Source organism: Sciurus carolinensis, chromosome 1 (genome assembly GCF_902686445.1).
Source record: "Sciurus carolinensis chromosome 1, mSciCar1.2, whole genome shotgun sequence".
Taxonomy (NCBI): domain Eukaryota; kingdom Metazoa; phylum Chordata; class Mammalia; order Rodentia; family Sciuridae; genus Sciurus; species Sciurus carolinensis.
Genome location: NC_062213.1, coordinates 119,845,683 through 119,917,771, shown reverse-complemented (window position 1 = coordinate 119,917,771; position 72,089 = coordinate 119,845,683). Strand labels below are relative to the sequence as shown.

The window sequence follows — 72,089 nt, the reverse complement described above, 5'->3', positions numbered from 1 at the left end:
AACATGACATCTTATACTACTTCTGTTCCCTCATTGTCCTTCATTTGAAATGGTAAGCCGTTTTAGCAAACTTACTGTTTATATTGTATACAATAATTGAACACGTCATTTCTGTTTATTGCAACAAAACTGTAGATGCCTTAATAGGAGCTATTTGGTTTAAGGTTATATATTGTTTACGTTAGGTGCTATTAATTGGTCTCCCCTTAAAGGTGAGGTACTGGAAGCTTTCAGGGACACTATAACACTACAGGGTAGAAACTGTACTGCCTCAGATCCATACCACTGGATGGGAAGACACACAAGCAACATGAAAGAAAAAAGGGAAAAAAGTACCTCAAACAAACCAAGATGTTCCAACAATAGAATCGGTAGATGTCACAGTAGAAGAAATGTCAGAGAAGGAGTTTAGAAAATAATATATTAGGCTGGGGAGATAGCTCAGTTGGTAGAGTGCTTGCCTGGCAAGCACAAGGCCCTGGGTTCAATCCCCAGCACTGTAAAAAAAAAAAAAAAAGAAAATACATATTGATCTTTGAAATAAAGAATGGTACTGGAGAGAAAATACAGGAAGAAAGATCACTTCAGTAAAAAGGCAGAGATTGTAAAAAGGAAGGAAACAATAAACCAAATTAAAAATTCAATAAAAAGCATCCCCAACAGACTAGACCACTTGGAGACAGAACCTCCAACAATGAAGACAAGGATGTGGGGAATAGGAACACTCACACATTGCTGGTGGGACCGCAAATTGGTGCAACCACTATGGAGCAGTATGGAGATTCTTTAGAAAACTTAGAATGCAACCATCATTTGACCCAGCTATCCCACTCCTTGGCCTATACCCAAAGGACTTAAAATCAGGATACTACAGTGATACAGCCACATCAATATTTATAGCAACTCAATTCACAATAGCTTAACTATGGAACTAACCTAAATACACTTCAACAGATGACTGGATAAAGAAAATGTGGTACATATACACAGTGGAATATTACTCAGCCTTAAAGATGAATGGAATTATGGCATTTGCAGGTAAATGGATGGAACTAGAGAATATCATGCTAAATGAAATAAGCCAATCCCAAAAAACCAAAAGTCAAATGTTTTCTCTGATAAGTGGATACTAATCCATAGTGGCAGGAAGTGGGGCAGTAGGGAAGAATAAAGGAACTTTGGATTGTGTAGAGGGGAATGAGGGGAGGGGTGGGGCAGTGGGGATGGGAAAGATGGTAGAGTGAGACAGATGTTACTACATGTATGATTACCTACTTGTGTGACTCAGCACCATGTGCAGCCAGAGGAATGAAAAGTTGTGTCAAAATGCATTCTACTGTCATGTATAACCAATTAGAACAAATAAAAAATTAATAAAAAATTTAAATATTATCCTGGAAAGATTTTTGTTCAAAAATATTATTAGATATTATTACACAGGGTTAAGTATTATCATGAAAAATGAATGATTTTTTAGTATGGTAAAATATCCACATAATTTACCATTTTACCATTTTAAGTGTATGTTTCTGTGGCATTAACTACATTCACATTGTCATGCAACCATCAGCACTGACTATCTCCAGAACATTTTTATTTTCTCCAATTGAAACTGTGTACCCCTTGACCAAAAATTCCTTATTCCCTCTCCTGCTAGTCCCATTCTAGTTTCTTGGTGACTTTGGCAACTCTATGAATCAGTATAAGTAGAATCACACTACATTTATCTTTTTGCTACTGACTTATTTCTTTCAGCATAAAGTCTTCAAGTTTCATCCATATTTTAGTAAGTGTCAGGATTCCTTTCCTTTTTAAGGCTGAATAATATTCCAGGGCATGTATACACTACCCTTCATTTGCTGAACACGAGTTATTGATTAACTTAAGTGTGTGTGTGTGTGTGTGTGTGTTTTAACTTGACTTTTGTGGCAGAGTTGACTGGTTGCTAACCAAATTTGTGGTCCCCTTCCATGGTGCAATGTTGGTGGACAGCAGTGCCCAGATGGAATAAGTCCTCCAGTCCCCTGTGTCTACCTAGGCATTGATAGTAGAATGTGAGGGGCAGTGTGTGCCTTGTACCTGAGTGTGCCTGATACTCTAAACACCTGCTGGCAGACTGACACCAGGGCCATTTTGAAATCATGAAAAGACAGAGCCACAGATGAAAGAAATCTGAGTCTCTGTGTTATCACTTTGAGGAGAGCCTTCTAAGAGGAACTTTGTGCTGGGAATTATGGTGGATTTTGCATAAATGATAACTTTATATGTTACACTCGTGAGATTTGGGGCTAATGGTCAGCTCTGTCTGACTAATCCTTAAGATCCATCTATTTATCCTTCTACTTTTCTAACTCTTCTTTCTTGTTGCTGATTGCTGACTGTTTTTCTCTGCCTTACCATCTGCTTTCCAGTTACAGTTCACACTGATTATATTTCTTGAATCATGACTGTATTAATTCCCTTCTACCTAAATGTTCTGCTATGATTTAGTTCAAACAGAAACCAACAAGGTAAGGCCAAGCTGACAGAGAAGTCGGGATGCCAATCTATGTGGGGTGTTCAGTGCTCTCAGGGGGTTACTGTGTTGGTCGAAAGAAGTACATTGAGAAGCCTTGTCTAAGGCCAAAACCTGCATGGGGCCTTCTTTAGTAACAGTTAATGGTCACCAAACAGTACTAGGAAGCAGGTGGATTGTGAATAATGCAGGGCTCTGTTTTTGAGTGGGGAATAACACCCAGTTTTTTCTCTTAACAAATGTTGAGCAAATATGTAGAGAACACCAGTTTGTAGGGGAGACAAATAATCATCCCACAGCAGTTACTCACATATCTTAGTCTGACTTTGAGCTCAGGCAGTCAATTTCTCTTGCTATTTCTGGGTTCTTTTATTTCATTCCAAGTGGTTCTTTTACCATTCACCCTTCCTACTGCTGCCTGGGTGATTTTTTGGAAGCACAACTCTAATCATGTTATTCTTTCCTTTAAAATTCTGAGGCTGCTCATTACTTAGGTAAATCTTCTTAGAATCTGTCTCTCTAGTAACTGGGAAGAGAGCAGTAGAGAAAAATCACTTAAATAATGCAGGCTAGCTGGGTATGATGGTGCCTGTCATTCCAGCAACTCAGGAAGCTGAGGCAGGAGGATCGTAGGTTCAAAACCAGCCTCAACAACTTAGTGAGGCCCTGACTAACCTAGCAAGACCCTCTACCAAAAGAAAAAATAAAAAGGGCTGGGAATGTGGCTCAGTAGTTAAGCACCCCTGGCTTCAATACCCAATATAAAAAAAAAAGGAGTGGTAGTACATGCCTATAGTCCCAGCAACTCAGAAGGTTAAGTTAGAAGGATCACACACAGCAGTCAGCTATTTAGTGAGATGCAGTCTCAAAATAAAATAAATAAATAAAAAAAGCCTGAGGATGTGGCTCAGTGGTTGAGTGCCCTTGGGTCCCTGGGTTCAATCCCCTCTATAATCCATCAATCAGTCAATCAATAGTTCAGGCTCTGATGCCACCATCCCAAACTATGAGCTCATACCAGAGAATGAGCATAATGTGCAAAATGTGGAAGGCATGAATCCTATAAGCCTGGCGATTTCTCTCTGAACCTTTACTCACTGTCCCTTCTTCCAGAATTTCAGAATATCCACTTGCAAGTCTCAGCTCAAGAATTATTCCTTCTAGGAAGTATTTCCTGACAAGAGCTTTCTACTTCTCATTATCTCTTTCTTTTTGTCTTCTCTTCCTTTCCAAATCTAGACAGTGATTGAAAGACCAAAAAACAAGCAAGAAAACAACAACAACAACAACAAGGACAACAAAAACCCTTAAATTTCCCATAATTTAATCAGGACTTCATGAAAGTGTAGGAATAGTTACTATAGTATCATAATTTAAAAGGGAGGTATATATTCCTCTTATTCTGAGAGCATCTGGCAGCTGTTTGATGCTTCATACCTTGTGTCCATGGAGGTTGTTGGTAATTGCTCCCTGCTGGACCCCAAGACTGTGGTGTGTGGAAGAAGGGGAACAGGCCCCATCCCATGGGCTAAACACAAGGGTTTCAATGTCTCCTTTGGGTCAAACGAATGCCCATTTATCTTTTCCTATTCCTGAATCCCCTTCTCCATTTGGGTGTAATAAATCATTCTTTTGTTATGAAAAAAGATGTTTAATATCTTACAGTGAGTATACCTTGCATTTGGAATGATATTGGAGGATGAATAAAGCAAATTATTCTTGAGTGGGAAATCTTTGCCGTTCAAAGTGTGACTAGAGTATACAGCTAACCCACATGTTATTCATCCAAGGTTTGTAATCAAAATAGTTATCTTAAAAACATTTTTGGCCATCACACGGGAAAGCACATTGCTGCCACTGCTATTCTTTGCCTGTATTGGATCAATCAGCTCTTGTGATTAAAGGTAAAGGCAATTAATAACATGATTTTGAGATGCCTGAGTTTTATTCCATTAAACTTTCGTTATGAAACCATGGCATTTTTGAGAATTGATAAACAAAAGATGATAGCTATAAATAAAACCTCAGTGTGGTTTTTACTCAGCTCTGTCCTTTCAGCCACACTCCCTGATATCAAACAAATACTTGTGTAGCCTACATATAAATTTGTTTCTGCTACTGAACAAATTTGACCTGCTACTGAAAAGAAATGTTTACTCCCTGACTGAGAATTAATTTTTCCTCCCTTCCCTCCAAAACTGGAGTTTGAGAAACAGTCCTCTGCTTCTGCTGGTAGGTAGGATCTGTGCAAGCTGTAGGCCTCTGCAACCAAGACAGACTCTGAGTCACAACAGGGAATGCCTGCCGGTGTCAGCTCCAAGGGTCGCTGCTAGCAAAGCTGGATTCTTCTCCACCACTATTGAGTGGTATTTTGCAGCTCTCAGTGTTGCAACTCTAAATGGTGGGCTGTGCCCTCCAGTGCTGCAAGAGACCCCAGCAGCTCACTGCAACTTCTTTCTGGATTTTTGTTTCACAAATCAGAATGAAATTCATGGAACAAAGGAAAGCAAGAGGGAAAGGAGTCGGACTTATTCAAGTGTGAAGAACAGAAACAGAACTCCTGTAAGGGCAAGAGGGGACTCTACAGGGGTTGCCACCTGAGTGTAATAGTCTGAGAGTTTATATAGCACTTGGTTCAATACTACTTGTTCATATGTATGCTAATCAGAATTTGGAAAAGTACTGATGCTGTTGGTTAACCCTTGATTCTGGACTTCCATTCAGGTCTGCTCCACTTCTGTTTTCTCACTTGCCTGCAATTCCAGCTTCCCAGGAAGTTGAGGCTGGCAGATTGCGGCTGCTTGGGGGTTCTGGCTTGAGGTGCTGTGCAGAGTGGGCATCGGCACTGGTCTGAGCTGGGCTGGATATTGCAGTGTGACAAGTTGGCATGCCCTGATTTGCCTTTGTCCTGCCTTGCCATGCCTCAGGTCCATGCTGGCACGGCAAGGGGCTGTATTTGCTGCTCAGCCTGCTGGGCCACAGTTCTGCAGCTAGCTCTGGGACAAGGTCTTGGCTTTCCTTCCTTCCTTTCTTGTTTGTGGTAGTGGTCAGACACTGAGATAACATGACCAAATTGGTCTTTATATCTGCAGAGAAGTTCCCTGTATATAAAAATATGCAACTAAAATTTTCTTCACCTCCTTTCCTACAAAAGTCAAATCCATTGATCCATCACATGCTGGATATTTTTACCAAAGAGATGGTAAATGTATCTGGGTTCAGGTGCCCTCAAGCTCTTCTAACTCAGATCCATGAAAGACAGAATTAATGGATCAGAGCACACCCTTGGAAGATGGTATCAACAAATCAAAACTCTCTTTTCCTCTGAGCCCTGGCATCTTTAACACAGAGCTCCCCAGGTCGCTACCAGTAGACTATACATTTGACAAATATCAAAATCTTTGCACTATGGTCCTTCACATGTCAAACACTGATTATACAAAGTTGAGTAAAACACAATCTTTACATTCAAGTCCACTACACATTAGTGAGTGAAAGAAAGGTGAAAGTCCCTTTCATCCCTTACTGCATTTTTTGCTTTTGAGACATCCACAGTTAAAAGGCCATTTTTATTTTCAAGTTTTACTTTCTGCTCAAAGGCGTAACATTGAAATGTATTATTTAATCACAAATTCTCATAATTTGTATTTTTTCTCCAAATTCTGGTTTAATTACTTGTGACTTAAAAATAACTGTAGTTCAGTGGGAAAGGACTTTAATTTCCTCTTTATGGGCTAGTGAAGGAAACCATGTACCTCAATGGAATTTTCTTCCCCCTCACTCATAAGGTAACCACACAATTTCCTTCCTCAAAATCATCAACTGGTAAATGGTGCAGTTTGGAGCTCACAACTGGCAAGTGAAAGGGGAACTGCTTACTCCTTGACCTGTAGCGCTAGAAGTAAGTGGCCTCAGCTCTAAGACTGCACAGGCCTTGGAAGGACCTTCTGTTGCTTTCACCCAAAACTCTTCATCTGTCTTTACAATTGTCTTGATGAGGTGACCCAGTTTCTCAGTCAACAATTGCAGATGACATTTCAAATGCAAGTGCCCCCAGAACAAAACCTTTCATTTTTACTTTAAGGTTTACATGATTAAAAACAGATTTGTAACCAGATTAATGAGGAGGCTAGAGAGGGGTAGCCAGCAAGAGGAAGGGGCAAAGGGACTTTCCCAACAAGAAGATTCTGAGATATGGGTGGGAAATTTACAGTGACTTCCTTACAATTTTAACCGAGTTTTGCTTTTCATTAACGTCGAGAGAGGCTATTTGACTGATGCCTTGTGTACCATTAAAGTAATTCCACCACTGAGACCATCCGATCATCTTGTCTCCATGCACACGGATTGCTCTTCCCTGCCAAGAAAGTCTCTCCATATACCCAGAGCAGGGAACCTGGGGCTTCAGCAGGTTTCACTCCTGCTGAGAGAGGCTGCTTCTTGGCTTCAGCATCTGGTTTCATTTTGTTCTGAGAAAACTCAGTGTGAAAGAGAGAAAAAAAAGTTCACATAGATTTCTACTGAAGTAGAGCATTGTGAGGAATGGTTGACAATATGAGACTTTCTGTGCCCTTCTTGGTTACCATTGGGTGAGGACTCAGGGAACTAGACGCCTCATTACGTTTATGACACTGCAGTTTCTCTCTTGCTCTGAGGTGCAACGAAGGCTGACTGCCTCTCTAATTACTCCCGTACACCCTCCACACCTCATTACGGACTGAAGGATTTTTTTTCTAGTTGTAACTCCTTTCACAGGGTTCACTACTGAGTTAGAATATTTATGGCATGCATTTTATGCAGTGAATATTGTACTATTTTAATATTGGTGTTTGATAACTATGAGTTCAAAACCAGTTCTAGCAGGGTGAGCCTGGTCAAGTTCTGCAGTCTCCACAAACCACAGTGTTATAGACTTTAAAGAGGAATATGAAAACCTAAATTTTTAGGTAGCAAAACCGTGGGAAAATATAAGTCTTTGAGACACATTTATAATAGTATAGTAGTACTAGTATTATTACCTTGAAATGTTCTAGCTCCTATTTTTAGAGAATTTTAAAGTTCACAACAAAGTTGAAAGGGACAGAGATATCCCATGTACCCCACACATACAGAGCCCTTTACCCATACCCCTCATTAGAAAGGCATGTTCCTCACACTTGTGAACCCACATAGCACATCCTCTCCACCTGGAGTGCATTGATTGCACTTGGTTCCCTCCTGGTGTTGCATATTCTGTGGGTTTGGACAAATGCATGATGACGTATATCCACCATCATAAGATAACACAGAACAGCTTCCCTGCTGTAAAAATCATCTGTACTCAGCCTCTTCATTCCCCACTTCCAGCTAACTTCTGGCAATCACTGATCTTTCTACTCTTTCCATAGTTTTGCCTTTTCCAGAACGTCGTCACATAATTGGAATCAGACAGTACTTAAGTTTCCTCAATGTCCTTAGAGGGCTTGGTAGAATTTTTTTAAATGTTGACTAATATTCCATTGTCTCATGGTATGGATGTATATAAACAGTTTGTTTATATATTCACTACTGAAAGACATTTTCATGTTGTAATATTTATTTATTTATTGCAGTACTGGATATTGAACCCAGAGGCACTCTACCGCTGAGCTACATCCCCAGCCCTTTTTATTTTTTTCTTTTGAGACTGACTCCCACTAAATTGATAAGGTTGTTTGTTTTTTTCTTTTTTGAGGCTTATATATTCCAATCCTTATAATTTTTGTCCACATTATTTAGTCCTACTCACAACCAAAAACAAACAAACAACTTATTTATCTTGGATTTCTATGAACTTGACTAAAAGAAGTGATCAAAAAAATGAAACTTTCCAAACTACAATCCAGTCTTCAGTGTTTAAAAATTACTCTTATAAAAGTTGTTTATTTGCCATTGTGAATTGATCTAAGTCCATCGGATCAATATCTTAAATACTTTTTGGTAATTTTCAAGTCCTTTTCCCTCTCTATCCTTATCATTTAATTGTCTTGATCTTGAAGATATTCTCATCACATGACTCAACATCTGTCTGAAAGTTATCCGTTTCATCCTTTCTTCAATCCTCTTCTTTGGCCTTGACTTCTATCACGTCAACCCTTCTAATTCATTGCTTTATATTGTTTTCTGAGATTGGTCTTGAACTTGTGATCTTCCTGCCTCAGGCTTCTGAGTAGCAGGGATTGCACTGCATCTGGCTTCACATTGTAATTTTTAAAACAGTACAGGTTACCAATGAATAAATTGTTGCTATAATAATTAGAAAAACAACAATAAAAACATTCATAAAATATAACATTGTGACAAACACTTTTACATACATTTTCTTATTTGAGACTTATCAATCTGACAAATTTGACAGATCAGGTATTTTTAAATATTTATTTTGGAAATTGAGCATCAAAAAAGCAAATTTCAAGTCAACAGTTATTTAGGCATTTTATATCCTATTCAAGAGAGGAAGATGTGACATTCAAGGTAAGTGACTCATTGGAAGAAGCAAAGCCTGTTCGTAGAGGTGAAAACTGGAAACCAGATCTTCTGATATCAATTTCCATGTTCTTTTTATCACAATGAGTTAGGTTTAATTCAAAATAAATGATGGAATTATGTAGAAAAGTATTAAAAGCATATTTATTTATTTTTCTGGTACTGGGGATTGAAATCAGAGGCACTCAATCACTGAGCCACATCCCCAGCCTTTTTTTAAAAACTTGCTTTAAATTTCAGGCAGGGTTTTGCTAACAATTGCTTAGGGCCTTGCAAAGTTGCTGAGGCTGACTTTGAACTTGTGATCCTCTTGCCTCTTGAGCTGCTGGGATTACAGGAATGTTCCACCATTCCTGGAAAAAGTCCTTTTATTTTTAATACATTGAAATGACATTCTGTATCTTGATAAACTTTAAAAGTTTTCTTCATATTTCACTCTCAGGAGAGGTATGTTAATATTCCCAACTATCAATTCTGACTTGTTGAACTATCATTCATTTGCATTATAGAATACATTATTCAACTCTTACAATGTTTTTATTCTGAATTGTATTTTAATATTAAAATTTCTATCCTCATTATCTTCTGGTTCATATTCCATTCCTATTGTTTTATTTTTAACTCTCTTTATCCATTTCTTATAATTGTATGACTCTTGTGGACTATTTATTCCTGGTCTCAATTTTGCAAATACAAATGGAGACCACTGTGATCACTTAAGTTTATCTACATACTTCTATTGTAGTCACTGTTAAATTGTAATATATTCCAGCTCATTCATTTCATATCTTCTAATTACTTTCTTTTCCTTAAAACTTCCTTTCCTGTCTATGTTTGAATAAGTTAAATTTTATTTTGGCCACTTGCTATATTTCATATATTTCTTTACATGGTCAACTTATACATACTCATTTTTCTATCAATTGAAAATTGATAGAATATTAATATTTCCCCCATGCAAACAGACAAGCACCTTAACACATATTTTTTAAAAATCTCCTTTCTTGTTTTGTTTTAAAGTGTCTTTTTGTTTTTTCTTTTTTGTCTTCCATCTCCACTCTTCGCTGTGTAATTTTCTAGAGTTTAGCTGAGGGTTGATATATTCTGGAGAATTGGGATTTTTTGCTCATTGTTTTCTTGTTTGTTTTGGAATTTTTTTTAGATAGCAACATGTTATATTTAGCCTATGCTTTCTTTGTACATATGCTGGCTTAAAATGTGTTTAAATTCTTCACACTCTTCCCACAAGAGAGAGGAGAGAGATCTTACTCTCTTCTCATTTGATGTGGACACTGTTAGTGACCCACTTCTTTTTTAATAGTAGCTTCATTTAAATAAAATTAACATACAATAAACTGAACACAACTGAGTGTATACTTGGTTTGGTTTTGATGTATGTATGCTGCCATGAAATCAAGATGAGAAGGCAATCCACCATACCCGTTGTTTCCTCACACCATCTGTAGTCCCTCCCTCCCATCTCCTTCTGCACTCCTCCCTCACTCCGATATCGCCGGGCACCCATTAATCTGCTTTCTCTTTCTATAGGTTAGTTTTCTAGAATTTTATACAATGGAATCATATAGTGTGTAATGTATGGACTGACTTATACTCAGGATAGTTATTTTGAGGTTGATCCATGTTAGGTAGAGTTCATACTATTTTATTGATGAATAGTATCCCATTGCATGCATATACCACATTTTTTCCATTCATTTATCAATGGACATGGACATTGGGTTGTTTCCTGATCTTCATTATTACAAATAAAGTTGCTCAAAACATTTGCATATATATCTATGGACATATGCTTTCATTTCTCTTTGAAAAATACTTAGGAGTACAATGACTAGATGATAAGTGTGTGTTTAACTTTTCAAAATAATTACCTAACACCTTTTTGAAGTGTTTGTACCCTTTTACACTCCCACAGCAGTGTACAAGAGTTACAGCTGCTTTGTGTTCTCTCTAATACTTGATATGGTTATATTATATTTTGAATACAAGTCTCTTTATCAGATACGTGATTGGAAATAATCTCTCCCAATCTGTGGTATTTGGGCTGGGGAGATAGCTCAGTTGGTAAAGTGCCTGCCTTACAGGCACAGGGCTGTTGGTTTGATCCCCAGCACTGCCAAAAAAACCCCAAAAAAACCAATCTGTGGTATTTTAGTCAGCTTTTTCACTGCTGCAACTAAAAGACCCAACAAGAGCAACTGTAGAGGAGGAAAAATTTATTTGGAGGCCCACGGTTTCAGAGGTCTCAGCCTATGGAATCTGACTCCGTTCCTCAGGACTCAAGATGATGCAGAACATCATGGCAGGAGTGTGGCAAAGAGAAGCAGCTCACTTGATGATCAGACAGCAGACAGAGACTCCACTTGCCAGATGCAAAATATAGACCCCAAAGGCACACTGCCAATAACCACCTCCTCCAGCCACACCCTACATACCTTCTGTTTCCACTCAGTTAATTCCATCATGGGGGGGTTTGATACACTGATTGGATTAAGGTTCTCATAACCAGATCATTTCTCCTCTAAGCCTTCTGGCTTGTCTCACACGTGAACTTTTGGGGGATACCTCACATCCAAACTATAACATTCGATATGTCTTTTACTTCTTTCAACAGTTGTCTTTCAAAGAAAAGTTTAATTCTGATGCAGTTCAAATTAACAATTTTTTTCTTTTATGGATTGTGCTTTCAGAATAGCAGCTAAAATATCTTTGCCTAAAATTTGCAATGATTTTCTTCTAGAAATTTTATAATTTTTGTTCTTACATTTAGATCAATGATTCATTTTGAGTTAAGTTTCATACATAGAATAAAATATGCAGCAAAGTTCTTTCTTACTCCCTCTTCCTCTCCCTCCCCTCCATTCTTCTTTCTTTCCTTTTAAAAATGTCTCCATTTTCTTCTCTTCTTTTTCCTCTTCCCCCTCCTTCTTCAGCATATAGCTATCCAATTTTTTCACCTCATTTATATTTTGAAAGACTAATGTATATAAAATTCTCCCCTTCATTTCCTTTGCACTATGGCACCTTTGTCAATAGTTGATTGTTCTCTAGGTGTCAATTATTTCTGAGCTTTCTATTCTGTTCTATTTATCTGTTTGTCTACATTTAGGCCAACACTACACTGTTTTGATTGTTACAGCTTCCTAATAGGTCTCAAAATGAGTGGCTATTAGTTTTCAACTTTATTTCTCTTCAAAGTTGTTTTAGCCCTTCTAGTTCCTTTACATTTCTATAGGAATTTTTGATTTAATTCATCAATTAAATAAAGAGCCAGCTGAGATTTGATTGAAATTGTATTCAAATCATACTTGGAAAACTGACATCTATTATGGTTTGGATATGAGGTATACCCCAAAAGCTCATGTGTGAGACAGAGCAAGAAGGTTCAGAGGAGAAATGATTGGGTAATGAGGATATTAACCTAAACAGTGAATTAATCCTTTGGTGGGATTAACTGAGTAATAACTGAAGGTGGGTAGGCTGGAGGAGGTGGGTCCCTGGGGGTTGCCTTTAGGGTATGTATTTTGTATCTGGTGAGTTGGGTCTCTGTGTTCTAATCATCATGTGAGCTGCTTCCCTGGGTCACACTCTTCTTTCATGATGTTCTTCCTTACCTAGAGCCCCAGGGAATGGAGCTGACAGTCTATGGACTGAGACCTCTAAAACTGTGAGCCTCCAAATAAACTTTTTCTCCCCTAAAATTGTTCTGGTCAGTCTCTTAGTCACAGCAGTGAAAAAGTTGAATAAAATAACACCTTAGCAACTGATAGATCTGGTATATCTCTTTGTTTACTTAAATATCCTTTATAATTTCTCACTAATGTTTTATAGTTTCCATTGTATTATGTCTTACACATCTTTTAAGATTCAAAATGTAATATTTTTGATGCTATTATAAATTGTCCAGTTTTCCTATTTTAATTTATAATTATTCATTTAGTTTTTACTATGTAGTAATGAAATTGACTTCTGTATAATGACCTTATTTGCTACAACCTTGCAAACCTTATTAATTTGTTCTATTTTGTCTTTTACATAGAATTTTCTGTACAGATGATCATGTAATGTGTGAGTAAAGGAAATTGTATTTCTTCTTTTCTAATCTGAATACCTTTTTCTCCTTCTTTATTGCCTTAATGTTTAGGACCTCCAATACAATGTGGAATAGAAATGGCGAGAGCAGGTATCTTGAATTTTTCTTGATTTTAGGGAGAATGTGCTCACCAAATGTCTTTCACCATGAAGTGTGATGTTAGCTATAGGTTTTTTATGAGTATGATCTTTATCAAATGGAGGAAGTTACTTAACTTCTAGGTTTGTTGAAAATTTTAAGGAATAGAGGCTATTTTCAGGAATAGAGGCTATATTTTATCAAATGGTTTTCCTGTGTCTATTGAGATTGTCATATAGTTTTTCATTTTTAGTTTTTTAATAATACGAATTACAGTAATTAATCTGCAATGTTAAACCAACTTTGCATTCCCAGAACAAACATAACTTGGTCACAATGTATTATCCCCTTTATATATTGTTGATCCAATTGCTAAATTTTGAATAGAATTTTTTTAATCTATGTTTTTGAGAATTATTGGCCTGTAGTTTTCTCTTCTTGTATATATTTTTCCAGTCTTAATATCAGGGTAGTGCCAACTGGATTGAATTAATTGAAAACTATTCCCTCTTCAATTTTCTGAAAGAGTTTGTATAGAATTGGTATAATTTCTTCTTTAAGTGATGGCACATTGGATCAGTGAAGCCAACTGGTTTTATCTATTTCTTTTTCCATGAGATTTTGTGGTTCATGTCTTTCAATAAATTTGTCTATTCCATCTAAGTTGTCAAATTTATTGACACAAAGTTGTTTATATTACTCTCCTGTTGCCTTTCAGTTCCTGTAGGCTCTATAGTATCATAGATTCTATGGATACTATGTGGGCAGTGTCACACACAATTTTGTGTTGTGTTTTAAAAATTTCATCTCATTCAAAATATTTTCTGGGTTGATGATGTAGCTCAGTGGTAGAACACACACCCCAGATGCATGAGATGCTGGTTCAATCCCCAGCACCATAAAAAAAGACAAAAACAACAAAAAACGAAGCTTTCTAATTTCCTCATTAATTTTTCCTTTGACCAACTGGGTAGTGTAAAAGTGTGTTATTTAGTTTCTGAACATTTGGGAGTTTTCCAGAAATCTTACTTATTGCTTTCTCATTTAATTCCATTGTGGTTAAAGAAAGTAGTTTGTATGACTTGAATTCTTTCAAATTTTGGGGATTTGTTTAATGCTCCAAAATATGGTATACATTGGTAAATGTGGCATGTGCTCCTGAAAAGAATCTATCTTCAGCTGTTTTCAGATAAAATATTTTTCAAGTCTTCTGTATTCTTATTGTTTTTCTACTTATTCTATTAGTTATTGGGAGATGGCTACTGAAAAAATTGACTGTAATTATGGATATCTATTCATCCTGGCAGTTCTCACAGATTTTACTTTGTGTAATTTGAAGTTCTGTTATTATGTGCATAGATGTTTGCAACGTGTTTTCCTCATAAATCAACTTTATATCATGATGAAATGAACTTCTTTATTCTTTGTACTATTTTAAAAAAATCTACTTTGACAGATTTAGTATAGATAGTTTAGTGTCTGTTAATATAGCATCTTTTTGCATTATTTTAATATATTTTGTCTTTTTTGGGGGAGGTTACTGGGGTTTGAACTCAGAGGTACTTGACTACTGAGCGACATCCCTAGCCCTATTTTGTATTTTGTTTATAGACAGGGTTCCCTGAGTTGCTTAGTGTCTTGCTTTTGCTGAGGCTGGCTTTGAACTCACAATCCTCCTGCCTCAGCCTCCCTAGTCACTTAGGATTACAGGTGTATGCCACCATGCCCGGCCTATATTTTGTCTTTATATTTTAAGTATTCATCTTGATGGCAGCACAGTTAGATCTTGCTTTTTTGTGGTTTATATCAATTTTTCTTCCTGATGTAATTTTATACTTAGAGAAGTGTTGCAAAAATAATTATTTTCATATACTTTCATCAGTTTCCCATAAGTTAACCTATCATATAATCATAGATCATCTATTAAAATTAAGCATTAACTTTGGACCTATGAGTTTATGGTTATACTTAAATTTGGAAAAAAGAAATCAGTCATTATCTCTTCAAATATGATTTTATCCTGCATCCTTCTCTCTTCTTTCCCAAAGGATAGGCATTCCATTCACGTGTATATGAGACTGCTCGAAGTTGTTCTCACTGCTCAATGGTGTTTCTTTCACATTTTTCAGTTTCTGCTGCTCTGTGTTTCATGCTGGAATGCTTCTACTTCTGTATCTTCCAGTTTATTAACCTGCAGTTGGTAATCCCATCCAGTGCATTTTGTATCTCACACACTGTACTTTTTATCACTTAGAAGATCCTTTTGATTCCTTTTACATTTTCCATGTCCTTACTTAGCATGCCCATTTTTTCTCTAGCTTTAAAAATATATGGAATATAATTATGATTATTTTCTCTCTGTATAACAAAGGGTAGATTTGCTTAAAGTCTTGGACAACAGAAATACTGTATCTCTTGAGAGAAAGGATAGACATTATTTGTATCCTGTATTAGTTAACTTTTTTGCTCCTTCTGTGACCAAAAGACCTGACAAGAGCAATTTAGAGGATTAAAAAATTATTTGGGTCTCATGGTTTGTAAGGTTTCAAACCACAGATGACTAAAACCATTATGCCTCAAGGTCCATAGTAAGGCAGGACATCAAGGTAGAATAGTAAGGTAGAGGAAAGTGGCTCAGCACATGGACATTAGAACAATTTCACTTCTAAACTTTTTTGCATTGTCTCATACATGAACTTTTGTGGGGGACTGCATAGCTAAACCATAATGCATGCTTATAATGCATTTGAGTTTCACAAGTTCAGTGATCCTCTCCTATGACAATCTGACATGAGAGAGGTATTATGTGACCTTCTTTGCATCACTTTGTGGGAAATGGGAATGAGAGAATCAGTGGAATAAAAAAGTGCATTCTTTCCTACTGTTATTTTTTTGTGAGTAATAAACTGTTCTTTGTCTCTGATCTAGAAGTCTTGTGTCTTCTGATGGCATCCGTGAGTCTGTGGCAGGCTAACTTGTAAGCTTACAAGTAAGGTAAAAATCTTTCATAGTTCTTTTCATAAGATTTTTCCTTTGTTTGAAATATGATAGGTCTGTATCAGAAGAGGTAGAATCACTAGAAGACAATGTACCCATTTCTTTACATTAAGGTATTTGTTAGAGAATTCAAACCTATATGATTGGAGAAGTTGTTTAAACAGTCTCTATAGGCAGTTGTCTTCATGTTTGAGGCTAGAATTTGAAGTTTGCAGCAAAGGCAATCAGAATGGAAAGATGAATATAGAGTTAGGAGAACAAGGAATGCATGATCATGGATTGGAATCCACAATGGTAGACTGGAATTTATGTCATTTATCACTGCCTTCAACCTTGTGGTGGTGAGAAACTGGAAATGGTCATCATGGAGTTAAACACATTCAACCTATGAGTCAAGAAGTGATGGAGGTTCCCAAGAGAAGTTGAACCATTTGCATATTTAAGAAGTAAACCAGCAAACTGACAAAGTGCAGGAGTTGCAGAAATTCCTAATTACCATTACCCTGAATTTCTTTCTTTCTTTTTTTTTTTTTTTTTTTGTGGTGCTGGGGATTCAACCCAGGGCCCTGTGCTTATAAGAGAAGCACTTTACCAACTGAGCTATCTCCCCAGACCCTACCCTGAATTTCTGATTGTAAAAAAATCTAAATGGTCTTTCATTTCTACTGTTCAATATTGAGCAAAAAGTCTTTAACCTCAACTGGAAATGTGAGGAAAGGAATTCTTGGAAACATAGCTCATCTTAACCAAGTTGACACGTTTCAAAACCACCACAACCTCAGCATATGAAAGAAAAGGAGGAAAAGGGATAGAAGGAACTCTGAGAGGTCCTTGCTCTTCCTGCATATGTAGTTACCTACTTCTCCCCTAGCTGGGTGTGACCCTGCTGTCTCTGGCCAGTACTGTAATTACCTGGTTATCAGCTTTGCAGTTGCAACACAGAAAACAGGAATAACCCCACTAGTGCAATAAACAAGCAGAGAAAAGAGCACAACCTAAATCTCTCCCTCATTTTATTTCTCAGTCACGTTTTCCAGCATCAACCCTTGGTTAATGCTCTGTGCTCTCATCCTTTTTCCCCGAATCATCCCAATTAACTGCAACACCACCACCTTCCAACAGGTCCTTCTAATTCCATTAGTGTTTGACTCCATCTCCCTCTTTGACTGATAGGTGATGATATCGAGGTTGGTAGAGAAAAAACTAGCAGCCCATGTATTCGCTATCATGTCATCTATAAAACATTGTAAATATAGATTTTAAAAATCTTTTAAAAATAAATTGTGCAGTAATGTAAAGAAAATGATAAAAGAAATGACTGTGAATGATGTTACTTAGCTTTGCTAGAGATTTGTTGGACATAGTTCTCTTCTGAAAAATCTGTCTGAGGGAAAAGGGGCAATTAAGATGATGCTTTGAACCACAGGGCATTTTTAAGAGTTACACATGTTTAGCCCCTGTGCCAGAGCAGGAATGCAGTTAAAGGAAAGTGGTAGTCTCAATTACTTTCAGAGATGAGAAAAGAAGACTATACCATGACCAACAGCTGTTCTTGTTATTTTGGAATATCATTCTTCAGTAAGATTCTTCCCTTTGGTTCCATAAATTATAGCAGTGTTTCCTTAGAAATCAAAGGGGAATGCATACTTTCTGTGCCTTTCATTTCTAACGCTGGCTTATGACTGGTTAAGAGCAACTGGTATTATCCAGCCTGGCCAACACATTTCAGGGCGTCTCTGAGATGAATTTTCCAGTGTCTCGCAATACTAAGCCACAAGAAACAGGCAAAATATGGATCAACAATATAGATTGAACTTTATTCTTATTTCAACGTAATTGTAGAACAAACTTCCATAGATGCCTGAAATGAAATTTAACCACTTAATTCAATCTACTAGAAATGGTGTCTCTCAGGTTTTGTTTTGTTTTGTTTTCAGCAACTGACGATCCAATATCTGAATCTTTCTGGGAAATCACAGTGCATGCTGGCCAAATCAGACTGTAGAAATGTTCCTAAGTCACGTAAGCACAAGAAAAGAGAACGGGGATGCTCTTCTATGTTACTGCTCTTACTGAAAACTATTTTGGAAGATAAACCTCTTGTGGGCAGGCCACATGCTATGCTCCTCCACTGCCTCACAAGGTCTGGGAGGCCGAGTAATCAAGATGGAACAAGGAACACGAAGGGAAGAAGGGAAGAGCGTTGGCAACACTTTAACTTCACTAAGAAGTCACCGGGGAATGGGGGACAAGTGCAGTGACTGATCTTCCTGACAAAATGACAGTGCCTTGACAATGGCTATGAAAGCTTGATGACCCTTAACACCTCCCGAAACAAAGAAGTCAGTAGAACAAGGTGAAAACATTAAAGGGGGAATATGAGGAACACAAAAGAAGATGACAAAGTGACAAGTTAAACATAATCCACGGAATAAGAAACGTCAGAAGCCTCCTCCGCAGCACACCTACAAACACCTGCCCTTTTGTTCATACAGGAAGAGAGCCTCTCCCTGTAACTCCTTCCCTTCCCTGGTGGAGGGAAGTCAGATGGAGATGCAGCGAGGGGCTGCCCAGTGGGGAAGATTTTCCTGGACCAGGCATCTAGCAGGCTGCACGTCACCTTTTACCAGTCTTTTATGTGTTACCCACCCCCCAAGGCCTGGTTATTCAAGTCTTCCAACTCTACCTCATTTCTTTTTTATCACCCACTCACAAATCTCAAAGGAGTTAATAGAGTAGACACATTCACTGTGTAATCCATGCGTGTGTTGGGGAAGGTGGGAGGGGGATCCCCTTGACCTGAAAACTTCCATCCGGAGCCAACTTTCAGAGAGGTAAGCACACAGGCACTTGTGATATTCCTTCCTTGATTACATGGATCCTCTCTGACTTGTCAATCCATGGTCTCGGATTTCTGAGGACCTTTGCGGTTGTTGACCTGGCTGCACTGGAGTATACTCCATGCTCCCAAACAGCTCCCCTGTTTGTCTCATTTTAAGCTCCACCAAGAAGGGGAGAGCCTTTTATTTTAAACGTTTCCTTCTGTCTAAGAATAAAAAAAGGATATTAGTGTGAATGAGACAATGGGATTGAAAAAACTTAAATGATTATTCATTTTAGTTTCTCTAATGGAAGAAAGGTGAGAGTTGAATAAGGATCAGAGGAACGAAAATTCTTCAATGGAGCATTGAAAGAAAGAGATGAAGAGTTTGGAGTGGAAAGCATCAATTATCTTCTTAGTAAATATCATGTGTGTGTGTGTGTGTGTGTATTTGTTTCCTTTCTGGACATCACATGCAGAAGATCAAGTTAGTGGTTAGTGATTCCTCTCAGTTCATACCTCATTTTCATCACTGGTCAAAGCAAGACTTCCTTTTTTTCTAAAATTTTTCCACTTTATTTCCATTCTTCATTTCTATTCTACTTCCCCACAGATAGCCTTTCTAATGTATTAGGTTGATGTCTTTTTGCTCACATGTGTGAACAAAAAACTTTTATTTTGCAAAACTATAGTTTTGTGTACATTTAATTTACACAGTTAGTATTCTTTTATATATTTTACTCTATTTTTAAATCTCTCTGTACTCAGGACCATATTTTAAGATCCACCAATGTTGCTGCATGTACATCAGCTCCCTTTCCTCTAACCATCAACAGTATATACATTTCCAGGGATGTGCACTTAGATTTCTTCTAGTCACCTTCATCCCAAACAATGCTGAAGAAAATATTCATGTATATGACCCTGAAGGAACTGTGCAAGACTCTCTTTACACTCTATATGCAAGAGTGAAACTGGTGGTAATTAGGTTAGAATATATTTAAAACATTCTGGTGGATTTTTTTTTTTTTGCCTGTTTTCTTATATGTAGGGTTCGTATTGTCACATTTTACAGGTGAATAAATGAAAGGATCAGACATTAAGTAGAATTGTCACAGTCATTCAGTAAGGGGAAAACCCACCCTGACCACAGCATTCTTTTCTGTTTTTTTTTTTTTTTTGTACCACATCATTGACCTCGATGTCTTATCCTGGAATTAGAAATCATTGGGATTAGATTCATTGCATACCCTTCCCATGGGCTACCACTCTCGCCTTTGTGAACATGGTAAAGGAGTGACTCCCGGAGCGAGGCTAATGATGAGGGAGATGCAAGTTCCCTGTTGGCTGACAACAACACTTATGTCCTCATTTAACTACTTTCTGGTGAACTTTTCTTCATGAAAATCAAGGACAAGCAAAGTCCTATAACTTGCCAGCACAGGTCTTACCAGTGAATTTCCAAGGTGACTGACTTCTAGAGGTCCATCAAGAAAGGGCAATGTAGTTTTTAACTGGAACCCAGCACACCAGATATAGAGAAGACCATGGGCTTCTGCAAAGGGAGACTAGGTTTGAATCTGATAGAAAATAAAATAAAATAAAGCACCTTTATGATAGATTACTGAAAAATATTTTATGAATGTTTAATGATTACTAACCTGAGAACTAGCGCAATCACATTTTAAAATTCATGCAATCATTATATAGGCACTGCCTTGTTTATTTTTAATGTTATTCTGGACAAAGCCCTTACATTCTTCTGATACGGTCACATGGCAGACCGTGTCCAAACTGTAACACCTCTGTTATCAACATGAGGCTGTCAGTCCTTGGGAACGCCTGATACCATCATTCCAAGCATTCTCACATGGACAGTTATGTCTTTTACAAGCGTTTTGAGTTGTGATGCTGAATCAAAGAATCTTCTCACAAGGGAGAAAGCATCCTATTATAATTCATGATGGAAACTTACTTCATCAAGAGCAAAGACTGATCTCAATTTGGGAAGAGGGAGAAGAGTTTTCTTCAGCCTCCTGGGAGGCTGGTATGTGTGTTTGAGGAGTGGGAGGCTTTAAACTCTGTAAGTCTTTATCTAGCAGATTCTACACCCCTGCCCCCAGAGGTTTTTGGAACATACACTTCCCACTCCACGTCATTCTCTGACTTTTAGGACAATTTCCTCCAGGCTCTTTGGATGATCTGCCTCCCTGGACAAGGGCAATGTCAGCAGTTACTTTAGCAAATGTCTTTACAGAGCTAATAAAACAAGTGCTAGGAAACTGGATGGAGCAATAGGCCTGAATAAAATTTTAGAAGAAAAATTTTCTTGGATTCCCTCAATCTCCACAATATTTTTATTTTCCAAAGATTAGAAAAGTACATTAGTCTAAGGAAAAAGAAGTGAGCTAATTTTAGGCAGAAGCCTGGGTTCTAGTTACCCTTTTTACAACAAATAGTCTTACATGTTTGGAGGGACTAGGAAAATGCCAATATATTGTCCAGTTCTAAAATCATTAGGTTATTAAACCTAGGGGAAAAAGCAAAATACAATGGGACCTTGTAATACTATCTTCTTCTTTTTTTAGGAGTATTGGTGATTGAACTCAGGGGCACCCAACCACTGAGCCACATCCCCAGCCCTATTTTGTGCTTTCTTTAGAGACAGGGTCTCACTGAGTTGCTTAGTGCCTCACTTTTGCTGAGGCTGACTTTGAACTCACAATCCTCCTGTCTCAGCCTCCCAAGTCACTGGAATTACTATCTTCTGATTGCTCTCATGTTCTAAAAATTTGAATCAACAATGTGAACTACCATTTTGTCTTGATATTTCTTTTCTTTTTTTAAAAAAAATTTGCTCTGTTTAGATATACATGACAGTAGAGTGTATTTTGACATATTATACACACATGGAGTATAAATTATTCTAATTAGATCCCATTCTTGTGGTTGTATGTGATGTAGAGTTTCACTGGTCATGTATTCATACATGAATATATGAAGGTTATATCCAATTCATTCTGTTTTTCCTATTCCTATCCTCCCTCCCTTCCCTTCATTCCTCTTTGTCTAATCCAATGGTCTATTCTTTCCCATCCCCACTTACTGTGTAAGAACTCATATATCAGAGAGAACATTGGGCTTTTGTTTTTTGGGGGACTGGCTTATTTCAATTAGCATGATAGTCTCCTGTTCCATCCATTTACCAACAAATGCCATAATTTCATTCTTCTTTATGGCTGAGTAATATTCCATTGTGGATATATACCTCATTCTTTATGGCTGAGTAATATTTCATTGTGGATATATACCTCATTTTATTTATCCATTCATCTGTTGAAGGGCATCTAGGTTGGTTCCACAGTTTAGCTATTGTGAACTGAGCTGCTAGAAACATTGATGTGGCTGCATCACTGTAGTATGCTGATTTTAAGTCCTTTGGGTATAAACCTAAGAGTGGGATGACTGGGTCAAATGTTGGTTCCATTCTAAGTTTTCTGAGGAATCTCCATATTGTTTTCCACAGTGGTTGCACCAATTTGCAGTCTCACCAGCAATGTGTGAGTGTACCTTTTCCCCCACATCCTTGCCAACATTTATTGTTACTCATATTCTTGCTAATTTCCACTCTGACTGGAGTGAGATGGAATCTCAGTGTAGTTTTAATTTGCATTTCTCTAATTGCTAGAGATATTTAACATTTTTTCATCTAGTTGTTGAACAATCATATTTCTTCTGTGAAGTACTTGTTCAGTTCCTTTGCCCATTTACTGATTGGGTTATTTGTATTTTTAATGTAAAGTTTTTTGAATTCCTTGAATAACCTGGAGATTAATGCTCTATCTGAGATGCAGGTGGCAAAGATTTTTTCCCATTCTGTAGGCTCTGTCTTCATATTCTCGATTGTTTCCTTTGTTGTAAAGAAACATTTTAGTTTGATACCATTCATTTATTAATTCTTGATTTTACTTCTTGCACTTTAGGACTCTTGTTGAGGAAGTCAGTTCTTAAGCCGACAAGATGGAGAGTTGCGCCTACATTTTCTTCCAGCAGGTGCAGGGTCACTGGTGTATGCCTACGTCTTTGATCTACTTTGAGTTGAGTTTTGTGCAGGGTGAGAGATAGGGCTTCAATTTTATTCTACTATGCATGGATTTCCAGTTTTCCCAGGACCATTTGTGAAAGAAGCTATCTTTTCTCCAAAGTATGTTTATGGCACCTTTGTCTAGTATGAGAAAACTGTATTTATGTGGGTTAGTCTCTGTGTCTTCTATTCTGTTCCATTGGACTCCATATCCATTTTGGTGCTAAAACCATGCCATTTTTGTTATTAAAATGCTGTAAATGTAAGTTAAGGTATGGTATAGTGAAATCTCCTGCTTCCCTTTTCTCACTGAGGATTTCTTTGGCTATTCTGGGCCTCTTATTTTTCCAAATGAATTTTGTGACAGCTTTTCTGTTTTTATGAAGAACATCATTGGAATTTTAATAGGAATTGCATTAAATCTGTGTAGTGTTTTTTAGTAATATGGTCATGTTAATATTAATTCTGCCCATCCGAGAACATGGGAGGTCTTTCCATCTACTAAGGTCTTCTTCAATTTCTTTCTTTAGTGTTCTGTAGTTTTCATTGTAGAGGTCTTTCACCTCTTTTGTGAGATTGATTCCCAAGTATTTTATTTTTTTTCAAAGCTATTGTGAATGGTATAGTTTTCCTAATTTCTCTTTCATCTGATTCATCAGTGCTTTATAGGAATGCAATTGATTTCTGATTGTTAATTTAATACTTCTTTTTTAAAATTTATTTTTATTGTAAACAAATGGGATACATTTTGTTTCTCTGTACATGAAGTAGAGGCATACCATTTGTGTAATCACACATTTACCTAGGGTAATAGTTTTTGATTCATTCTGTTATTTTTTTCCTTCCCCCCACCCCTCCCACCCCTCTTTTCCCTCTATAGAGTCCCTCCTTCCTCCATTTTTGCCCCCCTCCCACCTCCCATTATGTGTCGTCATCCACTTATCAGTGAGATCATTCGTCCTTTGGTTTTTTGGGATTGGCTTACCTCACTTAGCATGATACTCTCCAATTTCATCCATTTGCCTGGAAATGCCATAATTTTATTATTCTTTATGGTGGAGTAATATTCCATTCTATATATGTACCACGGGTTCTTTATCCATTCAACTGAAGGACATCTAGGTTGGTTCCACAATCTGGCTATTGTGAATTGAGCAGCTATGAACATTGATGTGACTGCACCACTGTAGTATGCTGATTTTAAGTCCTTTGGGTGTAGACCAAGGAGTGGGATAGCTGGGTCAAATGGTAGTTCCATTCCAAGTTTTCTAAGGAATCTCCACACTGTTTTCCAGAGTGGCTGCACTAATTTGCAACCCCACCAGCAATGTATGAGTGTACCTTTTTCCCCACATCCTTGCCAACACCTATTGTTGTTAGTATTCTTGATAATTGCCATTCTAATTGGGGTAAGATGGAATCTTAGGGTAGTTTTGATTTGCATTTCTCTTATTACTAGAGATGTTGAACATTTTTTCATGTATCTGTTGATTGCTTGTAGATCTTTTGTGAAGTGTCTCTTCATTTCCTTAATCCATTTGTTGATTGGGTTATTTGTATTCTTGGTGTAGAGTTTTTTGAGTTCTTTGTATATTCTGGAAATTAGTGCTCTATCTGAAGTATGAGTGGCAAAGATATTCTCCCACTCTGTAGGCTCTCTCTTCACATTTATGATAGTTTCCTTTGCTGAAAGAAATCTTTTTTAGTTTGAATCTATCACAGTTATTGATTCTTGCTTTTATTTCTTGTGCTATGGGAGTCCTGTTAAGGAAGTCTGATTCTAAGCCAGCATGTTGAAGATTTGGACCCACTTTTTCTTCTATAAGATTCCTGGTCTCTGGTCTGATTTCAAGGTCCTTGATCCATTTTGAGTTGAGTTTGTGCAGGGTGAGAGATAGGGGTTTAGTTTCATTCTGCTGCATATGGATTTCCAGTTTTCCCAGCACCATTTGTTGAACAAGCTATCTTTTCTCCATTGCATATTTTTGGCCCCTTTGTCTAGTATGAGAAAATTGTATTTATTTGGGTTTGTGTATGTGTCCTCTATTCTGTACCATTGATCTACTTGTCTATTGATTGTCTATTTTGGTACCAATATCATGCCATTTTTGTCACTATTGCTTTGTAGTATAGTTGAAGGTCTGCTATTGCGATGCCCCCTGCTTCGCTTTTCGTGCTAAGGATTGCTTTAGGTATTCTGGGTTTCTTATTCTTCCAGATGAATTTCATGATTGTTTGCTCTATTTCTGTAAGGTGTGTCTTTGGGATTTTAATTTGAATTACATTGAATCTGTATAGCACTTTTGGTAGTATGACCATTTTGACAATATTAATTCTGCCTATCCAAGAACATGGGAGATCTTTCCATCTTCTAAGGTTTTCTTTATTTTCTTTCTTTAGTGTTCTGTAGTTCTCATTGTAGAGGTCTTTCACCTCTCTTGTTAGATTGATTCCCAAGTATTTTATTTTTTTTGAGGTTATGGTGAATGGGGTAGTTTCCCTAACTTCTCTTTCTGAAGATTCATCACTTGTGTATAAAAATGCATTAGATTTATGAGCATTGATCTTGTAACCTGCTACTTTACTGAATTCACTTATGAGTTCTAAAAGTTTTCTGGTGGAATTTCTCGGTTCCTCTAAGTATATAATCATATCATCAGCAAATAGGGATAGTTTGAGTTCTTCTTTTCCTATTCATATCCCTTTAAATTTTTGGTCTGTCTAATTGCTCTGGCTAGAGTTTCGAGGACAATGTTGAATAGAAGTGGTGAAAGAGGGCATCCCTACCTTGTTCCAGTTTTTAGGGGGGATGTTTTCAGTTTTTCACCATTTAGAATGATATTGGCCATGGGCTTAGCATAGATGGCCTTTACAATGTTAAGGAATGTTCCTACTATCCCTATTTTTTCTAGTGTTTTGAGCATGAAGGGATGCTGTATTTTATAAAAATACTTTTTTTACATCTATCAAAATAATCATGTGATTCTTGACTTTAAGTCTGTTGATATGGTGAATGACATTTATTGATTTCCGGATGTTGAACCAACCTTGCATCTCTGGGATAAAACCCACTTGATTGTGGTGCACTATCTTTTTAATATATTTTTGTATGCGATTTGCTAATATTTTGTTGAGAATTTTTACATCAATGTTCGTTAAGGATATTGGTCTTAAATTTTCTTTCCTCAATGTGTCTCTGTCTGGTTTAGGAATCAGGGTGATATTGGCTTCATAGAATGAGTTTGGGAGGGTTCCCTCCTCTTCTATTTCATGGAATACTTTGAGAAGTATTGGAATGAACTCTTCTTTAAAGGTTTTGTAGAACTCGGCTGAGAACCCATCTGGTCCTGGACTTTTCTTTGTTGATAGGCTTTTGATGACTTCTTCTATTTCATTACTTGAAATTGGTCTATTTAAATTGTGTATGTCCTCCTCGTTCAGTTTAGGTAATTCATATGGCTCTAGAAACCTGTTGATGTCTTCAAGATTTTGTATTTTATTGGAGTATAGATTTTCAAAATAGCTTCTAATTATGTTTTGTATTTCACTCGTGTCTGTTGTGATATTTCCTTGTTCATTCCGAATTTTAGTAATTTGAGTTTTTTTTCTCCTTCTCTTTGTTAGTGTGGCTAAGGGTTTATCAATTTTGTTTATTTTTTCAAGGAACCAACTATTTATTTTGCCATTTTTTGATTGTTTCTTTTGTTTCAATTTTGTTGATTTCAGCTCTGATTTTAACTATTTCCTGTCTTCTACTACTTTTGGTGTTGCTCTGTTCTTCTTTTTCTAGGGCTTTGAGCTGTAGTTTAAGTCGTTTATTTGTTGATTTTTTTCTTCTTTTATTGAATGTGCTCCATGAAATAAATTTTCCTCTAAGTACTACTTTCATAGTGTCCCAGAGATTTTGATATGTTGTATCTTTGTTCTCATTTACCTCTAAGAATTTTTTTGTTTCCCTCCTGCTGTGTTCTATTATCCATTCATCATACAATAGCATATTATTTAATATCCAGGTGTTGGAGTAGTTTCTGTTTTTTATTCTGTCATTTATTTCTAATTTCAATCCATTATTATCTGATAGAGTACAAGGTAGTATCTCTATCTTCTTGTATTTGCTAACATTAGTTTGTGAAATAGAATATGGCCTATTTTAGAGAAGGATCCATGTGCTGCTGAGAAGAAAGTGTATTTGTTCTTTGTTGGATGGTATATTCTATAAATGTCTGTTAAGTCTAAATTATTGATTGTGTTATTGAGATCTATGGTTTCTTTGTTCAATTTTTGTTTGGAAGATCTGTCCAGTAGTGAAAGAGGTATGTTAAAATCACTTAGTATCATTGTGTTGTGGTCTATTTGATTCCTGGAACTGAGAAGGATTTGTTTGATGTACATGGATGAGCCACTGTTTGGGGCACAGATATTTATGATTGTTATGTCTTGCTGATTTATGCTTCCCTTAAGCAGTATGAAATGTTCTTCTTTATCCCTTCTGACTAACTTTGGCTTAAAGTCCACATTATCTAATATGAGGATGGATACTCTGGCTTTTTTGCTGAGTCCATGTGCATGGTATGTTTTTTCCCATCCTTTCACCTTTAGTCTGTGATTATCTCTTCTATGAGATGAGTCTTTTGCAGGCAGCATATTGTTGGATCTTTTTTTTTTAATCCAATCTGTCAGTCTATGTCTTTTGATTGATGAGTTCAGGTCATTAACATTCAGGGTTATTATTGAGACATGATTTGTATTCCCAGTCATTTGACTCATTTTTGTTTTTTGACACTACTTGATTTCTCCTTCATTTGGCTCTTCTCTTAGGGTAGTTCCTCCCTTTGCTGATTTACATTGTTGTATTTCATCTCTTCCTCATGGAATATTTTGCTGAGAATGTTCTGTAATGTTGGCTTTCTTTTTGTAAATTCTTTTAGCTTTTGTTTTTCATGGAAGGATTTTATTTCGTCATCAAATCTGAAGGTAAGTTTTGCCGGGTATAAGATTCTTGGTTGGCATCCATTTTCTTTCAGAGCTTGAAAAATGTTGTTCCAGGCCCTTCTAGCTTTTAGGGTCTGGGTTGAAAAATCTGCTGATATCCGTATTGTTTTCCCCCTGAATGTAATTTAATTCTTTTCTCTCACAGACTTTAAAATTCTGTCTTTATTTTGCATGTTAGGTATTTTCATTATAATGTGCCTTGGTGTGGGTCTATTGTAATTTTGTATATTTGGCTCCTATAAGCCTCTTGTACTTGATTTTCCATTTCATTCTTCAGATTTGGGAGATTTTCTGACATTATTTCATTGCATAGATTGTTCATTCCTTTGGTTTGTTTCTCTAAGCCTTCCTCAATCCCAGTAATTCTTAAATTTGGCCTTTTCATGATATCCCATAATTCTTGTAGATTCTGTTCATGCTTTCTTACCATATTCTGTGTTTGGTCAACTTTGTTTTTAAAATTAAATATTTTGTCTTCAATGTCTGAGGTTCTGTCTTCCAGGTGTTCTATCCTATTGGTTATGCTTTCTATGGAGTTTTTAACTTGGTTTATAGTTTCCTTCATTTCAAGGATTTCTGTCTGTTTTTTTTTTTTCAGTGTCTCTAACTCTTTATTGAAATGATCTTTTGCTTCCCGCATTTGCTCTTTTAACTGTTGAGTGGTGCGATCATTCAAAGCCTGCATTTGCTCTTTCATCTCATCATTTGCTTCTCTGATCATTTTAATTATGTACATTCTGAACTCCCTTTCTGACATTTCCTCTCCCATGCTGTCATTGGATTTTATTGCTATACCATCTAAGTTTGTTTGGGACATTTTCTTCCCTTGTTTCCTCATATTGTTCAGGTATCTACCCCTCTAGTAGTGAACCTCTGAGATATTGCAGATTTCCTCTATTGACTCAAAGTGTCCCTCTAGATTTCCAATAACTCCCCTCTAGCCTTCAGTAGCCTGAAGTTTTGGAGAACTTGATAATGCAGTGATACACAAGGAAGCTGCCCCTTTAGGGGTGGTAGCCTTCAGGTGGGGTGTATTTCCTGTTGGTGGGCAGAGGCGCCTCCACTTTTTGACTGATGGTTAGTCAAAAGGGGAACTAGACTGCGGGCTGGGGCATATCTGATCTGGGCCTGTGTCTCTGGTGGGAAAGCCTTGCCCGGTGGGGAAGACTTACCTGGTGGGGACGTCTCACTGGGCAGCTCTCCTCTGAGAAGTTCCATTCAGTCCAGAACTACCACCTGGGCTGGGCAGCCCTCCTCTGCGACGTTCCCTGGGGCCCGGAACTACCTCCTGGGCTGGGGGCCTGGCCCTGGGAGGGACTCTCTCTCTGAGTGGCCCTCCTCTCTGATGTTCCCTGGGGACTGGATCTACTGCCCAGGCCTGAGACCCTTGCTCTGCGCCCAAGACTCTTGCTGGGTGATCCTCCTCTACAATGCTCCCAGTTGTCTGGGTTCTCGGCTCCAGTGGGTGAATCTCACTGGGCAACTCTACTCCATGAAATTCCCTGCATTCCGGGACTGTTGACCCATCCAGGAAGCCTTGCCCAGTTGGAGAGACTCACCCGGCTGCTCTGGGTTGGTCCCGAGTCTCTCAATACCTCCTCTTCTTGAATCCTGAGTCCTGTCAAAGGTCCTTTAGCCTCCTGTAGGTGTGTCAGGAAGGGAGCCACCCTTCCGATGATGATGGCCAGATGCTCAGGAATAATTCAAAATGCCTGCACCAGCCTCCAAAGAAGCTGGGGAGTCCCAGCGAGGGTGTGCTGAGTCAGCATAGAGGCAAGTGCAGTGTCCCTCAGCAGTAGGGGTGCAGGCAGGCAGGCTCAGTGATGGCGTCCGACCTCAGCGTGGGGGGTCAGCCTTAATACTTCTTTTCATGATTTATTCTTCTCTGTAGCAAGACTAGTAACATGCATGGGACCTGTGGTCTGAAGAGCAGGTTGGATCATAGGAGTGTGTCTCTGTTCCTGGTGTTAGATAACCTAGGAACAAAAGGGGGTTCTCATGGGAGGACTCTTCAGAGAACTGTTGCTTTCTACTTTAGACACATCAAAATCACACAGATTGCTGGGCCCAAGCTCCAGGGTGACTGGTCCAGGAGACTTGGTGTGGGTCTTGAGAATTTCTAAGTCCCAGCTGGTGTTGGACACCACACATGGAGAACCACATGTAGAGAGCATCATTTACTCATCGCTGAGGCAGCAATCTGAATGTCTCCAGGTTGACTTTGTCTTCAGGTTACAATCTGTGATGGGAAGTTTTGAGATGACATCATGATCTTCTGTTTTGCTTCCAGAAACTTTTCTGGTAGTAATCACTGCACTAATGAGGAAAACAGCAACAGAAAATGAGAGTAGGACAGACTCACATACAGCCACTCAATTTCTCCATTCTTCCCCTCATCCTCACTCAAAACTGTAGACTGTCCAGTTCATATAACCTGCCCAAAATAATGAAAGAATGGATGTATTTTGGATGGTACACACACCATCAGTTTTCAGTGGAATGCCATAAATCAGAGTTCAGAAATGGATTAGTGTTGCTCCCCTTTTCTCAGGTGTAGCTAATATTTATTGAGTATTTTATGTTTACTATAAAATGTGCAACTAACTTTACATGTGTTATACATGTAGCCCTTGAAACAATCTGATCAGATGGGTGTTATTTTTATCCCCATTTCACAGGAAAGAAAAATCAAAACTTAGGGAGAGTAAGTTGCCTGAGGTTGTTCAAAAAAAAATTTGTTCCATTTAATTGCCTCCATCTATGTGATACTGGAAAACCATAAATCATCCTCTTTAGTGTTACATTATGTAAAATGGGACTATCTCCCAGGGACCAAGCAAGAACAAAATAATAGGTTTATTGAGAGTCACAAAGAAAAAGTGTTATGGCTACAAGATATTACTCTGAAATATCATAGATGCTGTTTTCCTTTTGTACAATTTATTATTACCTGCTTTTTACTCTTTACATTTCTGCTCCTCATAGAATTGCTTTTTATATCCTTTTCCTCAAAATTATCATGCATTCTTTACCCTGCTGATATTCAAAGAACTACTCAAACTTAATTTGTGATGTGTCAGGTTCCTGGTGTTTCCAGAGATAAATGGAAAGAGAGCTACCTGGGTCGGTGGGCTGCAGCCCAGCTCTGCTGCTGCTGTGTGTTCCAAGCAGTCCCTGATGCACTCGCAACTGTTGGGGCTGGGCTTCCTCACAGGGGCTCAAATTTTTCAGTACCCACCCTTTATAAGATGGATATTTTTCATATTCACACATCAAGATTTGGGTGAAACCCACAAACATTTTGTAGAGGTACAAAATTAATATCATTGAAGCCATTTTTTCTAACTGCAACCAATATAATAATTTACAGAATGTCAGTTAGCTTACTCACTGGGTCATAGAGAAGAGAGACCCAAGGTTATCAGCAATTTACGGAATTTGGGCTCTAACTCCACCTCTTTATTCCCAGTCAAGAAAGCACTTCCAAATGCAAATTAAAATGATAACATTGTCATAAAAATCATTCAAAATCCAATTCAATTATTTTTTTTAAAGAAATCTTTTCCAAACAACAGACATTCTTACTAATAATAAAATTATTGGTGATAGCACTCACATCTGATCACCACCCTCTGGTTGAGAACCACAGGACTAGATGATTTTCATATGTCTTCCCATTTCATAAATGGTCTTGGGCTTTTATACAATAGACCCTCTTGGTATTCTTTCTGCATTCACTGCTTTGAAAATGAGTTGCATTGAGCGATGACTTCTAAATTTTGTTCAGTTTGCTAATCTGGAAAAAAAATGTGTTGTAGTCTTTCTTTAAAAGACTCAGGGGCTGGAGTTGTGGATTAGTGGTAGAGCACTTGCCTGGCATGTGTGAGACCCTGGGTTCAATCCTCAGCACAACATATAAATAAATAAATAAATAAATATCCATTGACAACTAAAAAATATTTAAAAAAGATTCAGCCCTGTGAGGAAAACAAAATTGCTAGACTCCATTATTTTGTCCTGCAGAATTATACGAGAATGGAAGCTGTTGGGCACAGTGCTTGCTGGCTCATGAAAAGCATCATCTACTGAAGCCAAGGCCTCAACCCCTGATAGAGGTAATGGAGGCACTGATTCATGGTGCCTAAATCCCTCAATTGGAGAAATTGTTTTAGGTTGAACTGTTCACTTTCATTTGTATATTCAGAATTTCTCCCCATTCACTTACTAATTTCCCTTTGGGATTCTTTAAAAACCTCTCTGGGGAATTTTTAGAAAGTACTTGTAATATTTATAAGGACAATGCAATATTTGTGTTACAATTTCCTTTTTAAATGTTTTAATCACTTATTATTTATCCTATTTATCCTGGCACAGAGTCTTCAAAAACAGGATATTCTCCTTAAGTCCTATTTTAGCTATAATGTGACAAATCACAAGCCAGCATTTATAATTTTTAAAATGGAATCTTGGAATTTCCATAGCTTATGTTCTGAGCCAATAAAAATATACAGAGATGGAAAGTGGGGAATTTTTGAATGCTATTGACTTACTTCATGATATTATGCTTTTGCAGATATACTTGCTTAACAGGGCTGTGAATTTTAAGTATGATTTGGAAGTGGAAAGTTGTTTTTTTCGTGAACTCAAAGGAAAAGATGGTAAAAATATTTTTCATCTGATGATAACATATCCCAAGACAGGGTGATGCCTTAATTATCTACAAGGCTTTCCTGGACGTCTACCGGCACAGGAAGACCAAAAAAGTCTGGGGTTGAGCTGAATTGAGACTGCTTTGAAAGTAGGCACTGTACTAGAGTGGAAAGAACAATCAACAGAGCATCAGGAAGCATAACTTCTAGTCCTGGTTTTCCTATTACCTAGTTATGTGCCTTTGAGCAGGTCAGTTACCTCTCTGACCCTCAGTTTCCTCCTCCTTCTAAAGGAGAGAAAAAAAAATAGTCACCTTGTGTACTTTCTAGAAGGGAGGCTTTTTAGGAGGCTCTCACAAGATAAAAAGAAAACACTTATAAGAATTTTTTGAATTACAAAGCATGTTACAAATGTGAGATATCTTTATAGGTCCTTTTTACAATTCAGTAATCTTTGAATGCCCAATGTTTAAATTGGATTGGATAGCAAGTTTTATGGGGACATTCTTTGCTTGTCAGGACTTGGTATTTGCATCATTAGTATTTGTTTACACTCTTTTAAGTCTGTTTAACTATCTCTTTCATTCAGTAATATTAATGGTTCTGTTGTAGACTATAAGGAAAGTCTATTAAGATTCCATTACTCCTGTTAAGATCATCTTCCTCCATTCTCTTCTTCCAAAGTTCACTGGTTTTCTGGAAAGACCACCCTTCCCTGGTCTCTCTTACCTCTACAAATTGCATATGAAATAGACCCAAAAGCTGGTGATAATAAGTTCTGACCTTAGATCTTCCTCTAACTGATCATCAGGACTAACCCCATCTTTTCTTACACCCCTCTCGACAAGTTCAAACTTCTGCACTCATTATCAATATGCCTCTGTACATTTCTTATTCTAATTCTGAATCTTCCAAAACTTTCATTGCACACATTATAATTTTAGGTGGGTCATTTGCAAATCCTTGATGATATTTATTTTCATTAGGCCTTTGCTTCATCTTTTTATTCTAATGGCCGGGTTGGATAACGTTCCACCAGAGCCCTGTCAGATGATGACCCCACATGCCATAGATCCTGGAAGTAAGCCTGAGGCTGCTCCTTCTCATTTGTACTTCTAAAACTTTGCTCCTTTCCACTACTACCCCAAACCTATCTCCTTTATCTTTCTGATGACTTTGATGACTCTAATTCATTCCTCTTCACATTGCTTATCTTTATCTTGGAAAATTGGATTCCCCCATGCACTTGACCTTTGAGTTCCTTGACTTCTTTCTTGTATTAGTCGTTGCTCCTGCCCAACTTCAATCTTTCCCTCCTATGACCATTCTCCAAAACTCATCTTCACCATAATATCCCTAACTGAAATCTTGATATTAAGATTCTCATTTTTTGACCATCACCTCTTAACATTTTAACAATTCACTTGCTATACTACAATCCCAATTTAACAGTTCTCTGATGGTATCTTATTGTCTCTATATACCATAATCCAGACTCATCTTCATCTTCTATGCCCTCTTCTTCCACTGACATCACCTGGTAACCCCACAACTTTAGTTAATCCAGCATTTCCTGATGTGGACCCTGTCCTGCTGTAACCAAACCTGACTAGAACAAAGCCAGTGAATATTTCAGGTGTGTGACTTCTTTAGATATATATTTCACATCATCCATATTCTACTTTTCAGTTCACTAACAACACCCCCTATACTTAATAAATATATATACTTTGTACATATTTATTTTGACACCATTCTTAGTGTAAAGGGGAGATAGACATGTCCATGTCCAGGGAGTCAACTAGAAACATTGGAACATACAGAGTAAACACAAGAACTAGAACCTGATGTCAGGTGAGGGAACTTAGTCTGTCAAAAGTATCAAAAAGTAACGACAATGACCCAAAGACATGAAATAGAATTTTCATGAAGTTTTTTAAAGAACATAGACCTTGTAAGAGGACCTGTATTAGTTTCCCTGGATTCATAATGCCCAACCCACTGGTATTTGACCAATTTGTCTATAGTTCTTTGTTACTTATTATTAGACCAGAAGTCATAATAAGGAAGAGGAAGGACTTTAGAGACTAGCTAGCCTACTCCCTTCTGCTTTGCAGATGAAAAACTTGGCACCCAGAGGGAATAGTCTTGCCTCAGATTACCCCTTCATCTACAGAATGACAAAAGAACGCAGTTTTTCATACTTTTGACTATTTCTTCTATTTTTTTCATGGTACACTGCAATGTCAAAACTTCTTAGTTGAGTAGTGCAATGCTAAGCACTACTTGAACAACATCTAGGTTCCAAAAGAAAATCTTAAGTATTTCTTATGAAAATTGGAACTCTAACTTATCATGTAAATAAAAATATCACATTTCAGAGGGAGATTTCCAAAGGCATTATGCTTTTGGGAAATATGTCTGTTATAGTCAAATGGCAGGATAATATCTTAAACTTTTTTTATATACCAAACTCTGATCATAGTACATTAAGAGATCATTCTGAAATTACATGAGCCATTTGTGACACATTTGGTTTAAAATTATTTTCTCTCCTGGTATTTGCTCCTTTTTTCTTTCTCATGTATTTACTTAGCCCTGTCTACTGCAACCTCATAAAATGTCTTTTCTACATCTCTTCTCACTAATGTAAACAGTTATTTTGTAATCTTTTAGAGTGGGAGGGGACTGAATATTTTCACCTCCTCCTTAGGGTTGCTCGTGTACAAATAAAAAATGGAGTTGGGTTCACTGGGGTAAGAAGGTATGGTGGAATGGGGCTTAGCTCTCTTCCAAGGAAATCCCCACTCCAACTGACTGGATGCAACTACAGGAACACAGAAAAGAGGTCTGTTTTCAGACTGAGGGCCTCCATTAATTTTACTTTAAAGCTCTAACAAGAGCCTAAAGAGAATTCATCCTTTGGAATTATAGCCAGGCCTCTAGAGTGAATCTAGACGAGGTGTCCCCATACCATCTGCTCATCCCTTTCCTTACTGAATTCCTACTGCAGATTCTGAATGCTTAGCCTAAATTGTTGTGGTATTTAAAACTCAAAATCAGTCCCAAAGTGGTATTAAGAAACTTAAAATCATTAACTCAAGAAGTGGGTGCACTCTCCTAGGTCTTCTGTCACATTAGTATGTCAGGTCAGAATTAGATCTCATGGGCTTCTGGGTCTCTTAAGGGACATTAATGCCTTAAGGAGGGTGTGTCCCTCTGGTAGACTCAGTGCTTTGATGTAGTCTGTAGGTAGAGAACTGGGAGTGAGAAGACCTGTGTTTAAGACTCAATTCCTGCTTCTCCCTATCTGTGTGATCTTTCTTAAGTAACCGAACTTCTCTGTTTCCTGACCAATGCTGAAGACAAAACAACCCACCTTACTTCACTCACAGGTTTGCTCTGAGGCTCACAGGCAGTAACCTCAAGAGTTACACATTTGTGTAACTGTTTACCTGAAGAGCCGTATGAAGTGTCTGAGTTCAATTCCCAGTACTCCTCTACCCACAAAAGAAGAGTTACACAAATGTGAGGGATTATTAGTAACTAAAAGAAATGTCCCAAATCGTTGCCTCAGAAATCATGCAACTTCACAGCCATTTGGGGATGAGAGAGTATCAGATTCCGTAATAAGGAAAAGTGAGCAAGACTTCTATGCCCAAAGAAGAAAAATCTGTTGAGAAAATAAAGCAAATGCTAGAAATAGTAAGTAATAGAACAATTTCAAGGGGTGATGGTTTTTTGTTTGTTCTATTTAGTTTTATATGACAGCAGAATGCATTTCGATTCATTGTAAACAAATGGAGTACAATTTTTCATTTCTCGGGTTGTACACGATATAGAGTCACACCATGTGTGCAATCATATATGTACATAGGGTAATGATGTCTGTCTCCTTCCACCATTTTCCCACCCCTTGCCCCTTCCTTTCCTCTCATTCCCCTCTGTGTAATCTAAAGTGCCTCCATTCTCCCCACTTCCCCTGTTATGTATCAACATCCACTTATCAGAAAAAACATTTGGCCTTTGGTTTTTTGGGGATTGGCTGATCTTGCTTAGCACAATATTCTCCAACTCCATCCATTTACCTGAAAATGCCATAATTTTATTCTTCTTTAAGGCTGAGTAATATTTCACTGTGTTTTTATACCACAGTTTCTTTATCCATTCATCTATTGAAGGGCTTCTAGGTTGGTTCCACAATTTAGCTACTGTGTATGTGGCTGCATTGCTGAAATATGCTGATTTTGCGTACTTTGGGTATAAACTGAGAAGTGGGATAACTGGGTCAACTGTGGTACCATTCCAAGTTTTCTAAGGAATCTCCATATTGCTTTTCATAGTGGTTGTACCAATTTGCAATCCCACCAGCAATGTATGAGTGTACATTTTCTCCTACATCCTTACCAACATTTATTGTTGCTTGTATTCTTGATAATTGCCATTCTAATTGGAGTGAAATGAAATCTTAGTTTTGATTTGCATTTCTCTAATTGCTAGAGATGTTGAACATTTTTTCATATATTTGTTGATAAATTGTATATCTTCTTCTGTGAAGTGTCTGTTCAGTTCCTTAGCCCATTTATTGATTGCATTATTTGTATTTTTGGTGCTAAGGTTTTTGAGTTCTTTATAAATTCTGGAGATTTGTGCTCTATCTGAAGTCATGTGGTAAAGATTTCCTCCCATTCTGTAGGCTCTCTTTTCACATTACTGATTGTTTCCTTTGCTGAGAAAAAGCTTTTTAGTTTGAATCCATCTCATTTATTGATTCTTGATTTTTATTTCTTGCACTTTGGGGGTCTTGTTAAGGAAGTCTGGTCCTAAGCTGACAAGACGAAAATTTGGGCCTACTTTTTCTTCTCTTTGGTGCAGGGTCTCTGGTCTAATTCCTAGGTCCTTGGTCCATTTTGAGTTGAGTTTTGAAGGCAAGAAGTTTTTAAAGAAGTTCAGAGATGGCAATTAGCAGAGAGGATGGAAGGTCATTCCAAAAAGGAGAAATGAAATCACAAAAGCATCTTTGCTTCTTGAAATGCTGCACTTAAACACTGTACATGGGATAGTCAAAGCATAAATGATTAACCTCTGAGTTCCAATAAATTTATAAAAGATAAGGAGAAATAATTTTTATATTGACAGTCTTCTTCTTATTATTATTTTATGAATAATTCAGTGCTATTTTAAAATTCAATAAAGCACTCATATGAGTTTTATTAAATAGAATTATTTATTTATTTTATTAGAGCATTATAGTTATAAAAAGTAGTTGAGTTCATTTTGAAAAATCATACATGCATGGAGTTTGATTTACTCCATTTCAGTCCCTGTTCTCATCCTTTAACTCCCCTCCTTCCTCTTCCTATTCTCCTTCCTCCACTCTATTGATCTTCCTTTCAATTTACCTATGTATCTATGTATCTATCTATTATCTTTCTATCTATCTATCTATCTATCTATCTATCTATCTATCTATCTATTTATTTTTGGTACTGGGGATTGAAATCAAGGGTGTTTAACCACTGAGTCACATCACCAGCCCTAGTTTGTATTTTATTTAGAGACAGGGTCTCACCGAGTTGCTTAGCACCTCACTTTTGCAGAGGCTGGCTTTGAACTCACCATCTTCCTGCCTCAGGCTCCCGAGCCGCTGGGATTACAGGCATGTGCCACTGTGCCTGGCTATTTATTTTTGATTGGTGCTTTCTATATACACATAAAGATGGAATTCCTGGTATATTTATATATGTGCTTACTATGATTTTGTTAAATTCACCTGACATTCTCTCCCCTTTCCTGACCCTTCTCCTTCCCTTTGGGTCTCCTTCTTCTATATCTTTATGATATCTGATTCTGCCCCTGCCCACTGTACCTTTTTTCCTTATTTTGGTCTAGCTTCCACATATGAAGGAAAATATTCCACCCTTGATTTTCTGAGTCTGGCCTGTTTCACTTTGCGTAATGGTCTCTGTTAAGTAGAATTTTTTAATCTTAAGGATAACCAATATTTCTCAAAATTCCAGGAAGTCACAATAAATTTAGTGGACAATAGACTATTTACCATACAAAAATCCTTCCTGTAGTTGGCCTTTCAGCTCAAACTTTTATCAGCTTGCTAAAATACATTTCATTTCCTGATTAAAGACAGATAAAAAGTCTGCCTTCTGAGTCACAAGTTGAAGTATGCTAAAGTTCTTTACTGATATTGCACATGTCTTCATTGTGGTACAGGAACTATGTCCATATCTTCATGTTCCCAGTGCTGGCCCAGTGTCTGTCTAGTAGTTTCTCAACCAACATTCTACGAATTGAACTGAGTTGTGAAATTGTGATAGACCCTGCTGACTGCCTGCCTACTCATTTTTTCTTATGAAAAGGATCCTGATTTATTTGGAGGCAACAATGTATTCAGTTAAAATAGTCAATCTCCTTCCTTTTCAATGAGATAGTAATGGAAGTCACCTGGTAGAATTTCTTGGGAAGCTCCTTAAAGGGGACAATTCCACTGGCTTTGACTTTCCTTACTCTTCACTTTCCCCCTTGTTTCCTGCCTGAAATACAGATGATGCTTGACAAGGGGGCAGCCATATTAGGATCAGGAGGGTTAGTCACAGGATGGAAACGGCAGAACCAGAACTAGAACCAATCTGGGCCCTCATTGTTTTCTTTCAAATAATTGAACCAAACTTTTCCTTCAAACAATTGTCTTGAACTGAAGACTCTTAGGAATTTATTTAATCTCACTGTGAGATTTCTGTTACATAGAGGTAAATAGAGTCACAGACATAGATCATTTGAATCTATCTAGAGCAGTTATTCTCAAATGAGGAAGAATTCGACATTGTTCAATCTACCAAAATGCTTTGTCACTTTCCCTACCATATTGGATATTCCCTACCACACAAATTATATCATTTATTCATTTAAAAGTGCTTTATTGAGCTCCTACTATCTACAGGTCACTATGTTAAGTGCAGAAGTTCTAACAGTAAGCAGGACACACATATTTCTGGTCCTCCTAGAACAAATAATTAACCGCCTCATGAGTCCTCCTTTTAACTTTTGGTTTAACATAGAACAAGGAGTAAATTCCCTTCTTGTTAATCATTTATCACATTGCTTTGTAGGTGCTTCCTCTCCAGACAAAATGCATTCTATTCCTTCAGTAGCTGCTATTTGGTGGAGATATGGAGCTGCCCATAATCCCCATTACTCTTCTCAGGTACCATTTTGTTAGTCTCTCTTTTAAAAATGCCACCCAAAATCAGAAACCCTGCTCCCATAGTGGTCTGGTGAGTGCTCTGGCACTCAGAGACCATGGCCTCCCACAATTAGAAGGTTGAATTACTGTGAATGCAGTTAAGTGCTCATCACACCTTGTGTGGGTTCTCATAGTAATTCAACCTTCTAATCCATGGATATTGACTCATGTTCATTTTATGAGTAACCAAAATCACCAGACCCTCTTCCTAGGGATTATGATCAAATCAAATCTTTCCTATACTGTACTTGAGAATTGGATATTTTACACTTACCTGTTGGAATTTAATTCATTCTTGTTAATTTGTACTTAATCGTCTGGACCATAATTACATCCTTTGAGAGCTTCCTTATCTTGATTCTGTCATCTTTAAAGTTAATTATCTTTCTAGTCTCACGTTATGAACAAATTCGATAATCATCTACCCCATGTTACTGATAAAACTGTTAAACTGAACAAGTTCAAAGACAAAACCCAGTAATGCTATTAACGGAAGTTAATCAATCAGTCAAATTTATACTACAACACTATTCATTCATTCATTCCAGAAATTTTAATATGTGCCTAATTCTGGGCTAGATGCTGAGGTGAAAAAACATAGGAAAGACAGATGTGTTAGCAGGTAACTGTAGCATGCAAGGTGTTCCCCCAGTATGTTCTAGTGGTAAGTAGGTCATAGAAGAGGGCGGGATCAACTCAACCCAGAAGCAGCAGGTAGAACCTGAGGTCATGCAACTCAAAGTTATAATAAAGAACATGATCAAATATTTGGGGACACCAATAGGAGTTTGATAAATAGATTAGGCACTTTTCCAAAGTTTCAAGCTTGGAATCCAAACTCAGAACTGAAGTAAAGTATCAGGACTTGGAATCCTATCAGTCATTTGGCTTTGAGTTTCTAAGAAGTGTATTAAAACTCCCTCATACTCTTGATCCCTCAATGAAGTTGAGTAGTAAACTTAACTGATGCTAATAATCTTTATAACACTATTATAACCTCTAGGTTATTTGTTAAACAGCTAATTTTGTCTACATCCACTTTTCTGATTCCTAGACCTTTGATAGGTTAAGTTACATTTACATATCACCATAGTCCTAAAATAGACTATTCCATGACTTTTTATCTCCTTGCCTCTTAGGGGAGCCAAAAGGAGGCCTAGAAGTCTCTCTAGTCATGTGAGGACAGTTGTGGATTCCAAATCTCAGTTATAGCATTTGTCACATAGTACAGTGCTATTTATGAGTCTGGAAACTCCACAGTTTTCTTTCAGGATTTAAAAGTCTTCTCATGTAGTACTTATGTATTATTGTTAGTATTTTGGAAATTTCTTTTCCAAATTTGCAATATTTATTATTGCAATTTTTTTGTGTGTGTGTCCACCAAATGCAAAACCATGCATTAGATACTGTAAAAGTAAATCCAATGATGAGCAAGGACTGGTTCTAGCTATGAAAGGAACTGATAATCCAATGCGGGAGATAGACCTGCATATGCATGTTCAATATAAGAAAGTGGTTATTGCAGTTTCTTTTTGATGGGCAAGCATTCTACAATGACTTGGACTATGTGTATGCAAAGCTGAAATAGCCAGTTGAGACTTTAAAAAAGTCATTTTACTGGGAGGAAAAAGGAATATAAAATTGGTTATTATCCTCTCCTATAACAAAACCAAATTATTTTTCATGTTTTTACTAGGTTTGTGGCTAAATCGCACAGCCAAAGAGATTCACCACACAAGACTTATCAGATGGACCTCATGAATTTGTATTTAAGTCTGCAAAAGACTTGTATTTCTCCAGCAGTTGAAGCAGAGGGTTGGTAACTTTTCTGACACAAAAGAGGAAAATGATTTCCTATATTTTGGCATCAATATGCAGTTACATTCCTTTCTGCTCAAGAAAGTTATTTCAGAAAACTGACCTTTTTTGCCAAAAGAAGTTTTTTTAAATGAATTAAAAGTTTAAAATTAAGAAGTTATGTTGTCTTTTTTTTTTTTTTAAAAATGAGGCATCATCACAAGAAAAGACCTTTTCCTTTTTCTTGTATGAGAACATTTGATCTTTATTTGAGAGTTGTCCATGTGTTTTATAATGGAGAAAATCAGTTCACATTGACAGTAGTTATTACTCCAGTTCACAAAGTGGAATATGACACCCCCTCCCCAGTTGGACTCAGACAGCTTTGTTCTGCAATGAACACTGTCTTTTAACTTTCCAGTAAAGATATCCTGCATTTTAAATCCTGGAAGGGACTTGTTTTCCTGTGACAGTCATTTGAACACTGAGAGCAACTGAAGGGGTTAATGCTGGGACTTGGCTGCATTTCAGTTAAACTTTTCTCCCTGGCTCTGCCCCGGGTTTCCCCTTGAAGGGATTTCCCTCCGCCTCTGCAACAAGACCCTTTATAAAGAGCAGACTTTCTATTTCACTCACACTGAGCCTCACTGGCTTTAGGAGCAGAAGACTCTTCCCAGGCTCTTTCAGGTGTGACAGGAATACGACTTTGGGTACCATTATTTTCTCATCAGAGCAGCAACTTAAATGCTTGGGAAAATGGTCGTGATCTTTGGAGCCTCGAATATATTTTGGATGGTGTTTGCAGCTTGTAAGTTCTTGATCTGTTTCAAATGTTAGCATTCCATTTTAGCCTTGGTTTTGGCTTCACTCAGTTTTGCTGTGGTAGTGAAAGAAGGCACTAGAATTTTAAACAGTGGGGAAACTTAATTGAACCTAACTTTTAATGTGCTACTGAGTTTTACTATTTGTCCTTATACAGTCATAGTGACAGCTGCAAATTGATGTTTTTTAATGTCTTTTTTCTAAAGCAATTTGGTTTTATCTGTAGTAGGACTATCACTTTAATTTCCTACTTGTTAATGAAGTCAAATTTAGCAAATAACAAAACAACTTTTATAAATGGGCCTCAAGGTCGGAACTGAGAGTCCTGAGTAAAGATAATTCCAACAAAATCTACAGCAGTGACTTCGGTGCTTTATGATAGTCTTGTGGTTAGTTGGAAGCAGGAAAAAGATCCATGAGATCATGTTTTGAACATTATACTATTACAGAGAAGAAGGAGTAGAATACTAAACAAATCAGTGGTATGTTGGTTTTTCTCTTTTTTTTATAGCTCAAGCATTTAAAATCGAGACCTCCCCTGAATCCAGGACTCTTGCTCAGATTGGTGACTCCATCTCCTTGACTTGCAGCACTATAGGCTGTGAGTCCCCGACTTTCTCTTGGAGAACCCAGATAGACAGTCCGTTAAATGGGAAGGTGAGGAACGAAGGCACCAAGTCCACACTGACCATGGATCCTGTTAGTTTTGAGAACGAACACTCTTACCTGTGCACAGCAACTTGTGGATCTGAGAAACTGGAAAAAGGAACCCAGGTGGAGATCTACTGTGAGTGCTTTAAGGAATCTTTGATTTTCTCTCAATTTTGCTTTAAAATAACTTTTCAAGAAAAGGTCTTTAAAAGATATTAATGTCCTGACTCCTGGCCATAAAACATACAGCATTGAGAAAGTCAGGGACCCCTGAGACCAGTCACTAGAAATAATGAATACAAATTTTGGCTTCTGTTTCCATCTCTGCCACAAACATGGTGATCAGGCATAAAACACAAGTTCTTTTGGCTCTGATTTCCTTAGCTATAAAATGAACATATCTAAGATTCTTGTTCATTTTATTTTAAAAAATTTCCATTCAATTATATCCTTACATGTTTACTTGCTCATGCATCTAAATGATTTATGAAGTCCATCCTACAGGGATTTTCCTTTCATTTATTTTTATGCAACTGGTGCTTAAAATCAGTTTAAATATTAAGTAGAAGATCCATAATTTAGTAATAGCCTTCAGATAAAATTTTGTCTTTAGACATGATAGAAAATACCTGCAAACATTTCATTCATTTGATGTTATGTTCATATTCAAGAGTTTTTTTGTTACCATAAAGTCCTGGTACTCACTTCAGTGGCATTTGTATAATTAATTAGATTTGCCTCATAAATGTGAATGCATACCCCTAGTTTACCAGCCTACCAAAAAAGTATCCCATTCTACTCTCAATTCAGCAAAGTTAGCAAGAGGCAAAAGGCTTGTAAAAGCTAACCTTACATAAGTCTAATTTGCCTTTGGTTACCAATGACCTCTCTAAAACACTGTACTCACATATACGGTCATTTCTTCACGAATACCTCATTTGATTATCTTCATGAATTATACCGGTTCCCTTCTACTGTGCTGGAGTTCACCTTTGCCCAGTAATCTTAACTGAAATTTCAACAAGACCCATGTGTTGCTAAAACTTCCCAAGAAACTGTTTCTGGACAACTGCTTTCAATTATGCTGGTTGTACATGCATAGTTTATGTCTGTGCAGCCTCCTGAGTGCCTTCAAAGGTCCCCTTATGTAAATAGAGGGAAAAGTAGCAAGTTCTTATATTACCTGTTGTAAAACTGAATGGATTAATAAGTACATTTTTTATAAAATGTAAGGGACAAAAATAATTGGTTGGAAAAGTACAAATGCCATGTTTTCAGATAACAAAGCACTTCCAGTTCCTTTGTCTTTTGTCCACAAGCACCAAATAGTTGAAGATTTAAAAAGAGAAACAAAGAAACTTCTGGCTTTAATTATCTTGCCTGAGGTTTTCCTCCAAGAATGTCTGTTTCTCATTATGTTTAATAGTCCTGACTCCATTCCACGTTTGATTGCAATATTCTTTGGATTTGGGACCTTTGTATTCTTCTTACTACACAGATCCTGAGTCCACTAATTTGTTGTCCTCATGATCCTCATGATAGAATATAATGGAAAAGGTAGTCCTGGCAAAGGAGGCAATGAATGGTGTGCTCCTTGCACTAGAAGGGTCAGTGGGGTGTGGGTTGGGACATTGAGTTAGGCATTTCAGGAAGCAAATCCAAAATTCAAAGACTACACAAGTATCCTTCCTGGTGGATGAATTCTTGTCAGAGACACCATTTTCAGAAACTAAATATTGAAAGCCATTCTTTCCATTTCTTAGCATATCTTGTAGAATAATTACTCTTTGCAATGACATTCTGAGCTTTAGATTACTTATCTGTAAGCTGGAGCTATATTTGCCTTTACTAAAATAAGAGAATTATCTGCAGTAGCAATACAAAGATTAGAAATTCTAAATATTTAAACCCCAGTTTCGTCATTTATTAGCTGTGTGACCTCAGGCAAGTTATGCAAATACACTAAGTCCAAGTTTTCTAATCTGTGAAATGTGGTCTCTATCTCTTAGGGTTATTGTGAGGATAAACCATTTATTTTAATTCTATAGCACAGTGATAGAAACATGTAAGTTTCAATAAGCATAAATTTTTTCTACTTTCCTTTAATAACATACAATATTTAATATACAAAGGATCAGAACAGAAGAATTCTCTAATAAAAGGTTGATTCTGATTCTTGCTTTTTGAGCCCACCAAAAAATCATAAAAAAATTTAAACAATTGGTTCTGCTGTATTAAGACTGCATGAACAAAAAACATTAGATTTGACTTGCATGGTGTTAAAACATAAGAGATCTTATAAATATGAGCAGAAGGCCCACTCATGTATCCATTTGTCTTTGCAGCTTTTCCTAAGGATCCAGAAATTCATTTCAGTGGCCCTCTGGAGGTTGGGAAGCAGGTCACAGTCAGGTGCTTGATCCCTGATGTATACCCGTTTGACAGGCTGGAGATGGATTTACTGAAAGGTGATTATCTCATGAAGAATCAGGACTTTCTGGAAGATATGGATAAGAAATCCTTGGAAACCAAGAGTTTGGAAGTAACTTTTACTCCTGTCATGGAGGATACTGGAAAAACTCTTGTTTGCAGAGCTAAATTATACATTGATGAAACTGATTCTGCGCCCAAAGAAAGAGAGGCTGTCAAAAAACTGCAAGTCTACAGTAAGTCATATGGTCTAGTTTGTATGGGAATTCAGTCTTGAATGTATATAGCAATAAATTTCACAACTAGGCTAACAAGAAATTTTTTTGTGTTTTTTTCCCCATTTTTATTTACTGAGAACCTGAAGCTTCCCAATAGTATAATCCAGTGAAAAGAACATGGATTTGGATTGAGAAGACTTGAACTTAATTTCAGGCTCAAATTACTTTCATGATTTAGGGTTACTTTATGTATTTTCCTATTAAAAGGAGAAAATACTATTACTAATTAGGAAGTAGGAAACAGATTTATATATTAAAATGTTTTTAAATCATGTTTTATAGTATGCCTTGAAATATTAGTTGCATAGGGATAGAACCTTGAGAAGGTAAGTGCTTATTTTCTGAGTGTGTGTGTGTGTGTGTGTGTGTGTGTGTGCTTACATGTACACATATGCATTGTGTGAGGGAAAGGAAGGTGATGGGTTTGATTGCCTCCCATTTTCCTGAGACTGCCAGGGGATTTGAGGCAGTCTTGCTGTCCTAGGAGTGCATATAATGATTGCATTGTGTTCTGTTTTAGACTAAAACACTGTGTTCTGCTTTGGGCACTATATTTAAAAGGTCTGTTGCCAACAATAACATATTTAAGTCAAAAAGAATGAGTTGGAAAGTTTTCTAATACTGTTGTGAGAAGAACAGTCAATATAGGAGGCATTTCCTTAGAGAATGCAAAACTTGGAGAGTTTTAATTAAGTATTTGAAAGACAGTCGTGTGTGAAAGAAGGATTTAGTTTGTTCTATAACATCAGAGGGCTGAACTATAACCAATGTGTAAAAGCCAGTTATGATGAAGAAGATTTCATCTCAGTAGGGAAAATTTTTTCTAATTAAATTACACTCAAAAATCAAATAGGTTGTTTGATAAGGCAATGAGTTTTCTTTCTTAGTAAATGCTGAGGCTGATTAGGATGAGCTCTTGGCAAGGAGATTTAGATGGGGCTCCTACTCTTAGGTGGGAGATTGAGCTGCATGAATCTAAGGGCCCTTCTTAACTCGTGAATATCTATGGCAATCTGAAAACACAAAACATTTTATAAAAATGTATTCAAGTTAGTCAGAAATTAGATAGACTGTTTTTTAGTGACTCAGCAGTTCTTTATGCTATTTTAGGAGAGTAAGTTTGTCAGTTCAACAGAAGCACAGGATAACAACCTGTGAAAGAAGTCCATCATTCATTTTGGATTGAGAAGATGGTTTGGGATTGCTAATATTATGCCCTGTTTTTTCAGTCTCACCCAAGAATACAGTTATCTCTGTGCATCCCTCCACAAGGCTGCAAGAAGGTGACTCTGTGACAATGACATGTTCCAGTGAGGGTCTGCCAACTCCGGAGATTTTTTGGAACAAGAAATTAGATAAGGAAAATCTACAACTCCTTTCTGGTAATGAGACTCTCACCTTAATTGCAATGAGGGTGGAAGATTCTGGAACTTATGTATGTGAAGGAGTTAATCCGATTGGAAGAAGTCAAAAAGAGGTGGAATTAATTGTTGAAGGTGAGTGGAATGTGGAAAAGGAATGATAAGGATGTTGTATTGAGATTTAAGCAACAACAATACAGCTTTGGTGCTGAAATTGCTTCCCTGCATTTTGTTGGTGATCTGTCTGATTGTCATGTACTATAGTGTAAATATGTATTTGTTGCACTCACTTTTTGGCATCTTTCCTTCCAGAGCTTCACTGGCTCTGCTTTCTGACCCTTTGTAACACAACATCTCTCCCATGCCTCATTCCATGGCTTTCTGTCTTTCTCCTGACCTGTGGACCTTCTTATTTTCAATTTATCACACCTGGTGATCTTTTCTTCTCACTCTTGATACACAAGCATATTATGCATATGCTGATTATTCCCGAAATCATGCTCCCAGTTTGTATCACCAATTCTCTACCTCAAAATGATCCCTAAGATCTAAACTCTTCATCAACCCTCTTGACATGCCTTAGTTTATCTTCTTTCACTTGGACTTATATTCTATGACTTCAACTACATTTCTTAAAATAGTCACATATAACTTCATAATCTGGTCAGAAACTGCCTTTGCAGCTTTGTTGATGATTCTGTGTCTCTGCTCATGCTGTTCTCCTTCCTGGAATGAGCTTTCCCCTTCCTCCACCTGGCAAAATCTTAGCTATCTTTCATGACAAAACTTATGTAAGCCTCCAAATTCCAGATTGTGTAAGGCACAGCTAGTGGCTAGTATAGACTCAATACTTCTTATAGCCATGTATGTACTTCTGTTCAGTTCAACACCTATTAATTAAGAGTCTTTACTCAAGAATCTTTATTCTGACTGATGCTGGGGATACAGGCATGAAAAGATGTAGCTACTGCCCTAAGGGAGCTTACAAACTAGGAAGGAAAGACAGTCATATACTTTAGTGAGAATCAAAATAATGGATCTATTTAAGTAGGTTTGTCCATTAAACTGGAAGTTCCTTCAAGTCAGGGACTCTTTGTGTTTGTGCATGTGTGTTTTATGTTTGAGTGCCAACCATAGTACCTGACACATAATGAATGTTCAGTAAATATTCCTTGAATGAATGAATAAATTTCAAATACTGACAACATAAATTTTTTAAAAATGAAAACATGGAATTTGAGCTTAGATGATTTAAAAAATCAGTACACTAACTCATTCTCAAGTGACCAGAAAAAATATTGTACTAATGAAAGTATATAAAGCTAAACATCCATCCTGAAATAGTTCCAACCCATAATAAGCTGGATTCCATTTCAATGTGTGAAGGATGTGTTATGGGGTTGGGAGAGTTGTTTTGTATTTTGTTTCACATATGATACTAACAGCCTTAACTATTGAGGATAGAATTGAACTTTCAAAGGACCTTTTGTCTACCCAAGAGAGTTACTTCCCAGGAGCCACAAGTTCACATAGTAATAATATATGTAGCCACAACTGTTCCTAGGCAGGAAGTGAATCTGCTATTAAAGTTCCTCATTCTCACACTGGCATATGAGGAATTCAGAAACTTTGGTCATTGTTCTGAATGATCTTTCAAAATCTAATAGTATATTAGTTTGTTGAAATAATTTAAGGAGAATGTTCTTTGGAAAATATTAAGATGTCACGTTTATACAAACAAACTGAGAAAAGTAACTTCTGACACAGATGAGAACCATGCAAAATGTAGTATATTGGGATTTTTTATGTGTTGCAATTTCTTTCTTCCATCTCTAGCCCGCTATTTGTGAGGAAGATTTTACTGATTTTCTGTAGAGTCTCATCTGTCACTTTCAGAGTTGCCCAACCACTTCCAGTTTCTTTAGGGGGAATGGAGTCAAGATTTGGAATTCCGTTCCTCCCAAAGTAGCATTATTCCATCAAAACCTGTGTGTACTAGCCCAGATAGCACTGGCAGCCTAAGAGCTTTCCTAAACATTTGAGATTAAGGAGTTTGCCCTCACCTCTGCTTTTGGTCCCTCAATTCATTTAAAAATATGTTTAGATTGCATCAAATACATTGTAGAGTGACTCATACTATCACTTTAATATTTAAATTTTTACTTTCAACTTGATTCTATGTGACTTTCAAAGGTATGACTTCATGCTGATGGAACAGAAGCCTTGGACACAGACCCGTTATGGAGATTATGTCTAATTAGAGGACTTTTTTTGGGTAGTACCTCTTTTAGATCTTATTTTATCTTTGCATGAAGATGTCTTGATTTAGTTGTTCTAGCAACAGAAAAGCTGGAATCTTAAGTCACACCTAACTTGCATCAAGTCCTAGTTTTGCCACTTGCAAGTTGGGTAAAGTTATTTAACATTTCTGAGCCTAAATTTCCTCCTGAAGAAAGAGAAAGAGGAAAAAGAAGAGGAATAGAAAGAGTAGAAGCAGAAGGAAAATGAGAAGGCAGAGAAGAAAGTAGCACAAGTTCACAATATTGTTGTGGAGATTAAATGAAATACTGGTGTACATGTACTTGACACACAGGAACCACTGAAATTATTTGACCTATTGTTCACTCTTATAGTGATCACAAACAACTGAGCAGAGGTTAGATTATTGCCATGAAAAGACACCAAATTTTCTCAACACATTTTTATCTATATTTATTCTAAGTCTGATTTGAGAGACTATCATGAATTCATTCTAAAACATGTGATCTTTTTCCTGATGGAAGGGAGTGATTTCTTCTTGGTACAGATAGTGACTAAAGGAAATCAGGAAAAGTAAAGATCATATGTGGAATGTGATGAAAGAAGAAAAGAGTCTTATTTGCTCTGTGTCTTGTTCTTTTTTTCCCCCCTCCCCCTCTGCAGAGAAACCATTTACTGTTGACATCTTCCCTGGACCTCAGGTCGCTGCTCAGATAGGGGACTCAGTTGTGCTGACGTGCCGCGTCACAGGTTGTGAGTCCCCATCTTTCTCTTGGAGAACCCAGACAGACAGTCCTCTGAGTGGGAAGGTGAGGAGTGAGGAAATGGAGTCCATGCTGACCCTGAGCCCTGTGGGTTTTGAGAACGAGCACTCTTACCTGTGCACTGTTACCTGTGGACGGAGGAAACTGGAAAAAAGAGTCAGGGTGGACCTCTACTGTAAGTGGTTTTTAGAATTGTTGTTCAGTCCCATTGGATGTGCTGTGCAATGAGATCTATTTGTTTAGAAAGGGAATGTAGCATTGTGAATGCTTTCTAAATCTCTGAAACAAAATAATTTGATGTGATGCAAATGGCCTAAATCTTAAGTATATATTACATATGGACACAGCAGGCACAACCCTCAGTGTGTTTTGTGATACTGCCTCATCACACAGATGGTCACACCCCATGGCCCTGCTTCCCATCCCTACTGTGTTTTTGTGGAATGTATGGAGGTGGTGAGGGTGTGTGGGCCAATGCACCTTCAGATAACTGGGTGGGAGTGACCTCTGCTCAGCTCTTTAAATTGAGGGTCAGATCTGAGTTTATAGTTTTAAAGGAATATTTGGAAAGCTGACCTGCAGGATGGAAAAAGAAATGAGGAAGTGGGAAACAGTGAAAAGGCACAAAGGAAAATGGGGAGTAGACTGATCAGTGCCAGTAACTCAGATTTCTGCTGAAGCAGAAGCAGGAGGCAACACCAAGTCTTAATACCAATTAAAACTTTAAGCAAAACTTTAACAAGCGTATGTTAAACTTTTTATTACTCTTCTTGTCACTTTAATAAATATTCCTTACAACCTCAAATCTCTATGAACTTGACATTTCTGGAGTTTCTCAGTCTATAATGAATGAGGAACAAAATATACAAAGTGACCACAAAGTTATATTTTCATGAGAGTTACTCTGCTTTGTTTCATTCAGCAAACTCAGGAGAATTTATTATAAAGTTTTTTTTTTTTTTAAACAAGGAAATTTGCCCCAACTTGTGTTATCCTTTGGGGTTTTATTCAGAATGAGATTATGTCTGTAAAGGGACTTAAATCTCCCAAAAGAAGGGTCAATTTTATTGCTTTATCATATTACCCAGAATCCAGGATTTGCTGATGGAGCACATTCCCAGCAGAAATGAGAACCAGGGGTGGAGTCCTATTGCAATATGGAAATACTTGAAAATGTTTCATTTTAACAACTGAATCATTTTGCTGAAAGAAAAAAATTAGAGTCACTCTTATGTTTGATAAATATTTTTGTCTCATTTTCATTGATGTACATATTATATGTTACACACGTTGGATTCTAAATAATACAGTTAAGACAGTTCTTAATTTCAACTATTATATGAGAAATGTTTTAAACTTGCTGTCTAAATAGTCATTAGATGGTAAGCTGTCTAATTTGAGAACATCCCTGTGGGTCTTCTTTGACATTGAGAAGCTACGTAGACCTGTGAAACTTAGCCTAGATTGTGAGGTCAGAGAAACGGGAATTTTGAGCTTAGTTCAGTGACATACTAGGTATGATGTGTAATTAAAAATCTAGCCTGAATTTCAATTTTCCTAACAATAAAATAAGTTCAGTAATACCCATTGCTGCTTTAAAGATAATAAATGTTGAAGGATTAGTTCATAACGAGTATTCAATATATCATGACAAATATTTAAAACATCTAAAGGAAATAGTTAATAAGATGATAGAAGCTGATATGTCCTTAAATAACAACAGACTATGTGCTCAGTAAGATAGCATCATTAAAAGAGAAAAGTAAGAAGTAAAAATATTTATTACTTGATAACTTAATGTACTAAGTATTTTTGTTTCCAACATTGTGATTAATGTTATAATTTTGTATTTATACTTAATTTCATTTTTATGTATTGATAATTTTATCCCAGCTGAGTTAAAGCTGTCATTTCAAGACCTTTGCATTCAACAGAATTTAACTTTATTTTCCATTGAATAACACATATAAACATCACTTCTATATGATATTTGCAGCATTCCCTAGAGATCCAGAAATTGAGATGAGTGGTCTACTTGTGAATGGGAACCCCATCACTGTAAGCTGCAAGGTTCCTAATGTGTACCCTTTTGACCATTTGGAGATTGAATTACTTAATGGGGAGACTACTCTGATGAATAAATACTTTTTGGAGGAAATGGATAAGAAATCCCTAGAGACCAAAAGTTTGGAAATAACCTTCATCCCCACCACCGAGGATACTGGAAAAGTTCTTGTTTGTCGGGCTAAATTACATACCGGTGAAATGGAATCTGAACCCAAACAAAGGCAGAGTACACAGACACTTTATGTCAATGGTAAGTACTTATGTGGATGTATCCACAGGTTAGTATGGATTTCTTTATCATGTTTGTCAGGTAATAGTTAACATAAAGTTAATAGTTAAAAACTCTGTGAAAAAATAACAGATAAGAAAATTCAAAATAAAGATGATCATAACAAACTATCCCACCTAAATGTAAAATAATAACCACTTGTTTATGAATCTTTGAGTTGGCATTAGGAAATGGGCCAGCTGGGCATTTATTCTGCTCAATGTGGGGTCACTCATGTGTTTTCAGTCATGTCAGCAGGATTGGCTGGTCCCAGATGGCCTCACTCATGAAGCAGGTCATGTCCATGTCCAGATATGTGCTATCTGGGGGCCTGTGCCTCCCTTCTTCATTTGGTATCATCCTTAGGGAAGGAAGCCCAAATTGACTTGCCATAGCACAGAGTCAAGAAGGGGATAATGATAGCTGCCTCTTAAAGGCCTGGGTTGGGAGTCTTACAGTGTTTCTTCATCCATGTTCCTTTGGTCAAAGTGAGTGACAAGGCCAGTACAGATTCAAGTGGTAGAAAAATAGATGCCACTTTTTCACAGGAATAGATTTAAGTAAGTCATGATCATGGGTAATGTCTAATGTACCATAAATGATAATCACACAATTATTGACCATTCATGCTTTGGAAGCAAGAGAGTTTCTGTGGAGCTTACTTCCACTAGAAAACATCCATGCTTTGTCCATGTTCTACTTTATCATTCTGTATCTGCTACAATAAATGGGGACAGAAACATCCTGTACTAGTTATCAAGGTTTTTAAATCATTATAATTCACTGAATCCATAGATCAGTTTTGCAATGTTACCGAAACCCTTTGGAAGTCAGGGAATAGTGTCAAGCTAACGAGTGTCTCTTCATTTTCAGTTGCTCCAAAGGAGACCACTGTCTTAGTCAGCCCCTCCTCCACCCTGGAGGAAGGCAGTTCTGTGAATATGACCTGCTTCAGTGATGGCTTTCCAGCTCCCACAATCCTGTGGAGCAGACAGCTAAGTAATGGGGATCTACAGCAACTATCTGAGAATACAACTCTCACCTTAATTTCTACAACAGTGGAAGATTCTGGCATTTATGTGTGTGAAGGGATAAACCAGGCTGGAATAAGCAGAAAAGAGGTTGAATTAATTATCCAAGGTAAGCAGAGTGTGATTTTGAATTATTTGTGCTAGTATTTCTTTTTGTTGTTGTGAGTGATTAGGAACATGGTCCTTTTCGAAAAAAAGATTTCTTTTACTTAAAAAATGTATTGGTGGTTTTTAAAGAGTTCATAATATTTCCTGGGCATGGAAGTCTCTTAAAAAGGTACTTTCTCATGAACCATTCCAAGTCACTGACCCCAAAATTCTTTTATCCTTAAGTGAAGTGCTAGTTCCAGGAACTATGCTGGAAGTCCCAGTGATGCTTATTAAACAGTAATTACAATGTTGAAATAAGGATAGAAAGAGGCAGATGTATTTGGAAATGATTTAAGAGTAAAGTCACCATCTTTGACTGCATCTGGTCCTGAGGGATGATCTCACAAGATAACTGTATTTGCTTAAAAGCCTAAGAAGCACCTTTTGTAAATTCTAAGATTAAGAATAACAGACTGTGCCCTCTGGTTGGTTCATCAGCCTGGTGGCATGGAACCACTGGAATGGATCAAGTCATCAGATACAGGCCTTTTCTCTCCAGGTTGAACCTCCAAAACTGAGAACAAAACTATTTCTACTTGGCACGCAGATGCCATTGGCAGTTATGAGCATCATAAAGTGAAAAATTTGGGTTGCCTCCCGTACCCTGACTTTTGCACATCTGTTGTTTTCTTCACCAGGGCTGTCATTTCTTCTTGTACCCCTTGAGATTATTCCCACTAAAGGTATTAGAGATTTCTTGCTATCTCTTCACAATGAGATTTGTATTTTTAAGGAAGAAACTTGAAAGGGCAATGTGCAATCTTAAAGAAAATACACATGAAAATGCCATGGCATTGTAGCCATGGACGAGAAAAGAAACTCAAATGAAGTCACAAAATGATGACCTTAACAGGAATCTCACTTATAAAAAAAGGTGATAGGATACTTCCTTAAGCGTTGGTGTATTCATAAGATGTTGCACATCAAGTGTTCAGCCCAGAGCCTCTAACTTGATAAATGGTAGTCGTATTGTTAAGGACAGTATAACAAGTCACCTCTGTAAAGCTAAATTTCTTGATCTGGGAGGAACCAGCTTAAGACGCAGAGACATGCAAAGCCTTTGTTCTTCAAGGAAATTTTGTTAATAGTGTGACATGTTTTATTGTTTTTAAATTTCACATTTGAATTCGACAGCTATTTACTTTTATCAACCTATTCTTTGTGCTAGGCTGGGTAAAGAATTATGTTGTGATGTGAAAGAAGCATAAGATGCATCTTCTCTTGTTTGAGGCATGATTGTTTACAACAGTTCAGCAAATGCTTGACTTCTTTACCTGCCTTTTTTAACATTTCCTGCAAACACAAATAGGTCCTTGGCAGATATAGTTGATGTTCTTAAATCAATATCAAATTAACTTATACTTCACTCAGAGTTTCCTTTTAAATTATCTTTTCAGTTGCTCCAAAAGACATACAACTTACAGTGTTCCCTTCTGAGAGTGTCAAGGAGGGAGACACTGTCATTATTTCCTGCACATGTGGAAATGTTCCAGAAACTTGGATAATCCTGAAGAAGAAAGCAGAGACAGGAGACACAGTGCTGAAGTCTATAGATGGCGCGTACACCATCCGCAAGGTGCAGTTGGAGGATGCAGGAGTATATGAATGTGAATCTAAAAATGAAGTGGGCTCACAATTAAGAAGTTTAACGCTGGATGTTAAAGGTTGGCCTTTTGTTTTTTGTTTGTATGTTTGTTTATTCACTTATTTATTTTGGTAGCTGTTAAGAGGTTGCATGGATGGTAACAACTTTCTAGGATTAGATGAATGAGTTGGAAGAATGAGGCTGAATTCTGCGTTGAGTGTGGTTCTTTCTTGATGTTTCTTGAAATAATCAAGCACAGCTGTTCTATCCTATGCAGCTTAACCAGGAAGTTGACATTAATCACTGGAATGTAGAATTCTCGTTTGCTTATTTCAAAGTTGACAATTAATTCATCATTGGTCTCTGAGGTCTTACATTTGTTAAGTGTTTAATCGTGTTTTCAAAACTTTTCACTGGAAGTTATGAGGAAACTGTAGACGTAGGATTGGCACACTAAAAAAAAAAAAAAAAAAAAAAAAAAAAAATCTATCCAGATTCTCTTCCCTTCTACCAAAAAGGAATGTTATTTTCTGAACATGGATTAACTGCCTATTTTCTGGATTGACTCTTTTCAGGACAATAATTGGCAGTAACAATCTTGATCCTGAACAACAACAGTAACACAAAAACTCTAGACTACAAAACAGCCTCCTTAAAAATCCCTGCCCTAGTCATCCTACCTGTTCTGATATATATAGAAAGGTAGAAGCAATGGTCTCTCAGAGAAACTTCAGGGCCCCTTAATCTCCTATCCCCTCCTGTGAGTGCACAGTGGGTAGGATGCATTGATCTTATTGATGTAAGCAAGAATGTGTCAGTCTTACACTTCTTGCACACTAATGAAACCCTACTGAATATACTTGACCTTGGAGTGAACAGAGACACAAACAAAAGTTAATTCTTAGGAGGTCTGGCACTTGGCCATCAGAGTTAGCAACCACTTGTCAAACTTGAGGAAGTTTGAACCTAAGTCAGAAAACGGGTAAAAAACTTTTTACTAATCTGGTCAAATTTCTCAAGATTACATGTCTTACATGTATTTTTCTGTCTTTACAATCTCCTCGAAACACGACAATGTCAATACATCCATCTAGAAATATTAAAAAGGGGGAAAATGACACAATTACGTGTAAAACTTTTAGTCATTCACCTGCCACGATTATCCTGAAAAGAGTTAATCTGATCAATGAAGTTATGATCAATCAAGGTAAATGAAGGAACATTTACCTTGTATTATGTCACTCAAATGATGCAGGGGTATATTTAATCAGTGCTTCCAATAAGGTTGGGGATGCATTGAACACATTGAAATCTCAGTTATAAGTAGGTTGACATTAGTTCATTCCTATTTCTTTAAACCTTCATGTCTCTGGCCACCTTTAATTTAGCTTAGTTTCAGGAAAGTGAACTCTTAACATTTCTGTGATTATGCTTGTAATTAACTGTTCTTTTAAAAAGACACCTTAAAGTTTCTCTTTTCTAGTTGCCTTATTAATCACTTATATTTTTGCCCCTGTTTTCTTATTATTTAAATAAACAAAGGCTATCAAGCACTCAGCTGGAAACGCATGCCTCCAAATTGAATATGGTTTAAAACAGCTGGAAATGAATGAAGACCAAAAGTTGACTTTTTTCTAGATATTTTGGAATATACTTTGCCTTTAGCTTGATTTTTAAATTCTTTAGTTTTGGCTTGAATGTATTCCATTAATAGAAATGATCAGCACTCTTAAAAACTTTTAGTGTTGATGCAATTAATAGAAAATTTTATCAGAAGCTTGACCTAGCAACTGAGTTAGCAGAATATTTGAGTTTTTCCACAGATGCCTGAGGGAAAAACTGAGAGGCAAAAGATAAAGGGTTATTTACCACATTGAAAGGAAAACAATAGGAACACAAATACCTTTGCCCATCATGTCATCAACATTGATGCCTAACCACATTTATGATGATAAATAGCCCATTTAAAATAGTACCCTTACACTTTGACTAGCTCAAAACTAGCAAGGAAAAGTAGAAAAATGTGGCAATTATCATCATGTTCAAGGTGAAGTGTTTTTCTTCAATAATTTGCAAGCATTCATTTCTCATCATCCGATGCTAATGGTTCTTTTCTACTTGGGTGACTTTCAGTGTTTAGAAAGCTCTAGAAGGAATTCAGTGATGACCAAAGTCAGGTCACTAATTCCTGCTGGAACTAGCCAACATATATGCCACTTAGTGAAACTTAATTGTGAGATTATACCATGTTTTGCAAGCTGAGTAGAAATAAGAAAGTCCCCAGGAGATGCCATGATGTTCTTCAGGTGTTCCTGGAGGTTCAGATGTTAAGTGGTATTGTATCTGTCAGATGATTTTTAGTAGATTAAAAAAAGTACAAATTTTTAAATTTTTTGAATATTATCATCTGTACTTCATTTACAACTGAATGGCAAAATGATAGGATTTAGAAAAAAAACTTTTTAGTGTCAAAAATATTTTGGGTGGGGCACCAGTTATGCCAAATGGAGAGTGAAGTGTAGCTATTCTAGTGGTGGACCAGAAGGTAGACATATCTACCTTTAAGAGGTTTACAGTTAAAAGAGAAAACCACATTTGACAGATAATCTTGTGGATGAATGCTTAATTACCAACTGTGATTGAGCTATGAAGGGGAAGTGTGGTGGTTGGGTTTTGAGAGTAGGTTGAGGTTCTTAATTTAGATTAGGGGAGATATCAGAGAAAGCCTTTCCATAACAAGGTTTACATCTATAAATCCAAAAAAATCAGCAAGAATTCTTCCTCTTATTGTCCTATTCTTGGTATTTGACTGTGATAGTTACTTTAAATGTCTTGAGGATCGTCTTGGAGAACTGGTTAATCATTGAAGTTGGTGGTGATCAGAGTCTCAGTACTTTGGTAGATCCTCTGTTTCCCCAAACAAAAACTTGCTTCCTAATTCCTGCTATTGTAAAGGACCCTCTCTTCTATTTTACATCTCAAATGGAATCTTTTTAAATCCAAATTTGTGAAAGTCAACAGCTTTAGATCCTTCATGATCATAGCACCCACTACCCCCTGACTATTTGGATAATTCAGGGGAATATGCATTTGGGGTCCCGATGATATTCCCTATCACTGCTTTGATTCCCTCTCTGGAGAACTAGTTGTACTGTTACAATAAGACATGCATTGTTATTAAATGATTTCTTTTTGAACGAGGCATTAATTACATCCAATTGGTTATTTTCCAGGAAGAGACAATGACAAGGACTATTTTTCTCCTGAACTTCTCGTGCTCTATTGTGCATCCTCCTTAATAATACCTGCCATTGGAATGATCATTTACTTTGCAAGAAAAGCCAACATGAAAGGGTCATACAGTCTTGTAGAAGCACAGAAATCGAAAGTGTAGTTAATATTTGAAATGTTCAACCAGAGACACAATTTATAAGTCCAAGTCATTCCACAAGAAAAACAACAAGCTTGGAGTTCAGACTTCCTGGGATGTACTGAAAACAGAAAGAAATGGCCACCTGTGCCTCTTGCTGTGAGCAAGAGGCCAACAGAAAACCTTTTGCTTGAAAAGTCATTGGCATGGAGATGAGATGACTCCAGAGCTTTCCTGATGTGTACATACAATAACATAATTTGTACATATGTAAAATAAATTATGTCATAGCAAGTTTGCTTCAAATAGCAACACTCTATATTCAGATCATGAAAATAGTTAAGTGGTGTTGCTTGAACTGACTGTTATAACTTAATGCATTTTGGGAAAATTTAATATTTACTATTGACTGGCAGCTGACCTATGTCATCTTTCTTATATTTTATTTCTTTAACAAAATTTTATTCCTATGATGTTTTTTGACAGTAATTTCATGTTTTGTAAAGAAGCCCGTGTGTTATATTTTTATAGGCAAATGACAAAGAGGCAATGGGTCGACTTTCAGGTACTAAAGACCTCAACCTTTGGGTGTCTCTGTATGGTACTGGCATGGTACGGAGATGTTTATGATATTTGTTCATCAGACGCTTGTGTAACTTTCTAATGTAGTTTTTTAAAATGCAACTTCTTTTGATTCTCTTTTGTAAATGTTTAGTTTTTTGTACAGTAAAGTGGTAATTCCTGGAATTGGAAGGGTTGTCTGTTTATTTATTATAAATGCCTCCTTTATGCTGTATTTCTTTTTCAAATGTCAAGTTATAAGGGGGAAGATCTCAAACTATGTAAACAATAGAAATACTCAAAATGTGGTTCTCAGACTCTGTTTATCAAAATAACCACGGGAACTTATTAAAAAATGCAGACTGCTTGGTGCTGTTCTAATCTAGTGAATTGAGATACCTGGTTTTGGAACCTAGGAATCTGTAATTTTTAAGCTAAAAACATAAATGCTGTACATGAAGAGTGAGTGCAGGTGAATATGCACACATTAATGGACAATAAATGAACATCTACACACATACCACCAAGAGTAAGAGAGAGAGAGTGGTACTATTTTTCAGGGCCTCTAATATACCACATACTTATGGAAACTCTCTCCTCTCACTGAGCAGTAAGCAATAAATATCATGAATTATATACTGATCATTCTCTTGCTTTCTCTGGAGATTTATATCTATTTAAATATCCCTAGGTAGCTCATGATTTAGCTTGGCCAGGTTTTGAAATTTAAATAAATACAATCAAATGATATATTTGCCTTGTGATTTTATTTCACTAAAAAATTATGTTTTTGTCTAATTCACCCATTTTGTTGTGTATAGGTAATTCATTTTTATTGTTCTATAGTATTTCATGATAAGACTCTGCCACCATTTATTTGTTCATTCTATTATTGATGAATATTTAGGCTATTTTCAGCCTTATGTTACCCTTCCTACCTTCATTTCCTCCTTCCTTCTTTTATTATATTTTATGTATCCAAATAGAAATCCTTTATCAAATACACACTTTGCATCTACTTTCTCCCAGTGACTGAATGACTTGTATTTCTATTTTTTATAACAGAGGCTTTGTCTACTCCAGGAACACAAGGATTTTCTCATCTTTCCCCTAGAAGCAGCATACTTTTAGTTTTATATTTATGTCTATGACCCAACTTGAATAAATTTTTGTATATATTGTGGAGTCATGGCGGAAATTTATTTTTTTGCATCTGAATATCCAATATTTTAGCACAATTTGTTTAAAAGACTTCTTGTTTCTTTCTTGTTGAATTATCTTTTTGTTAAGAATTTATTGACCATATTTGTGTGTGGCTATTTCTGAACTTTGTATTTTGTTCTGTGGGTTGATATGTCTCTCCATATGCCAATATGACACTGTCATGTTCATTATAGCATTGTTATAAGCTTTGAAATCAGAGACTATGTGGCCTCCAATTTTACACTTCTTTAAAAATTTTTGGTCGTGATAATCCTTTGAAATTTCATATAATATTAATATTATTTGAATAATAGACAAATCTTTAATTATATACCCTTTTCTGTTCCTAATGTTATTTGGGTCTTCTTTTTCCTTGGTCAGTTTGGCTAGCAGTTTTATCTGTTTTGTAAATTTTTTCAAAGAAATAGCTTCGGGTTTCCTTGATATTTATCTACTGTTTATTGCTTTTTGTGCTATTAATTTCACTTTTATTAGCTCATTAGTTCATTTTTTTCTGTTCACTTTGGATGAACTTTATTATTCTTTTACTAGATTATTTAGGGTGGAGAGCTTACTTAATAATTTTAGAACTTTCCTCTTTTTTAATATAAACGTGCTGAGAGGTAAATTCTCCTATAGGTATTGTATTGGCTGCATGTCACAGATTTTAATATGTTGTATTCCGTTCTCAGGAAATTCAAATAATTTTCTAAATTCCCTTATAATTTCTTCTTCAAAATATGGTTTATTTAAAAGTGTGTTCCATGTATTTGGGAACTTTCCATCCAGCTATCCTTCTGTTATTTATTTTAATTCCATTTCAGTCAGGGAACATACTTTTTATGGTTTCAATCTTATTGAATTTACTGAGAGTTATTTTATTGTTATAATAGGGCCTAACTTGGTGAATGTTCTATGTGTAGTTGTAAACAATGTGTATCCTCTTGTTGAGTAGAGGGCATTACAAATGCCAATAGGTTGTTGGTTATTTAGTGTTTTCAAGTTTATAATTGTATTTACGTTCAGCCTTTGTCTTCAATCAATCACTGACACAGCATCTTTGATGTTTTCCACTTACAATTTTTAATTTTTCTATTCCTCCTTCAAAGTCCAGAAAAAGCTAAGGAGGGCCCTAGCAGTCAGGGAGTCTAGAAAGAACAAGTACACACCCACTGAAAAACAGCTGGAGAAGATATCACTAGATTGTTATTAGTAGTAACAGCTTCTGGAAACCACCCAAGAGTATCCACAAATGAATGAATAAAACAAACTGTGGCATATTCATGGAATGGAGTACAACACAGCATCAACAAGTAGTGAATCACCAGTACATGCAACAATATGAATAAATTTCACAGTCCTTACAATGAATGAAAGAAGTCAGACAAAAGAATATATACTATATGTACTTTATAATTGTCTTTCATTTGTTCATATGATGTCACTCATGTAAAATTCTATAAAATGCAAAATAATTTATAGTGACAGAAAGCAACAGATTAATGATTGTTTTGAGAAAGGATGCAAGTTAGGGAGGACCATGAATTGCAAAGAAGTATGAAGAAACTATATGGGGTGATGACTATATTTATAATATTAATTGTGATAGTTTTGTGGATTTTATATATGTTGAACTCATCAGATTGTAAACTTTAAGATATGAGTTTATTGTATGTCAGTCATACCTATATAAGGCTGTAAAAACATAAAATATGTTAAAATAACTTACATGATATCATATATGTACATTCAATGACTAGAACAAAATTATGTATACTGTGAATATGCTATCAAAAATTAAACTGATAGTTTTAAAAATTGACCCATTTAGATAATAAAATCTTGAATATTAATTTTGGTTCCTTGTTTCCTTGAGTATTTCAATCCTTTCTCTTTTTATTACAAGTATCCACATTGCTGCATAGTGACTTTAGATTCATGTAAGAAATGCAAATAGAATGGTTAATGTACTTTTTTAAACTTATTAACCTGAATTTTGACTATATGCAACAACATAGACAAATCTTACAAAAATAATATTGACTAAAAGAAACCATTTATAAAGGAGTAGATGCCAAGCCAGTGGTGGTGGTGCTTGTTGCAATCTCACCTACTTGGAAAGCTGAGGCAAGAGGACTGAAAGTTTGAAATCACTTAGTGAGACCCTGTCTCAAAATAAAATAAAAAGGGCTGGGAATGTAGTTCAGTGGTAGAGCACTTGCCTAGACTGGATAAGGCCCTGGGTTTCATTCCCAACCTGAGTTTGTTATAACTCAAATGTCAGCAAAAGCGATATGTGGTGTTAGAAATCAGAGTATTAGTTATTTGTGTGACAGTGACTGGAGGGAGCACAAGAGAACATCTTGGACTCTGTTTTTGTTCTGTTGCTTGACCTTGGTGTTGGTGATTTTAATAAAATGTACATATGACAAAGCAAATTTGGGGAAAACAAAGGTCTAGCGGAAAGGAGGGCATGGAGTTTTTGTACTGGGAAAAGAATTAAGAGAGAAGCAGGTATCTTGCCCACCTCACTCCCCCTCTTCCATCTACCTTAAGGTAATAGGAAGAAAAGTGTTATGATTAGACCTCATAGGAAATGGGGCATACCCTGAACTAAAAGGAATAATCCGGCTGAGGAGGCCTCAGTGAAGGAGATGGTTCGACCTGGAGACACTGGTAATCATCAGGAGGACTCCTGGAAGCTGAACCACGACCTGCAGAGAGACCATGTTTTACAGCCTCTAGAGCCCATATCGCCCTTGCAGAGAAGTCAAGGCAGTGGTCCTCATGGCTACCTAGAGGGGCCTTCTAATAAACCCTATTCATTTTCCAGAAAATGCCTGTGTATGCCTAGAGATTTTGCCAACCCTCAGTCCTTGTCAATAACCCAAAGTACTAGAAGGTCCCCTTAGGAACAGAGTTGGATTCTCTGCTTCTAGAAGGTTCATGATAGTGTAGGGAGAAAAATAGTGAATCATTCTTCACTAAAGAACAGAGAAATTCCCACCTCCTCTTCATGGTCTTAGTTAAGAGACTCTTTAAAGAGAAAGCAGAAATTAGGTTAAAGATAGGTAAAAGAAGATAGGCATATCATGCACCCACACTTGATAGATCTACGGGAAGAATTTTTCCCTGACTCTCCTTGTCCCTGAAGTAGGTGTGATTTGTATTGGTTACTACTATTTTCTCTGGCTGGCTGGCATGAGTGAAGCATAGGAGATACCTGCCAGGGTTTTCCTCTGCAGTAGATATTCTTCACATTGTCTACAGATTTGAACTATCTCATTCATTTGCCAATATTCTGGTGGAAAAATATAAATGGTTTATTTGGGGGAAAAACAAAATTGCTTTGTTAGTAAACTGTCTCATGCTATGTTTTATAGTCTGATTTCCCTAGAAAAGGATTCAAATATTGATGCAGAGTTTTGGTTGTATTGGACCTTGACTACAAGTATCTTACCTGAATTTATGAGATTGGCAAGTTTGCCATCTCCTACTCTGATACTGTGATAGTCAAACCATTCCTAATTAACAGATTGAAAAATACATGGCAGTCTACCTAATGTAACCATTACCATTGCCACTTCTGCTCTGGGTTAATTATGTAAAAAAACCTATATCTATGTATATCTACATTTATATCTATCTATATATATATGTTCTACTGTGCTTACAAACAAAGAAAAACTGCACAGACCACAAAAACTTCTTGAGGAAATGCAGGTTAAAATAATGGTCTAATAGAGAAAGTTTTCTTTTATCTGCTTCCCACATGGAATCCCCAGATATGCCTCATTTGCTCTGCTAATGGCACATTTGGAGAAAATGTTAATAGCAATTGAAGTGAGTACTAAAATTACTGGGGAAGGTAATAGTTGGGCACTCATCTATTAAGGAGCTTCAGTTTTCTTGTATATACAATTAAAATTATTTTGAAACCACTATCATTTTAGTCCAATGATTGTACAAGTTTCACTTCTGAAAAAAATGTGTGCAGTGGTTTTTCATGCTTTGCTGCTATTGATGAGCATAGTTTCTCTCTAAAGAGTCTAATCTGTAAGGCTCGATTGAGAAGAGTCTAACAAATTGAATGGAACCAAATGTCTGGGCTATTTAGTGAAGGACAAGGCTGCAGGGAGGGAGCATTTTATTGTTTTCATTCTTTCTTCCCTGGCAGGGATTCCTGGGAGTATTGTTAAGCAGTAAAACAAGTTGATTCCATGAAAAGTAACGTTTCAGTCTTGAAAAAGAATAGACAACATTGATTTCATGGGTTGAGGGAGGCATTGTGAATCACTCTTAAATTGAATTGTATTATAACATTTTCAACTAACTTTCTCAAATGAAAGTTTCAGACTGTGTAAAAGGATTTTTAAAATCAGAATCTGTAATTACAAAATTTTAATGACTACTTTTCTTTAATCCAACTTACATGTAATTAAAATTCACTCAATTATCAGGACCTTGAATCCTATTGTGCTGAAAATCCAACAAGTGCAATTAAATGTTGAACTTGAAATGCATGATTAAAAGTGAACTTTATTACTTTGGCTTGAGGTCATAGTTGGTACTTAGAACTTTAGGAAAATAGTTAATCACCATTTAATGATGGAGTTACAGATTCTAAGATGTGGGTCGTAAGGTAAGTTGATTTTGTCATTATGCAAGTGCCACAGGGTTACTTACACTATAATAGATGGGATAGCCTACTATATACCTAGATAGGGTGTATAGCTTACTGCTCCTGGGTTACTACCAGTACAGCATGTTATTGTACCAAAAACTGTACCATAGGCAATTGTATCATAAAGTATTGGGATATAGTATTATCACATATTATTTGTGTATCTTAATATATCCAAAAATAGAAAAGATGCAGTAAAAATATGATACAGAAGATAAAAAGTGGCACACTCGTATAAGGCATTTACCATGAATGGAACTTGCAGGACTGAAAGTTGCCTGGGTGAGTGAGTGGTCGGTTCATACTCCTAGGACATCACAGCACACTACAGCAGACTTTATGAACCCTGTACATTTAGGCAACACTAAATTGATAACAATTTCTCTTCAATAATAAATTAACCTTAGCTCACTATAACTTTTGTACTTTAGGTACTTGTAATATTTTTAAGCTTTTTGTAATAACACTTGGATTAAACACATTGTAGAAATGTACAAAAATATTTTTCTTTATATCCTTATTTATAAGAATTTTTCTATTTAAATATTTTTAACTTTATAAACTGTCTTGTTAGAAACTAAGATACAAACCAACACATGAGCCTAGGCCTAACCAGGGTCAGGATCATCAGGATCACTGTCTTTGGCTCCATGTCTCATCCCACTGGAAGGTGTTCAAGAACAATGACACACATGCAGCTGTCTCGCTCCTCCAAAGACGTTGCCTCCTTCCGGAATCCCTCCTGAAGGATGGACAGGGCCTGTCTAAGGCTGTTTTACAGTTAACTTTTTTTTTTTTTTAATAAGGATTACATACCAAAAGTACAGTAAGAGTAGCATAGTAAACATGTAAACTAGTTGCAGTCATTTGTTGTCATTATCAAGTATCATATACTGTACACAACTGTAAGTACTACTCTTTATATGATTGTTAGCTCAGTGGGTTTGTGTACACCAGCATCACCACAAGCACATGAAGAATGCTTTGGGTGATGACTTAGCACAGCTAAGACATTCCCAGGCAATAGGAAGTTTTTAGCTTCATTGTATTCTAAGAGGACCACTTGCGGATGAACATCATTATGCAGTGCATGACTGTATCCATGTGAAGGCCACTGAAAAAGAAGCAGATTCCAGGAAGCTTTTCATTGGGGGTTCTATTGTCCTTGTGCCAAGGTTTGTGGGAACTTCTACATCACTGTGAAAATAACTTCACACTCCCAGGCAGAAAAGTGAACTAATGAGTTCATTTTGCCTTGTGATAATCTCGTAAGGTTCTGCTTCTCCTTATTTGCTTGGGTTCCTCTTATTTAAGGGACATAAGTCATTTTCCAGTTAACCCTTAATGTTGCACATTTGCATATTCTGTGGCCATTTAGCAGTGACCTGGCAGTATTTCCCATGCTCTCCTCACTGTGAGGATTCCATATGGTACACATTTAAAACACAGAGTGCTGAGCCCTATCCCAGACCTGCTGCAATGGAATCTCTTATGTGGGACTTGGATATATAAATTTCTGATAAATATCCATGGTGACCCTTATGTCTGCATTTGGGAAACACTGGCCTCATAAAACTAAGTCTTTAACTGTTCAATAGGTTTTCATCCTCTGAAAGTATTTATTGAAACTTAAAATTCTGCAAATTTTTCAACTGTTCAACCAATCATTTCTCCTTTAAGCTGCTACCATCTTTCTCACCTTTTCTGAAAACTTGTCCTCTCATTCATACACTTTACCCCATCTTCAGCCTTCTACCTCTACTAGCACTTATAAGACCCCAATCTCTTCCATCTTAAAAAATACATCAATCCCACACCCCTTTCTTGTGATGGCCCATTCTACCTTTCTTTTTCACAGCAAGATTCTAGTAGGGACAGCCATACAGTTAACTATTTCCCAGTCATTATTCAATAACTCTCATCTGGTTTCAGAATCTTCCTACCAAAGTCAGTAATATTCTTTCAACGGATATGATGGGAATAATTTTGAAATATGAAGTGAGTGTATTTTCATTTCTGGTAATCTCTAATTTTCTATTTTCCCTACACATTTTCCACTTATCATTCTTGTATTTTTTCCCCCATGGAGGCAGAGAGCATGCAAATGAAAAAGAACCACTATTCAGTTTGAAACTTCAAGCCAGGCTTATTTGAATTCATAGGAAGGTAATGGTTTTGGAAAGCTAACTACATAGACATTTCTGCATTCCAGAAACTTCACTACCATAGCAAAACCTTAGGGATTTAATGCAATAAACTATAGTATGGAGAAGATGAATGATGTTAATTAAGGAAAGCCCCTGACACACAAATGAGGAGAAACTCTTCTGGGTTGGAAGGAATCGCCAAGAAAGAGAAAGGAATGGCAAAATACTAGACCCAAAGAGCCTTGCCATGCTTTATTTTGAGGTCAGGTGTTGTTTCTAGGGGAGGGTAATGTGGCAGAATCATTCACATGCATTTAAAAGAACTAGAAAAACATTAGGTCTCATCCAGTCCCCCAGCAGTTTAAGCTCCTGGAGAAGACTTGGGTTCTGTGTTTTCTGAGCAGTGGTGCAGCACTGGAAAAGAGGACTGGGGAAGTGAGTGGGCCACAAGTGCCTGAAACTGGGATTAGAAGACCATAAAATGAGGGAAACTTTAGACATGAAATAAAAGGAAAAATCTATAGTTCTTAGTAGGTAATAACAAGATGCCTAAAAAGACTAGGCAAGACAATTCTGCCAAACTGAGCAGAATGAGAGTCACCCAGCAGAGGTCAGATTGGACCAACCAACAGCTTGGAAACCACAAGACTCCTATTGACCCCATTTGACAACTCCTTATTAAGATGATTGATAGTATTATTCTAATCTTTGTACTTCTGTCTCCCTTTGATATCAATTAATGAGAGAGGAGGTTACTCTGTAGTATTCCTCCGTATTTTTTTTAAAGTAGTTGCATTGGTGTTTGCAGCATATGCCTCACTTATAACAGCATACTTTCAAGTGATGGTATACCACTTCTCATAGAAGAACTTTATAAGGGTATGTTTTCCTTTGCCCTCTCTGGTCTTTGTGATATAGACCATTCTAATTCTACAGATGTTCTATAACCAAAAATACACTGCCATTATTATTTATACATTGTAATTATTTGTACTTTAAGCAATCAATTGTGTCAAAGATATTTTTTAAAATAAGAAAAAATATTTAACCACATATTTATCATTTTTGCTTTGTTTTTATGATTCCAGAGTTCAGATTTTGTGTATATCAAGATTATTGCTTTTTTTGTTTAAAGATTCTTTTTATCATTTCTCATGGTATATATTTCTAGTATTTCTACTATCATTTCTCATAGTATATATTGTCATCAATTCTTTCAATTTTATGTCTGAGAAAATCTTTGTGTGCATATGTGTATGTGTGTGTGTTTTGTTTCAAAAGATATTTCTATTGGTGTAGAATTCTAGGTGGACAATAGTTTTTTTCTTTCAGTCTAGTAGAAACATTCTACTGCCTTCTGAATTGCGTTGACCATCAGGAGATTGTTAACCAAATTCACAACTTAACTGTAATATGCATGAGCTCTTTTATGGGCAGTTTTGTGGAAATACTATTTTCCCCTTGGCTACACCTCTATACGAGTTTGCATTTTTTAATTTTTTTGGATCAAGTGGGTTTTTCCTTACATATATATTTTATGAAGCATATTTGTATAAGTTGCTTCAAACATTTTATAGAAAAGTCAGAATATAAAGGATTAAATCAAAAAATAAAATAGCACTTACAAGGTACTTTTGGAGTCACAGCAAAAATAAAATAGTGTAGATGAATTTGGTCTATTAGCTGATGGCTGCCTTTTGAAAAATGAGGTTCAAGGAGTGGGTAAACGGAAAGGAAGACAATAAAATCTCTGGAACCTAAGCTCTGTCCAATGAATAGAGTCCTAGGTGAAATATCATAGTATAGGTTAGAGTTATCTGTGTCAGTGGAAGGTGGAGGCAACCTCAGATTGGATTTAGAGGGTGAGAAAAATACTGACAAAGAGAAATCAGAAAAATAAATGTTACCTATTATAAAGCAACACCAAGAAAGAACACTGATTTTTATATTTGATCATATTTTCTGTGTTGCTTTTGTATCTAATGGTCAACCTAGACTATAAGACTATATAGACTATAAGACTATATAAGTGTGTTTGTTTCCATATGTAAATTCCAAAGAGGACCAGGAACATTCTATTACTTTGAACTTCTGTATCAAGGATTTAAATATGTCTATGCATGCAAATGTTTGATAAGGGATATACCAAACAGATTGAACTTCCTTTTTCCTGTGGTGGTACTACATCCTTCCCTCATGCAACATATCCCTAGAAGTGTTAGGGATATTTTGAAAATGCATTCATAACCTCAATCAAAAACATAAGGTTAGGCTCAGGGTGTAGCTCAGTAGTTAAGCGGCTGCCTAGCATATGGAGGTCCTGGGTTCTATCCTCAGCACCACAAAAACAAGCAAACTAACAAAAAATCATGAAGGTTCACTATAAACAGATTAGAAATTTGGGGAGGCCTGGGCAAGATGAAAAGTACATAGATTTTAACAATATATTTATAACAATGCTGTAGAAGGTGGAAAGAAATACTGGTACCAGTAAGGATAAGCATATAAACTCCCAGATCTAGATGCATTGTAGTAAAACTTTAGAATCTTATAATAGAGAGAAAATCCTTGAAGTTACCAAAGACAAAATGAAAATTTTCTGTAAGGGGAAAGACAGTTAGATGCATCAGATTGATAGTGGCATTCTGAGTATTTTAATTTTCTCATTTGTACCATTCCCCACTTACCAATTTGGAACATATTTCAGATAAGGTAAGAAAAGTTTTTTTTAATGTGTTGACTATAGTGAGTAGGTCCTCACATGGCAACCAAGTAAAATTCCTACCTGAATTTGAGAAAAGGAATTCTCAAAGATCTATAAATATCCAGGGCTTTGAGATCCAGATATGAGCTTCTTTGACTTTATGAGTATGTAAGTGTTTGTTTTGAAGAGACTAGAAAGGAAAGAACTTGAACAGTCTTACCACTAAGTTGCCTGTGAATTTCTAAATAAGGCATTGGGTAGAGGGGCGATGACAGGAAGAGACTGCATACCATCACTCCACACCCTCATGGGGCTAGGGTCAGAAGCAGGACTTGAGTTTGGTAAAAAGGCCACCCTGAAGGGAAACATTGAGGTTTGGATCTCCAGGTAGAGTGCTGATTTTTGCCAGCTACCCAAGCTAATCTAAATTTTTTTTTTTACTTCATGCCTCAAGAATAAACTTTTTTTCCCCTAGTCCAGCATAGTTCACAACTATGGGAATCTGATTCTTCTTAAACAAACTAAATAGGATTTAAGGAATTCCAGGGAGGAGTTCCACAGCATTATTTTTAGTCACTGTATTTGAGTAATTGGATTTATTAGTTCATTGATTGGATCATAAATTTTCAAACAAGTATCTCTATGTCTTTGACATAAGAAAGGTATTTTCTTGTCTTTTCCAGGTTTACCCTTCCTAACCGTGTTCTTTTGGGCCCATCTCTCTGCCACGTAAAGGGAACATAGGCTCCTCTAAGACTTATCTGAATAACTAGTTTTACTTTTTGAAACTCTCCAATGAAGTAAAGAAACTTCAGGAATTTTTAAAGAATAGTCTTATAGATTTCCCATAAAGAGGAGGAAAAACATAACTACAGTAATAGTAACAGAAATTCTAGTGAATTAGATATTTTCCTTGTTCCCTTTCTGAGAAATATATCCAACCTGAGGATCTTAGGATAATGACAATGCAAACCAGCTTGTTTCTTTTTAATCGATAAATAAGGTTGAGACCAGCATGATGAACGATAGGGGGAGAATAAAGACCTTGAATGTTTTCTTTCATCAGTGCCCCATTGCTTCAGGGCTGTCTCTGTTGGAATGATTTTTCAGGCTAAAAAAATGGGGGAATAATATCTTTGGCATGTCTGGCAAATGTTTAATGGACCTGATGAAAAGAACTGATAACTAACATTTATTGAGAAATTAATATATGACTGTCTTGAGGTAAGGGCTTTGCATGAATTATTTTGTTTAATGCATGTAACAACCCAGCCAAGTATTGTTATCTGACCAATATTAAATTAAACTTGAGCATGTAATTTTCCCAAAGTCAGTACAAGATGGAACTGTAGTTGACTATGATTTGTCTGACTCCAGAGCCTGCACTGTTATTCTATGTGCTGTGATACCTTTAATTCTTATACACAAAGTAGACTTTAACAGGCTTAGACATCTTTGAAGGACAGATGGTAAGTAATCCTAAAAAAGAAAGTTATCTTAGGTCCTCAGTTTGTTATGGGAAGGAAGAAAGGCTGATAATATTGTCCAGATACGTTTTTGCTATGTGTTTGTCTGAAGAGCAAAAGAATCCCAGATTACTTATGCTAAATATCCAAGACTGTTCACTGGACACTTATCTTTTTTGTATTGAATTTAAAAGAAACATATGGGTTACTATGTTTAAACAGCCATCTGCCATCATGAACAAATTCTTGAGGAAATTGCTTTGGACCTAAAGTACAGCACATGTTTGATCTTTATGTATATCATACTTTTTCAATTTGGAAACTTTGAAGGAAAGAGATAAAAAGTGTTCGAGAAGGAAAATGGAAAATAAAAAAAAAACCCACTAAGAAACTGAACAAATAAATGAAATGAATTATTTTAAAAGGTAAAATGAGGACTTCATGATGTCCTGAACTGGTGAGAGTAAGAGGAAGTGAACTAG

The 72,089-nt window shown here is 36.7% G+C and overlaps 1 protein-coding gene across 1 annotated transcript; it reads left to right on the top strand.

Annotated features, from left to right (window-relative positions):
* Positions 1–42,447: 42,447 nt before the first annotated feature.
* Positions 42,448–62,446, top strand: Vcam1 (vascular cell adhesion molecule 1). The gene is made up of 9 exons (XM_047519418.1): positions 42,448–42,614; positions 43,140–43,415; positions 45,625–45,945; positions 47,217–47,483; positions 50,271–50,546; positions 52,368–52,688; positions 53,580–53,846; positions 55,285–55,551; positions 58,706–62,446. Exons 1-9 carry the CDS (start codon positions 42,551–42,553, stop codon positions 58,864–58,866), a joined length of 2,220 nt encoding a protein of 739 aa, XP_047375374.1. The 5' UTR covers positions 42,448–42,550; the 3' UTR covers positions 58,867–62,446.
* Positions 62,447–72,089: the final 9,643 nt, after the last annotated feature.

What these genes read in the sequence shown, in the direction of transcription:
- Vcam1 (XM_047519418.1), top strand. Translation starts at nt 42,551, where the DNA reads ATGCTTGGGAAAATGGTCGTGATCTTTGGAGCCTCGAATATATTTTGG. An exon ending in AACCCAGGTGGAGATCTACT is followed by an intron (nt 43,416 to 45,624) that starts GTGAGTGCTTTA and finishes TTGTCTTTGCAG; the next exon opens with CTTTTCCTAAGGATCCAGAA. An exon ending in AGTCAGGGTGGACCTCTACT is followed by an intron (nt 50,547 to 52,367) that starts GTAAGTGGTTTT and finishes TGATATTTGCAG; the next exon opens with CATTCCCTAGAGATCCAGAA.